Here is a 72089-nt window from a genome sequence, read left to right as displayed (position 1 = left end):
AAAGAAAACATTTCAAATTAAATTTTGAATTTTAAATTAATTAAATTAATTTAAATCTTATAATTGAATAACAAATACACTCTAAAAATATGGAAATATTAAACACCATATTATGAGATTTAAAAAAAAAATAATTCCCAAATAATAATTCCCCTTAGTACGAAAATTATAGCTTTAAACTAACAATACTATACATGAAAGAAAGCTTGTGGGTGCTTGAGGAAATGGTGAAACGCCGGGGAGCGGGCGGAAAGCATAGGAAGCAAGATAAATGCATGAAGATCGTACGGAACATGCACACCCTAGGCGCTTGAAATTTTTCGGTTCTCGACAAACTGGGATCGCGCCAGAGAAGATAGTTGGTAGGTACCGGAAGAAGTGGTGAAACGCCGGGGAGCTGGTAAAGGTAGAGAAGCAAAGAACAAACGTATGGAGCAAAGCATTGCTTCGTGACGATCGCGGAGCATGCGGGGCGTATACGAACGTGAGGAAGCGGAGAAAGAGACGAGGAAAGCCATGCATCGAGCATAGGCATACAGTACCTCGTATATATCTATATATATAGAGAGACTGAAAATCTCGCGCTTAGAGAATGATTAAACATTTATTTTTTTCTTTCTTCCTTTAAAATTTCACTAAAAAATTAAGTAAAACATTTTTTTTTGGGAATTAATAAAATGGCATTTCTTTTCGCAAAAATTTCAGTTATAAACTCAAGCATTCAATTATTTAATTTAGTAAATAAACAAATTTTTAATAAAAACACCAAGAAATTATAAAAAATTATAAAATTTTTTTTTCTTCTCTAATAATTTCAATCCGAAAAATCTAACACGGTTAATTAAATAAATTTAAAAAAAAAATTTTTTCCAATTTTTTCTTCTCTCTAAAAAGCAATAATAAGTAACTAAGTAAAAAAAAAACAATTGTTAGACAAAATTAAATCAAAAAGTATATATATATAAAAGAAACTCCAGATCGAGAAAATACGCTGACAAGTAAATTAGGGTTAAATTACAAAACCAAGGCCGGCCACGAAACACAGCAAAATAGAAAAAATAACTTCTACAAATCCACTTGAACGAAAATCATACAAAAATTATCTCATTAGAAAGAAGACCAAAAATTTAAAAAATTGTACATCAAATTAATAATTTCACATGTTTCACAAATGCATGTAAAAGGTGATCTCATTAAAAAATTATTATTTTGATAACTTATGGAAATTTATAGAAATTTTCTCGGTAATTTACGGAAATTTATAGAAAGTAGCACGACATTGAACAATATTAAATATTATGACAATATTAAAATATCAGATATTAAAAATAATTAAATTAAGAAAAATAAAAAAAAAAAAATAATTAAAATTTTACCAAGAAATTTATCAAATTCTTTGAAAACAGTTCAATTTTAGAGAAGAATTTTATTATTTATAAAGACAATTGATAATTTACAAAAAAATTGCATCAAAAATTTTGAATGCAATAATTTTATTCTTTAAAGAAATTTAATTTAAAAAAAAAATTATTAAAAATAATATTTATATTCTAATAAATAAATTGTAGCAAAAGTTATTAAAATAATCTAATTTTTTTCGATAAATTTTAATAAAATTTTTAAGAATAATTGAATTTTTCGAGGAATTCGATCAAAATTGTAATAAAAATAAATGAAATTATACAATTAGCTTTATTAATTATCAAAATAATTGAATTCCTAATAAGAATTTTATTATTCACCAAAAATTAAATAACTTTATAAATTACAAAGAAATTTATAAAAATTTGTAAATAATGAAATTCCTGTAAAATTTTTAGTATTTTTTTTGAAAATAATTAAAGGTTTGTGTAGAAGTTTAGTAAAAAAAAAATCCAAGAATTTCGTTCAAATTTTAGAAAATCATCGATATTTCGAAGAAGAATTTAATTATCTCTAAAGACAATTAAAATTTTGACAAGTATTTTAAAAAACAAAAAAAAAAATTTTTTTCTGAAAATAAATAAATTCCTTCAATCATTCGTAATTTCTTTAATTTTTTTATATATATTACTCACGTCGAAAGAAGAAACAGGAACTAATCCAAAAAAAGCAACATCAAGAAACAGGAACAAAGCACAATCAACATCTTTCGGCTCACAAACACTTAGCCAAAAATGAAAAGAAAGAAAAAACACACACATTTCCACCTCTGAAAAAAAAATTACATTATGAAAACCAAATAACTACACTAAACATACACTTATAACAACAAAATAGACTACAATATGACGACGCACGAAAGAAACTAACAAGCATAGCCATATCACACAAAGACATGGGGGGAAGATAAGAAGATGCAACGACGAAGAAGAACAGAAAGAAAGGATACAATTAACACCTCACCGTGAGATGCTGACCCCACACGATGATTACACTTACGAATTCAAAACTTTCCTTTATAATAAATCGCAAATTTATAATACTTTATCGTTTAAAAAAAAAAAAAAGAGAAAATTTTTTTTTTCCAAAAATAAAATTATAATAAAAGATAATAAATAAAAGTAAAATTTATAAATTCAGCATTAGATATAAAATAATCTGTTTTAAATAATAAAAATTACTTAAGTATAAATAATTAATAAAAACTTAATTGAGTTTTCACAACTGAAAATTGAAAATCTTACTGAACAAAATAAACAAACAAATAAAACATCATAATAGCAAAAGCAACAACTTTTTTTAAGAACAAAACTCCTTTTCACATAAACAAAATTGCAGATAATAATAGCTTTAAAAAAAAAACAATGCATTTAAATAAAAAGAACCAAACTTTTCACAAATCAAAAAATTTTCCCTTATTACTCCACTCAATAACAAATCTTAGAAACATTTTTAAAAAAAAGAGGAAGAGAAAAAGAATCAGATAATGAATACAAACATTGTTTATTTTTTTTTCAAAAATACACAAACCATAAAATTAAAACAAAGAATTATTTCTCGACCCAAAAAGTTTTTAATGCCAGCCGCCAACGCTAAAACAAACAAACAACAAATAAATTAACAAAACAGAAAGGCACACACATTTATTAAAAAAAAAGGAAACAACGCTATTTCAAATAAACAACAAAAACAGATACTTACAGTTTCCCACCCACAGAAAACCATCTCTACTACGTCCCAGCGACATTGGTACCGCTGAACCCAAACCAATTCAAGAGCGCGATTACACATGCGATACCCGCTTAAAGGAGGCACTGCATCGAGCTGGTTTTTAGGGCTAAAAAAAAATAATAAATAAATAAATAAACAAAAATTTTATGTTAAGAAAAGAGAATTTTTCAACTTTAATCGTAATTAACTCTATAAATGCTCATACGATTTATACTTTGCATATACCAATCGATTAGTCTCAATTCAAAAAAATAAGGTCTTATTATATATTAACTTCAATAACAAACTAATAAAAATTTTTTTTCTTCTAAATAAAAAAAAAAATCAAAATACACGCACACATACATACATCCGCACAATTCATTAAAAACGAAATATATTCACACTTACTAGGAATAAACATTCACTCCCAAACAGCCGAGAATTATTTCCACAGGTTCTTCATCAGGAACCTCGACAGTAGTGGGGAAAACAAAGCCATCAAAATCCCAATATCCACGTACTTCATAAATTTTACGCTCCCAACACCATCGATACTCTTGCACCCACTGAGTACACATAGACGGACCTAATTCAAAATCAGTTGATCCTTTAACACATGCCCAACGCTCACGAGCATTGCACCGTAAAGGAGCCTCTTCCCATTTAGGAAATCCCAAAAGAACACTAAAAAATAAACAAAAAATACACAATTTAAAACAAAAATAACACATACAACACTTGCATACTAAGAAATAAATTTATAAAATATCAATAAAAATAAAAACAATAAAACACTTACCCCCGTTTGCCAATACGAGAGAAAAGGGACTGATCTTTCATTAACTCATCCCTTTTTCTTAATAAAAATGTCTCAACACTAAAATTACCACCACTGCAATAGTCCAGAGCCATTTTGAAGCTCTCAAAATTAAAACAATGACCTGCCATTTTTCTTATATATATATACCAAAATTTTTTTTATTCACCAAAAAAGACAACCGTAGAACTCGATAACAGAACAGAAACTAACAAACACCTAACGCAACCACTACCATATCGAAAAATAAAGAAGGAGAAAAATCCAAATCAGCAAAAATCCAACTGTGAGAAACAAAACTCAAGATTACAGACAGAAGACAGGAAGAAAATCCTTAAATTACATCTACAATACAAAAAGTAAAGTCTTATTAGAAACCTTTTTCCGTTTCACTTCAAATGACTTTATCACATTTTAATCAAAAATCCTTACAATATAACCAAATTATTAATTTAACCCTATTAAATCTCCCACCATCCAAAAAAACTATGAACTGACAAGGGACGACAGTTCATAAAAAAGGGGGGCAGTAACAACAATCTTGTTGTCACATTTCTAAAAAAAAAAATTTTTTTTTATAAAATGTTTTTTTCGAATAATGTTTTTTCAAAATTCAATAATTCAACAAAATATTTTTTTTCTCCTTTCGCTTTGCTCTCTTATATTAGTCAAATACGTAAAATATCATATTGCATTTAAACTTTTCACTTACCTCGGTGTCACACTAACACAGAGAGCTAAATTCGAAAACTCAGCAATTTCAGCATTTTTTCTTTATTATTATTTTAATTTTATTCTTTCAATAAGGGAATTTAATTTATTTTCATTTTTTTTTACGATTAATAATTTTACTTACCTTCCAGAAAACCAATTATGTAAAAAAAAGGAGAAGACGAAAATCTTGTAAAACTCGAAAGAGTTATTCAACTTCACTATATACCAAGGACACAGCACTGGACCACAACACAAGCAACACACATTCGAAAAATTTAAAAAAAAAAAAAATTTTTTTCTTTGATTATGACTATCACATACAATACAACTTAGGTAGACATCGTTACGCCAATTCATATGACACTAGGGGAAGACGTTGTCAGCGCTTTAAGTCAAATTCGACAATATTCTTTTAAAATTATATAACTGAATTAAAAATTACCTTTATCAACGTTAAAAAAAAAATTGTAAAGAACACTTTAATCAAAGAACTTAGGCATATGGCATGTTGAATCGCATTTCATTTTGAACATGTTCTATAAAAAAAATATTAAAATTTGTAAGGCTAGTTTTTAAGAAAGATTAACATAATTACTCTCCAACATAAACTTTTGTAAAGCAAGATAACCAGGATACGATTTTTGTAAAACAAAAATATCATATCTACAAATTTTAAAACAGGATCTTCGATAACGCATTCATAGCAGCTGACAAGGGACGTCAGCCTAATAAAAGGGGGGCATTTGTTACGGCCGAACTCCGTAACTTTTTATATCATAAATAATTATTTACAATACTTAAAAAACCGAATTATAAACAACGAATTATACACAACAAGAGATTTTGTTAACAAGCTTCAAAACATTTACACGAAAAACAACCCTTTGTAATTTCACAAAAGGGACACTCTTCACTTTGGTAATTTTAATCCAAGGTATCCCAAATTTGACAAAAATTCCAATTCTACATAAAGATTGAATTTAATGTTTTTTTGAGTTTGACAATTTTTAAAGTAAAAAAAAACTTAAGAATATAATACAATACTTCTCAATAAATTCCTTTCTTTCACAAACAGCTTATTTACTCTTTTGAGAAATGGATAGAAATTATCAAAGGCAAGCAAATAGTTCAATATAAGGAGTGGTGCATCCAAGTCACCGAACTCGGATCACGCCACTGCCTAAATCTGCAAGGTTGCAGAAATCGGCTTAGCAACAGCCACGTTAACTATGAATTCTCCCACTAAATTGTCTTTCAATAAAAGTGATCGACATAGGGAAATCTGGGCAGTTTAGTCCAGGCCGTTGTAGCCTGTAGTTGTAGCCGGCATTTTTGGGCCAGGCAAACCTAAGTCCGGCAATTGGCCGTGTTGTATAAAAGGATCTCAGAAGTTCAAAGAAATTAATAAGAAGTTTGTTAAGAAAAGTGAATTTAATTGAGAAAAATATAAATAAATAGAAGTAAAAAAGGTTGAATTGGAAAATATATAATTGAAATATAAAGAATAAAATAAAGTCATATAATTAAAAAGGATAAAAGAAATAAAAGAAAATATTGAAAATAAAATAAATGAAATTGAATATAAAAAAATATAAAGAATAAACATAAAGGAATTTGTGAAAGGAATATAAAAGAATTAAAGTGATCAAAGTAAAGTAAAAGACTCTTATATCAAAAAGGAAAATAAAGTAAAGCTATAAAAATAAATAATATTAATTTCAAATATATATTAGAAGACATCCTTTATTTACGAGGTTCAGATCTTAAACTTTGTGCAACTTAAAAAGAATATTAAAGTTCACAGCGAAATATCAATCTAGTGAACCTAGATTTGGTATTTCCTGAATTTTTCGGAAGAACATCGTGAAGCGGATATAAAGACAAGACACATTCATTGGATTCGTATTACCAAGGAAGAATCACCCAGTAGTGAGTAAAGATCTTACGTGTCACAACATACACTTATACTTCATTCACATAGACACACTTACTCGTCTTACACATAAAATTAGATTTATCTGTAATAGGCACTTTGGGCAAAATATATACATTTAATTGTTATTATCTTAATTTTGTGTTTCAATTCAAACATCCTAATAATTTTTCTATCTTCTCATTTTATTCAAGAGTAGGGTTCTCAACCTCTTAGTTGAATCAATAACTAAGTTGAGGGGGAATCCACTACCTTTACAATTTCTTTTGTCCGAAGGACACGTAAGTTAAAGTTTTAAAAATTAAAATTAAATTTCTAAATCCTACTTTAACAATAATTGTAATAAATAATTGTAATAAATAATTATAATAATTATAATAATAATTATTAAAATAAATTAACAGATATACTATTATTAACAAAAAATTATTATTATTATTATTATTATTAATATAACTACTATAATTCTATTATTGTTATATATATAAAAATTTTTTTAAACAATAATAAAAGGTCTTCCGAAGAAAGGTTTAAGGTAATTAAAATATAATTATAATGCATTAGAAAATATGTAATATTCTTTTCAATTAAAATTAAGAATACAAGGTGTAAATTTGACAAATTATCCCATTAATATTTCTTACCGTTAATTAACATTTAATTTATATTTTCCAATTAATTTTTGGAAATTAAATTCTTTCTTGGAAAGGTGACATAACCTTAATTTCGTCTACATTCTTTTTTTATTTCGTATTCTGAAGTGTTGTTTTTTTATTACAAACGAAATTAATTACATAAAAAGATAAACAGTAATATTTTTTTACAATAAATAAAGGTTAATAAATAAATTTCTTTTAATTTATTTATTAATTTTATTTTTTTAAACTTTCCTCAGTCTCGTGACAGCTACGTCATTTTTGCGGCAAAATTTAAATATTTAAGAATTTTTCATTAGCAGAAATTATTTTTTCTTTATAGAATAACTTTCTTCAACACTTTTAATAATTATTTTCATTTATTTTTGTAACAATTGTAAAAAATATGATTATAATTATTCATTCTTCTTTTTCGTCCTCTTGATAATTTAGTTTTGTATTATTTAAAACCTGCTAATTAATTATTTAATAAATACTGAGATGAATAATTTTGAAACTTATTTCTTTTCGGATGCAGGATGAATATTTATTAATTATCCAATTTAATGTAACGAAAAAAATTATTATTTTTTCTCATATGTTTGAATGGAATTGAAAATGTTTTTTGGTATCCTTTTCCATATTATATGTTTGAATGAAAAAAAATGTTCTTAAAATATACAATAGATAAATTAGACAAATTATTCTACGAATATTTAAATTTATTTATTGATAATAAACAATTTTTTTGCGATTTCCAATTAACTTTTGAAAATTAAATTTACTCTTTGAAAGTTGACATAACCTCAATTGCAAGAGAAGCTAACTGATTGAAGAAGAATATAGCAGTATTTTTCAGTAAATAAAAGTTAATAAATAAATTTCTAAAAATGTATTTATTAATTTTATTAATTCAGGACTTTCCCCAGTTGCGTGTGTAGTATACTGAATTTTTGCGGTAATATTTAAATATCTGCAAATTCACTGAGAAAACTGGAGAGTCAAATTCAGAGGTTCAAAAAGTGTATGTTTCCTTTGCTTATGAAGAGAGTTGAATAGTCCTTCTAAAATAAATTTTGAATTGGTAATGGAAATCTACTTGTATATTCTCTCCCATTATATCTGAGGGTTAAAAGTTGCGCAGAAAATGTGTACGATCTGATGCGCGCGAAATTATTTTTCTGACATTTTATGTATTTAATTTAGGGGTTAGGTTGCCATATTTATTCATTTCGCGCCGGATAAGAAAGGGATTTCTCAAGATGGTTAATTTGTCCCTCTGTTATAAACTCATTTTCCCTCCAAGAGAAATGGCACGAATATCTGTCAATGGTGTATTTGAACATTTAGATTGTTATCCAATAGCTAACTCTCAAATATCAACGATTTGTCCCTCCAGATGTTTAGTCCAATACTCCAGTTTTCTCAGTGTTGTTTGTGATTAAAATAAAGCGTAATATAAAATAATGGGTATTTAAATTTGTTAAATTATTCTACTAATATTGTTGTATGTCATTTTTATTTATTTATTTTATATTGTAATATTTTTTATATTTTTCAGGGCATTTTGAAAATATTTTTTTATGTATAACTTTAAAAAATTGTTTAAATAAATGCGTTATTTGAAATAAATAATAAAATGAATAATAAATGTGGTATTTTATTCAAGCCTCCTTTTATTTTTTATTTATATAATATAAACTAATTTGAATTGTTGTTTACTTCTCTTAATGTATATAAACACATATATTATATATTGCATACATGCTATATGTATGCATATGTACATATGTAAAACAATTGAGCGTTGATTTGTCAGACATTTTTATTTTCCGTTTCGTTTTTTGTGTTGTGCAATAAAATGTTTTCACAAGGGAAAAATAAAAGTAAAAAAAAAGCTCCTTCAAAAAAATATATACCTATTCAGCATAATTTGAGGGAGGTCCCATTGGATTTATATAAATCTGAAAAAAGGTGTTATTTCGATGTCAAGAGGTGGCACTTGGATAAAGAGGGAATAGATTCCAACTCTAAGAAGTTTCGGTTAGTATTTACAATAATATTTGTTTTTATTTTTAGAAAATTCAAAAAATATATTCAAATTTCCAGTTTAGTGTAAGTAATATTTAAGGTATTTGTCGCGTAAATTCGTTTTTGACAGAATTTTTTTAAATTTCACATAATTATTCTTTGGATATTTATCTACAAAATAAGGCCTATTAAAATAAAATTGACCGTCTGTAAGTCTCAAAAAATGAAATCAAAGTTTCGATTTTTAACATGTACGGTATAGGAAAACCATATGAAAACCACAGATTTTTAATTTTTGCACTTATACTAATCGACAGATTTTTTAGAAAAACTAAAGTTTTATTTATTGAACCAAAATGAACTTTTATAAAAAAAAATGAAAATTTTTCACCGTCTTGTTTAAAAGATATTTAACATCAAACTTGAAAAATTATTTTAACATTTACTGTAAATGACAGGTGAATTCGTAAACGTGGCAATAGCGCTTGTTAAATACTACAGCTTGTCTGCTACTTTTGGCGCGAAATTTTAAAGACGGCCATACGCCAAACTTGCGACGTTGCCACGATCGTTTTTCATGTGAGAGGTTATGAATATACATTGAGAACATCTGTGTGTCAAACTGTACGTCCGCAAAAGTTTTTCGGAAACTCGCATTCATAATCGTTTCATAAGTACAGTCAACGGATCCAAACTTTTGAGAGTGACCAGTCGCGCGACAAATACCTTAAAAATTCCTGTTATTATGAAATAGTTGTGAATCCCTTCTTTACTGGGAGTTACCGTAATTATTTGATTGGTGAGCAGGGTTGCAAACTTTAGCATGACAGCGCTTTTTTAAAATTTCATTTTATGGAGATGAAAAATAATTTTAGATGATTTTGTTTAATTGAAGTCAGTTTATTATTTTAATTCTAAAAATAGAAAATATTTTTGCTTGGATTTAAGAATATTATTTATTTAAATACTAGTGTGAAAAGAATTTTAATTAAAATTATTTGATTCACTTAAATGTTTTAATTTTCTACAATGCATTTTATTTGAATTGAGTAAATATTTGCTAGACTTAGGAATTTTATTTAGGCTTATAAAATAAACAGCTGTTTGTGTCAGATATAAATTATTTAAGTAAAATAAATATTAAATATATTAAACTATTAAAAAATTGTTTTAATAAATTATGAAAATTATTTAAGTCAATAATGCATGTTATTGAATATAAATAAATAATCATTTATAGTCTATTTGTTGTCTACAGTTTTGTGACTGCCTATGTAAAAAATTATAATTCTCTAAAACCGAATTAGTGAAATTTGACTGAAAATCAGTGACTCAATTCTCACGACTTGAATCAGTGAAATTTCACTAAAGATCAGTTAACAATGATTGAAATTTCAGTCATTTTTGACTGATTGGCTAATTAAAAAATAACTGAAATTTTTAATATGCGTGACAGGAATTTTCAGTAATTTTTTTATTGGCAAATCATTGAAAAATGACTGATATTTCAGTAATTTTTAACTGATTTTCAGTGAAATTCTATTGATTCAAATCGCGAGAAAAGAGTCGTCGACTCTCAGTCAAATTTCACTAATTTTCAGTGGAATTTCACTGATTCAGATTTAGATTCAGATTTATATATATATATACATATATATGTGACGCGCTCCCAAGAAAGGTGCATTATAGGATTATGTTTGAAATGCAATATTATTTTAATTAAAAGTTTTTTTTAATTGTGTTAATTTAAAATCACTTTTTATTTTATACTTTAGATGTAATGAAAACTTGATTAACAATAATTTTTAATAGTAGCAATTTTACTAGAAAATTGTAAAATTTCAGTAATGTTTAATATTTTTTATGAATGACTTTTCTTCTTTTGCTTTCTACATCTGAATGAGTGAAATTCCACTGAAAACCAGTGAAATTTGACTGAGAATCAGTGATCTGTTCTCGCCATTTGAATCAGTGGAATTTCACTGAAAATCAGTTAAAGATAACTGAAATTTCAGTCATTTAGGCTTCGTCCATAAGTTACGTCACACGTTTTTAGCCCATTTTTGACCCCCTCCCCCTTTGTCAAACTGCGTAACATCTGAAGGAACCCCTCCCTCTAAATTACGTCACAATTCGTAAACCCCCCTTTAATAAATTTTTCCAAAATGAATCACTGTCAATATCTAATTTTACATAAATAAAGTGGATTACTTCCGAATAAGGAGGACCTCCGATTTCAATAAAAATTGGTATACCAACGTATTTTGATGCGTTGATTACGAAAATGATAATGAAAATTGGCACAAATTTGATGTTCATGGTGAAAACTATAAAAAAACCATAAAATTGTGGTTTTTGCGTATAATTCGTTGGATTGGATTAATCATATTTTTTTGTGTTTAAAAATATTTGTAATTTTTTTTGCTTTTATATGGAGGAAGAAGGAGTCATTCACCTTCAGTTGGAAATTTTTTTTTTTATCAAAATTTAATTGATTGTAGAGATAATTGTGATATTTTTTGTTTTCGATTTTATTCTGAAAAACCGAAGGTGGATAACTACTTCCTCCTCCATAATTTTTTGTGTTTAAAAATATTTGTAAATTTTTTTCTGCTTTTATTTTGAGGGAGGAGGAGGCATCCACCTTGGATTTTTCAGAATATAAAAGCAGAGAAAAATTTACAAATATTTTTAAACACAAAAAATTATGATTAATCCAATCCAACGAGTTAAACGCAAAAAAACACAATTTTATGGTGTTTTTTATGGTTTTTACCATGAAGATGATTTAGTCGCCAATTTTCACTATATGATTTTCGTAATCAGGGCACAAAATTACGTAAGTATACCAACTTTCATTAATATCGGAGGTAAGTATGCGCTTTTCGGAAGTATATCCTTCGTTTTTTATGAATTATACGCAAGAAAACCACAATTTTATGATTTTTTATGCTTTTCACCATGAACATCAAATTTGCGCCAATTTTCATTATCATTTTCGTAATCAGCGCATCAAAATACGTTGGTATACCAAGTTTTATTAAAATCAGAGGTCCCTCTTATTCGGAAGTACATCCAATAAAGTTACTTATATTGACCAATCAGTGAAAAATGACTGAAATTTCAATCATTTTTAACTGATCTTTAGTGAAATTTCACTGATTCAAATCGCGAGAATATAGAGTGACTGATTCTCATTGTCAGTCAAATTTCACTGATTCGGGTTAGAAAAATTAACTGTTGTGAAAGTACTTTCTTACTTTCAATCAAACAGTTCTACTAATTGATAGTAAAATTCTATTAATTTAAAAGAATGCAATTTTATGTGTCAAAAAACTAAATATTTGAGCGAAATAAATGAATATAATAAAATAAATATGACATTTTTATGAACTTCTCCCAACTGCGAAATGCCAAGACTGCAAAAACGGCCCATCTTTGGTGCAGTAATGTCTGCCGAGAATTGGCAGTAGTTACTGGGCCACTACTGGTCAAAAACGTTCAAAACGTCCTATTGATAGGCCAATAATGGCGCCGATTGTCAGATTTTCAAATTTTTCGAGACTGGGCCAACTCTCGGCCCAATAATGGCACAATATTGGCAAAGTTGATCAATCTTTAATCGCAAAATTCAATTAATAATTAAAGAAATTTGTAAATAAATGTAACAGAAACATTTTTTTGAGTAAAATTTTTTCCTTTATTACCTAAAAGTTAAGAAATTTTCAATTTCACTTTCAATTCAAATTTGCATTCTCGTAGAATTTTCTAATAAAAATTAATTTAAAAATGGATTCTAGTTAAATTTTTAGATAATAATTAAATAATAAAAACATAGCATGAATTTTCATATTAAAATTTTTTAAAATTCAATTGCCAATGATGTGACGAAGATCGGTCCATTAAAGGCACATTAGTGGCACTTTAATGGCAAAAATTTTGTATCGTTGAAGGCAAATTATAATTGCCAGTATTGGGGCGTAGTTTGGCTCAATAATGGCACATTCATGGCAAAATTGATCAATCTTTAATGGCAAAAGACAATTGCCAGTGATGTGCCGACCATCGGCTATCATTAATGGCTCATTATTGGCACTTTAATGGCAAAAAATTTGTATCTTTCATGGCAAATTATAATTGCCACTATAGGGGCGTAGCTTGGCTCAATAACGGCACAATATTGGCAAAGTTGATCAATCTTTAATAGCTAAATTCAATTGCCAGTGATGTGAAAATTTTTCAAATATTTGTAAGTTTGCGTTTAATTTAGGGAAATAAGCCGTATAAATATTATAAATTAATTAGTTAATTAAATAAAAAATATATTTATTAAATTTTTTTTTAATTTTGTAAACACTAGGGGAGTAATGGCAGCCAATACTGGGCCATTAATGTCTGCTGAGATCTGGCAGTCAATAATGGGCCATTAATGTCTGCCGAGATCTGGCTGCCAATATTGGGCCATTAATGTCTGCCGAGATCTGGCTGCCAATATTGGGCCATTAATGTCTGCCGAGATCTAGCTGCCGACGTCCAACCGTGGTTAACACGTGGCCCAAATCGGGGCCAGATCTTTTGATCATTGTATAGGCCATAACATGTCAATTTCTACACGAGAAGAGTCGGCGCAAAGTCGGACCAATATTGTCTGCCAAGTCTCGATACCAGCTTCGCCAATACTGGGTCACTAGTGGTCACTAGTTGGGCCGCGTTGGTTTTCGCACTTGGGCTATTATTGTAGATATCTAGATATAATAAATAATATTATTGTAGATATGTTCAATGTTCGGACAGCAGGACCGTAATAAACTGTTCTGGGACTGGTAAGCGGTATGGAAGCGGAACACCTGAGGATCCCTTCTATTTAGTTCCCAATAGAGCGCACGTTGAAAAATGTAAAAATAAATTAGAGGAAGGTAAATTCATTACGCGCTTACATCAAGAGTCGTTATCATCTGTTAGTGACCACAGGAGAGCTTATGATACTGCCAAAAGAAGGTTACTTATATTACATAACTATAGCTATCATTTCATTTTTACTTTTGTCTTTACATTGCTTAAAACTTTTTTATATAAAATTTTATAAGTGCTTTAGAAATTAAAACGTACAAATATTTTAATATTTTTTCTAAAATATGACACCATACTGAATCAAACATTTTTAATTCTCAAAAACCGACACTTAACGTTAAAAAACATTTCTTTTTTCTCCTCTTAAAGGAAGCCTTATAGTGATGTCGATTTCCGATTATAGAAATTTATAGAAATTTCCCTGACTTTTCCATGCCTTTTTCCTGACCAAAAAAATTCCCTGACTCCCCTGACAGTTAGTTGACACCTTGACTCTATATAGTATTAGAATTATATATAGTATATAGTATTAGAATTAGATTTTCAACGTGACAGTGTTCAAAACACGAGTCAATAATAAAAGCAAACATTGAACAACTAGTATTGAGTCCAGTTCTTTCGAAAAATCGACGCAGTGCACATAAAGTAGATACCTACTCGAAAACTACAAGTTATTCTCTCTCTCTCTCTATCTCTTAAATTTTTTAGAAAAATTTATTTTTTGCAGATTCTATTTGTAGCTTTTAGTGTTGTGTTTTATGAAAATCATGTTGGAGATACAGGAAATGTAATGTACAGTTGAATTAAATTGTTGAATCTGATGCAAATAATTTTAAATTAAAGTTTGACGTTTATATTATCGATTTACGAATGTTAGGGTCGTGTGATCAACTCCCAACGTTTGGGGATTTTTTCTCTGTTAGTATATAGGAATTGAATATTATAAATTAGGGGAGACTGGGGTAAACCCGCTCACTTTTTTTCAGATCGGTAAAAATCTAGGAAATTATTCTCTAAATCCAAGTTAATTTATATCATTTGAAAGCTTATGATTTCTACTAAAAAAATAAAAAAGAGTTTTTGATTTATCTTTTTTAGTTTTACTTAGAGAAACTTTTTAATACACATATACCAAATTTCGAAATCACAATTTTCCAGGGTAAACCCGCTCACTTTATCTTTTCAAGACGAAACAGTTTTATTTTTTAAATATTAAAATTCGTCTTATTCCCGTCTTAAGTATGATTTATTATTGATAATTTATGAGTTATATAAACATTTCTATAAACAACAAATTGGTTTAATAAATAATGAACATAGATTTCATGAATTACAACTATGGATTTAAATAGTGTTATATTTTATTAAGAGAAAGTGAAATGTAGTTACAATTTTGGTTTTAATAAGTCATAAATTGTGTTATTGTTGAAATATAATACGTGAAATTATTTTATTCTAAATTTTAAATTAAAAACTAAGTGAGCGGTTTTACCCCGACTTCACGTGAGCGACTTTACCCCGAGTGTATTCCTCACATTTCAGAATAAATTTAATTAAATCTTTTTGAAATAAGATAAAACTATACATGTACTTCGAAAAAGGACATCCAATAGCAACAAAAAAAAATTTGCCAAATAAATTAAGACTCAAAAATAATGATCGAAAAACTTAAAAATCCAAAAAACGTTTTTTTTCTGATACCTCTAAAAACATTTAATTGCCTCTGATTCTATGTTGAATTCATGAAACTAAACGAAAGTTCGTTAATATAAGTTGAATGGTAAGTACTATTCACAGTATCAATATCTCCATCTTAAGTTGAGTTCATCGCGTTAAATCGCTGGTGAGCGGGTTTACCCTGTGCGCGGGTTTACCCCAGTCTCCCCTACATGATAACAAAAATAGATAAAAAGATGAAATAATGAACCTCAATAACAATAAATAAGAATAAATAATTTTTTTGAAATAGTTAATTAAACTGTTCCTTTTATTAGTCCTCACTAGATTTTTTAGGTAGGACCAAGGTAGAAGTGTGTGACGTGCCAACATGGGCACTATAAAGATGTACAAGTTAGGACCTTATTAATAAATTGGAAATTTATAGGTAGAATCTATAAAAGGCCATTGCACAATTTCCACACGGGAAGTTGTAAAGTTACGTCAAAAATTAGATTAGATTTAAACCTACCGTAAGTGAGGCTAAATTCGCTCATGTAGGGTAAATTCGCTCAACGGTAACCTGTCTTTTAAAATTAATTTATTATTGTTTCTAGCGAGAAAAACCTAAGATTTGCAATTGTTTTTGTTTATAGAAGTGTCAAGCTTTATTCTATAATTAATTTGAAGCAAATTTATTGGTAAGTTTCAATAAAAATTATATTTAATTAAAATGTCCATTTTTCATATTAGACAAATAGTGTGTTAAACTTGGTTGTAGAGCTTAATTAAAAAAATTTTATGTTAAATGCAAATGTGACTCTTATTTCCTATATAATTAACTTTATTTACAAAAAAAATAACCATAAAAAAATTAAACAGGTTTTGCAAAAAATTGATTTTTCGAAAATTTTTTAATTTGTAGGGTAATTTCGCTCATGGGGCGAGAGCAAAAAAAAAAAGACGTGTGCGTCAGGATATTTTAAATATTCGTTGGAGCAATTGGAAAATGCACTTAAAGAAGTTAAAAAAGGTGGAAAATCAATCAGGCAAATTTCGAGGGAATATGAAGTTCCATTTTCTACTTTGAAAGACAAAGTTAAAAATAAACACCCTCAAAAGCACGGACATCCTTACGAATTATCGTCTGCAGAAGAAATGATACTTGTCGAAGCTTTGGAAACTGCAGGATCTTGGGGATTTCCTCTAACAAGCTATGACCTCCGAAACATTGTACAAATGTACTTAAATCAAACGAAACGTCAAAGTCGTTTTAAAAACAACAGACCAGGTCGAGATTGGGTTCATTTATTTTTGAAACGTTACACCGGATTATCCTTGCGTCTAAGTGAAAACATAAAGAGATGTAGAGCTAGAATTGATGATATTATTATTAATAAATATTTTGATAATATGGAAATTTCTCTAAATGGCATTCCTCCATCAAATATTATCAATTACGATGAAAGCAATTTTACTGATGACCCTGGAAGTATACAAGTAATTGTGAAAAGAGGTATAAAGCATCCAGAACGTATAATTGATTCTTCCAAAACATCTACAAGTGTGATGTTTGCTGCAACTGGGGATGATATATTGCTTCCTCCTTATACCGTCTATAAAGCGAAAAATCTTTATCCTGCATGGGTTGAAGGAGGAATTAGCGGTGCACGATACAATCGAAACGAATCGGGCTGGTTCGACATGAAAATTTTTGAAGACTGGTTTCTTACTACTTGTTTACCTTTTTTAAGAAGCTTCCAGGTAAGAAAGCTATGATAGGTGATAATTTACCTAGTCACATTTCTCAAAAAGTAATTTCTCTATGTCAACAAAATGATATTGTTTTCATCTTATTGCCACCAAATTCAACGCATCTTACACAACCATTGGACGTCGCTGTATTTCGATCGTTAAAGAAAAGTTGGAGAGAAGTATTAAATACGTGGAAAAGTAAGAACCGGGGAGTAATTCCAAAAGCAGTATTTCCAAGGCTTTTAAAATCAGCAGTTGAACAAGTTGGCGACAAAATGAAGGAAAACATTCTGTCTGGATTCAAGGCATGCGGTATCATCCCACTTAATAGAGAATCTGTTTTAAAAAAGTTGCCAAACGCAGATCAAAATAGGAAAAATCCCACCGTTCTACCTGATACATTCGTCTCTTATTTGGAAAAACAGCGATCTGAGTTGTCAAGTAATCTTTCTGCTCGTAGTAGTAAGAAATTGAAGATTGATTCTGGGAAAAGTGTGTGCATTGAGGATGTAAATTCTTTAAAACAAGATGAGCTAGAAAAAGGAAAAGAAAAGAAAAAACGCGGAAGGCCAAAAAAAATACTAGTTGAAAATGAGAATGAAGAATCTTTGAATGAAATAAAAAAAACAAAGCGAGGTAGACCTAAAAAGAGGAAAATAGTTGAATCTGATACCAGTGACGAGGATCTTCTTTCTTCAACCAATGAAGAGAACCATAACTCTATCGTTGCCAATGACAATATGGATGTGTCAAAAAACTTCCTAATCTTGAAAGACAAAGATTTTGTATCGTTAAAATCTGCATCAGAAGAAGCTGAAGAACAAATACAAGTAGGACAAATAGTCACTGACATTGACGAAAATGTATTTGAAATCGAATTTCTTCAAAAGAAAGAAGGAAAAAATATTCATTTTGTTTTCCCTCTTATCCCTAACGTACAAAACGTAAGAAGAGAAGAAATAGTTTCTAAACTAAAATTGAAAAGAAACATTAGAGGAAGATATTATTTTACAGATTTTTAAACAATTTTTGATTGTTATTTTCATGACAATTAGGAAATGTTATTTTTATGATTAAAATGTACTAATTTGTCAAATTATAAAACACAATATAAATAAATATTTATTCCATTGACTTTAGATTTTTTTAAAACTTATTTACCTTCAAATAACTCTATATAATCATTAAATTTTTGTAATCTGAATTATTTTTACAGTTAATTATAATTGAGCGAATTTACCCTACATTAGGGTGTAAATTCGCTCACAGTGTATAACTACGTAAGTAATTATTTTGCAATATATTTATATTTTTCACATGACAAGATTAAAGAGGAGGAGTCAGAGATTATATATTTTCAGTACCAATATTTATCTCTATTGTTTTCCCACAATTTTAAAAAAAAAACATGAAAATTTAAGCGAATTTAGCCTCACTTACGGTATTTAAACAATTATTTAAAGTATATATATATATGAGGCATTTTACGTGAAATGTCCTAAGTTGAAATTTCAACTTCTTGAAAAAAATTGAAACTCGAGGAATTTGTTGTTCTATCAAGTAGAAATGTGATCCAAAAAATATTTTTGATTTTTTCGAAAAATTGGAGGGGGTAGAGGGGGGTTAATTTGACCAATTTTGCCAACATCGGCTACTTTGTGAATTTTTTCTGAACATACTTGTAATGGGAAAAATTTTTTAGAATATGTTTCTGAAAGGTTTTTTCGTCCTCTTTCCAATGGTGTATTTTATTTTTTAATATTTTAAAAATTTACCCTAATTTTTGATAATTAATATTTAATTTTCAATTTTCCAAAAATCGGTCCGTTTTTTTTTAAAATAAATTATTGCAAACGAAAGCTGAGGTTTTTTCCTATCGGCATGTAAATTTTCAGAATGCCCTTTTTTTTTGTTTTTGAGTTATTGAATTTCAAAGAATAAATTGCGGCGCGCAGCGTCCCGGGCGCCTCGTCTCACGCCGGTTGCCATGGGTTGCCACGCGGCTCAGTGCAACCGCGACGCAGCGCGCCGCAATTTATTCTTTGAAATTCAATAACTCAAAAACAAAAAAAAGGGCATTCTGAAAATTTACATGCCGATAGGAAAAAACCTCAGCTTTCGTTTGCAATAATTTATTTTCAAAAAAAACGGACCGATTTTTGGAAAATTGAAAATTAAATATTAATTATCAAAAATTAGGGTAAATTTTTAAAATATTAAAAAATAAAATACACCATTGGAAAGAGGACGAAAAAACCTTTCAGAAACATATTCTAAAAAATTTTTCCCATTACAAGTATGTTCAGAAAAAATTCACAAAGTAGCCGATGTTGGCAAAATTGGTCAAATTGACCCCCCTCTACCCCCTCCAATTTTTCTAAAAAATCAAAAATATTTTTTGGATCACATTTCTACTTGATAGAACAACAAATTCCTCGAGTTTCAATTTTTTTCAAGAAGTTGAAATTTCAACTTAGGACATTTCACGTAAAATGCCTCATATATATATATATATATATATATATATATATATATATATATGAGCGATTCCACGTCAAGTGATCAAGGGGTCTTACGGTGCAATGTTTATTTTGAAAATTTGTTACTCTTAAACAATTAAACATGGAAATTTGACCGAGTACAGTTTCGAAAGGTTTTTTCATGCGCTTTCGATTGGAAATAAGCATTTTGAAAAAAAAATTTTTTTGACCAAAAAAAATCAAAATTAAAAATAAATTTTAATTTTTTGGACGTAATTTATGGACAGCCCCTAATGACCCTTACATTATGTCAACATTTATGTCAACTGCAGGTAAAAAGGGGCCCAATAATACTTTTGACACTGAGAAAAAAGAATTATCAAATTTACTATGAGGAGTGTCAAACTTGAAAAAGTTGACACTATAATCACTTCCGTAAAGTAGAATTCTCTATTAGTTATCTTTTTTAATATCTCCTGTTATAATTTACTCTAACTCATTACTATGCCATCATATTAAGATACCATGATTTTAAAAATTAAAATAAATATTAAAAATAGTTAGGGGGTTGGCGCGCGAAGCGCGCAGGGGGGCGAAGCTCCCCTAGTTATTATATAAGACAATGTTAAAATTATGCATAATTTGTTAATCTTTTTTTTAAATGATATTGAATACATTGGGCACAATTAATTAAAATTATTGCAACATTTATTTATTTTATTATATTATTTTTAAGGTAATCAGGGTTCTTATGTTATGGCAGTTGCGCCCAGCAAGTATTCACGCGCGTTTACGCGCGTTTGTTTTAGCTATTTTTAATAAAAGCAAGATTCGTTTTAATAATTTATAAGTGTCAATTCGTGTTGAGCATTTATTAGTAATTTATTCGTAGCGCCCTTCTCCGTTCATTAAATTTTAAAAGTGTTTATTAGTTTTATAGTTAATTAGTTTATTATTAGACTTCAGTTTATTACATTTATTTATTGTTATTGTTAATTGTAGTTTGGTAGTATAGTTTTTTAATACACAACTATATTTAAAATGGTTGTGTATACAACCGCGGAGTACACTAAAATGGTGGAGTTGTACTTTGCGAATGAGAACAATGCATCAGAGGCCAGTAGAGCATATGCTGCAAATCATCCTTTAAACGACACTTGGCCGTCGGATAAAGTAATATCTGCAGCAGTTGAAAGATTTCGAAGTACAGGAAACGTTAATGTTGATAAAAAGGGAAAATGTGGACGACCACAAACAGTAAGGACACCTCAGAATGAAGAGAGAGTTGTTGAAATGGTCGAAAATAATCCACAAATTGGAATAAGAGGCCCTGCAGAACAACTAGGTATGGCTTATGGGTCAGTCCAACGAATTTTAAAAAGAGAAAAATGGCACGGCTATCATCCCACTCGTGTTCAAGAGTTAAAAACTAATGATCCGGAAAACCACGTGGCGTTTGCCCAATCGATACTAAGAAGAATTGAACAAAATCCAAATTTTCTAAGTAAAATACTCTTTACCGATGACAGCACATTCGGAAACGATGGAATTTGGAACACAAGAAATTTCCATCATTATGCTCAAGAGAATCCACATTTAGTGTCAGAGAGGGGTTTTCAAAACCGATTCAAGTTAAATGTATGGACTGGCATGATCGAAAATAAGTTGGTAAGAATGACAATTTTTTAAATTAAAAAATATAAAATGTCAGCAAAAAATTTTTTCCAAAAATTTTCGTTTAAATTTCCGAACGAAATTCGTACAAATTTCGAGCGAATTAATTTTGAAAAATGTTTAGAAAATTCCGCACGGAAATACATACATATGGAATTCCGCACGAATTATTAGCTAAAAATTTTTGAAAAAAGTTTTCGTCAAATGTCCATACGAAATTCGAGAGAATTAATTTTGGAAAATTTTAAAAAATTTCTGCTCGGAAATACGTATGGAATTCCGCACGAAATGTCAGCTAAAAATTTTTTTCAAAAATTTTTGTTTCAATTTCTGAACGAAATTCGTACGAATGTAGCTGACATTACGTGCGGGATTCCATACGACATTCCGTTCAAAATTTTCTAAAAAATTTCAAAAATTAATTCACTTGAATTTCATACGTTAATTTGAACGAAAATTTTTGAAAAAAAATTTTCGGGTATTATTTGTACGAATATTTGTACGAAAAAACGTTTTAAAACGCCGCACGAATTTCGCTAGTAATTTCATACGAATTCGTACGAATCATTTTTACTTGTGAAAATTAAATTTTTAAAAATATTTCTAAATCATTTTTGACAGACAATAGTTTTACTATTACATTCAATTAAAAAATGTCTAAAAAATTTTAATTTGGAAAAGTCTTTTAAAAAAGTAATTTAAATTTAGTAAAATGTTTTAAAAATAATTAAATTTAAAAAAATATTAAAAAATTTATCAAATTTTATAAGAATTTTAATAATTATAAATAAATTCTCAAAAATTTTAATTTACTTTGTTCGAATGTAATTGAATCTTAAAAAATACTTATAAAACAATTCTAAAAATTAGTTTTTTATAAATATTGGAATTTAATTTTTCGAAAATAATTGAAGAATTTTTTTAAAAATAATTTTTAAAGACATTTATTTAAAAATGTTAAATATGATTATTTTGTCCAAAATGTTTAAAATAATTCAAAAAAATTATAATGTTATTAAATTGTTTTTGTGTATGTATTTCAATTTTCAGAAATATTGAAAATATTAAATATCGAAAATAATTCATTTTTAAAAAAACAAAAAAAATTCATAGAATTACAAAACTTTTAGTTTATCAAAACTATTTTAATATAAGTCGATAAATTTTATTATTTATAAAAATAATTTCATTATTTTATTTTCTACTTATAGATTGGACCGATAATAATCCACGGTAACATGCACTGAAAAAAAAATTCGGCAGAATGTGCTTTTTACTCAGGCAATTTTTGCCTAAGAACAAAAGCAATACACGTAAAGCAATTGTTTCTTTTAAAAAAAGGCAATTTTTGCTTTTAAAAAAGGCAAAAATTTTAACAAAGGCAATTTTTACCTTTTTTAAAGGCAAAAATCGCCTTTTTTTAAAAGAAACAATTGCTTTACGTGTATTGCTTTTGTTCTTAGGCAAAAATTGCCTGAGTAAAAAGCACATTCTGCTGAATTTTTTTTTCAGTGTGGATGGACCTAAATATAATCGGCTCTTAAGAACGATTCGACGTAAACTTGTAGGGAACAATAAAAAGTAAGATTTTTCGACATACTGTGCCTAATATTAATGTTATGCGCAGAAGAATATTTACAGCTGTAGAAGAAATAATAATTATAATAATAATTTTTTACTTACGTTGATTTATTTATGAATTTGAAATTGATTTTGAATTTGATCCCGTTTTTTTGCAATTGATACTAATCAGGGTGTCCACCTTGCGGGAAATATCATTTTCAAAAAAAATTTCGAAAAAATCAATTATTTAACAAAATTTTTATACAATTCTTCACAATAATTCAATTACTTTAACTAATAATGATATTTGTCATGTAAATCACAGGATTTCAATTATTTTAAATAAAATTTTGCAGAAATTGTTCAAAAAATGTAATTAAGTATTCTTAAAAATTAATTTCAATTCATCGAGAAAATCAATTATTAAAAAAATACATTTTTTTAAATTCTTTGAAAATTATTGAAATTAAATTAAAATTCTTTATTCAATTATTTACGAAAATATTATAATTTTCCACAGGAATGTTATTATCCCTTTAACGTCCAGCGGTACATATGCTGTACCATAAAGAATAAAAAACCTATCTTCAAATAGGGATAATATATTTAATTACAAAATGATATCTAGGGGTTTTCGCGGTCGCTGATTACGAATCTGATGTCAGATTTTGAAAATTCAAAATGGCGGATCCAATATGGCGTACCAAAAAATTAAAAATTTGATGGATTTTCATGAAACTTGGTATGTAGGGGTTTTCGAGGTCCCTGATTACGAATCTGATGTCAAATTTTAAAAATTCAAAATGGCGGATCCAATATGGCGGACAAAAATATATAATTTGATGGATTTTCATGGAACTTGGTATTTAGGGGTTTTTGAGGTCGCTGATTACGAATCTGATGTCGGATTTTGAAAATTCAAAATGGTGAATCCAATATGGCGTATCGAAAAGTTTAAAATTTGATGGATTTTTATAAAACTTTGTCTTTAGGGGTTTTCGAGGTCGCTGATTACGAATCTGATGTCAGATTTTGAAAATTAAAAATGGCGGATCCAATATGGCGGACGAAAATTTACAATTCGATGAATTTTCATGGAACTTGGTATCTAGGCGTTTTCGAGGTCGCTGATTGCGAATCTGATGTCGGATTTTGAAATTTTAAAATGGTAAATCCAATATGGCGGATAGAAAAATTTAAAATTTGATGGATTTTTATGAAACTTAGTATGTAGAGGTTTTCGAGGTCGCTGATTATGAATCTAATGTAAGATTTTTAAAATTCAAAATGGCGGATCCAATACGGCGGACGAAAATTTAAAATTAGATGGATTTTCATGGAACTTGGTATCTAGGGGTTTTCGAGGTCGCTGATTACGAATCTGATGTAGGATTTTAAAAATTAAAAACGGCAAATCCAATATGGCGGACCGAGAATTTTTAATTCATCAATTTATATGGAGCTTTGAATCTAGGGGTTTTCGATGTCACTGATTACGAATTAGATGTCATATTTTCAATATTTAAAATGTCGCATTTAAAGATAATGGATAAATTTTAGAAACTGTATTAGGTCTTTAATAATTTTTAAATACGAAACCAACTTACACTTTGCGTGACCCAGAACTAACGACGTGGATTTAGTAAGCCACTAGTTCCAAGCTACATTGGATTTATAATCAGCTACCACAAAAACCCCTACATACCAAGTTTCATAAAAATCCAACGAATTTTAAATTTTAGGTCCGCCATATTAGATCCGCCATTTTAAATTTTTAAAATCTGACTTAAAATTCGTAATCAGCAAACCCGAAAACCCCTAGATACGAAGTTCCATGAAAATCCATCAAATTTTAAATTTTCGGTCTGCCATATTGGATCCGCCATTTTGAATTTTTAAAATCTGACTTAAAATTCGTAATCAGCGACCCCGAAAACCCCTAGATACCAAGTTTCATAAAAATTCACCAAATTTTAAAATTCCGGTCCGCCATATTGGATTCGCCATTTTGAATTTTTGAAATCTGACATCAGATTCGTAATCAGGGACCCCGAAAACGCCTAGGTACCAAGTGTCATGAATTTTGAATGGAAAAAAAAATTTGGACGTTAAAGGGTTATCAGGAACGAAGTATAAATCAAAGTATGACCATTGGTGAATCAGTTACGTAAATTCCACAAGTTACGTTCGTTACGTAACTTACGTAAGTTTAGTTTCGTTTAGATTTCACAGTCATAATTAAGAAACAGCAATGAAATGTTGTATTGTGTTAACCCGTGATCGTCTTTCTCTTCTCTTTCCGTTAAGGTTTAAGCAGAACTGATTCGTGAATGTCGTTCGCGAACGCAAAGTATGAATTAGAGAAAAATAGAGATATGTTTGCGTCCTTCTCTATATCGATAAATTGATTCAATCGATGGTCTTGTGATAAGATGTATGTTTTCTTCGCTTTGTGTCACGCGCTTGCTATTTTCTTTATTATTGGCGGTTATTCTGAACAAAAAGTATTATAAATTGTTAATTTACAAAATGAGTGACAGTGAAAGTGAAACGAGTTGCACTCCACCAGATATAACATCACCTGCAACAAGTGTCGCTGGTGACTTATTGCCAAAAAACAAAAGGAAAGTACGAAGCGACTTACACAAACTTCAATAAATGGAAATCGTCTCAAAAAATTTCTTCGTCATTCGAAAGCGGATGTTCAAAAGTACATTGAATATGAAAGAGAAAATTAACATTGGGAGTTATAAAAAACTTAAAGCTTTTTTGAAGAAACAATCCGTCGGATTTGAAAGTAAGAAAGCAAAGGTTCTAACCTCAGAACAAATAGAAAGATTTTTAAACGAAGCACCAGATGTTCAATATTTAGTTTTAAAAGTAAGTTGAATTAATTAATACTTAATATTTTTTATTACTTATTGTCACTAAAATTACAATTTTATTATTATTTTTTTATTTTAATTATTTATTTATTATTTTATAATTAATTACTGAAAAGGAAGGATGGAGACATTTTATTAGTGAAATTAGAGAACACAAAAACCAACACAACTAAGTCTTTTACAATCGACGGTGATTTTTGTCGAATTGTCGACAAATATAAAAACTTACGTAACGAAAATGCTCCTTCCAATAGGTTCTTTCAAAATTATCAAAAAGGAAAATGTACGGCCCAAGTAATAGGCAAAAGAATCTTGAAATGTATAGAATAAATTTTTAAATTATGTAAATAAGATGCATTAATAGAACAAAAATAATATATACTTACACTACCGTCCAAAAGTATCAGGACGATTACATTTGACTCTATGAAAAAACACGCTATCACTTTTTCAATCATATCTCGGAAATAAAAGGAGGTACAAAAAAAATTAAATACGGTTAGAAAGCTAATTAAATTCTGCGTAAAATAAGCCGTCTTTGAATTCATTTTGTTAATTATTTTTTAAGTTGTCGAGTGAGAAAGAAATAAAAAAAATATCATATTTTCTCATTTTTGTCTCTTGACTTCAACTTTTTCAAAAATCTAAAAAAATTTAAATGAAATTTTTCTAGAAACACAGAAATCTTCGTTAGAATTTCAGCTTTAAAATAAGCCTTCGAAAATTAAAAAAGGTTAATCCGTCTTTGATGTTTAATTAAAAATGTAGAGCCGTGTTTCGACCGATTGGTGCATTGAAATTCAACAGTGACGACTCGATTGTGGCTTCGCGCGGCAGCGAATGAGAGAGAAAACAGGAATGAATTCATGCGCGGAAACGACGAACTTTTGAGTTTTTTTATATTACTCGTGAAACATAATTATTTATTATTCTCCAGCAAAAATTCGTCCCTGTTTTCTCTCTCATTCGCTGCCGCGCGAAGCCAGAATCGAATCGTCACCGTTTAATTTCAATGCACCAATCGGTCGAAACACAGCTTCACATTTTTAATGATATATCGAAGACAGATTAACCTTTTTTGATTTTCGAAGGCTTATTTTAAAGCTGAAATTGTAACAAAGATTTCTGTGTTTTTAGAAAAATTTTATCTAAATTTTTCTAGATTTTTGAAAAAGTTGAAGTCAAGAGACAAAAATGAGAAAATTTGATAAATTTTTTTATTTCTTTCTTACTCTACAACTTAAAAAATAATTAACGAAATGACTTCAAAGACGGCTTATTTTACGCAGAATTTAATCAGCTTTCTAACACCAAATTTAATGAGAAATATGACAAATTACTCCTTAGATAGTATATTTTGTATGACCATACAATTTTAATTTTTTTAAAGACATAATCTTAAACATAAATGCAATTCTTCAACATTGATTTTTGTTTAAAATAGCTTAGATTAAGCATGTTGACTGTGTTTTTTTTATTTTATTAAATATAAATGAGATGTTTTAAAGAGGTAGATTTACAGGGCTCGAAAGTTTTACTTGCAACGCGTTAAACTCGTTTTACGCTTTTTGTTAGTTGTGAAAACTATATTAATCGAATTTAAGTATAGAAATTCCTTTTCAGACGCGAACCAATTAAAGAACTTCACTACTAAAAGTGGCCAAGAGTCAATTTATTTATTTTACTCAAATGATTTTTTTCTTATTTTAAAGATATGCTAGTATGTAAGGAATAATTTTCAGAAACATTTAAAGAGAAGTTTTAGGCTGTTGGATCCCTACATGTATAAATAGCTTAAAGTGAGATATTTACAGATAAACATAGTTTGTTAAATATTTAAAAATAATTATATGATCCAATATGGCGGACATAAAATTAAAAAAATTATTTTAATTTCATGAAACTTTATATCAGGGGATTTTCGGAGTGGCTGATTACGAATATGAAGTCAGATTTAAAAATTAAAAATGGCAGATTTATTTATTTTAATTTTATGCTTCGAAGCATAATAACAAATAAATAAATATGCCATTTTCAATTTTTTTAATGTGACTTTACTTTCGTAATCAGCGACTCCGAAAACCCCTGATATCGAGTTTTATTAAAATTGAAAAAAAATTTAATTTAATGTCTGACATATTAAATACGCCATTTTGAATTTTAAAATCTTACTTCATATTCGTAATCAGCGACTTCGAAAACGCCCTAATATAATGTTATATGAAAATTAAATAATTTTTTTAACCCTCCGTCACACACATAAGAAAAAATTACGACTTTACACACGTTTAGAGGGAATCCCTCACCACATTGTAAAATAAGCAACATTACAACATAAACAAAGGAATCAACAAAAATTTAGTTTTAACACAAACTTACAAATATGTAGTAAATTATTCTAAATTATAAAATTAATTTTCGGTCTAAAAAATAAAAATTAATAACACGAATGCACATCTTCGAAGGAATTCCACTGGACATGTAAAAATAATGTAACATTAACAATTCATTTTAATTATATTTATAATATAATTTTGTCATTAACCAACAGCGGAACAAAAAATGTTTTGAAAACTTGATTTTTTTATTTAACATAACCTCACTTTTTCGAGTTTTTTCTGGCTTTGAAGCTTCATAATTAAATATTAATTATGTTTAAACTAAATGTTTTTTTAGAAATATGTTGAGGAGTAAATTGTCGAAAGGTATAGAAACTGATTTTATTTTGCAATGAGAAAAACAAAAGTTATTTAAAAAATACTGAAACCGTAGAGGGAATCCCTCCCTAGGTGTGTGACGGAGGGTTAATTTGATGTCCGCCATGTTGGATCTGCCATTTTGAATGTTTTTATAATCTGGCTACATATTCGTAATTAGCAACCCCTAAAACCCCCTTGATATCAAGTTTTATAAAAATTGAATAATTTTTTTAATTTGATGTCTGCCATATTGGATCAGACATTTTTAATTTTTTAAATCTGACTCAGGGTGGCCACTAAAAGTTACAAAAAAAATTCCAGGCTAATTCCCGGTTTTCCAGGCTAATATATATTTTTTCCCGGTTAGTTACACAGGCCTGGAAAATTAGTTTCTTGTGTTGTTTTGTCCACTGAACAAGATCCTAGGTCCTAAAATTGCCCATCACGTCAGGATTTTAAGAAAAGTGGGGTAAAGACTTCAAAAATCGTGTTTTGAGGGTTTTCAGTATTTTTTTCTCTTTAACCTGACGCGCTTGAAATCTCTACATATAGGGTAAACGCACCATTACTGCGATTGCTCCAATTACTGGGATTTTTGGGAAAATACTATTATTTACTATTATAGAATAATATAATATTTGAATAAGTTTGAAAAAATTATTTTCGACTTTAATAAAATTCTTTCGTAAAAAGTAATTGGTGGCCCTGAAGAGGGCCGTATATTCTCAATCATCCATTCTTTTAATGCCATACCCGACTAACAAGTTTTAGGACAATTGGATCGATTTTCAAAAAAGTCGTCCGTCATATTGGGTACATTTTGAAAATCTGACATTGGATTCGTAATTTTTGTCGTGAGTTTTATAGTGTAGGATTTAAGCTTTAAGGAAAATCCGAGGGGTGAACAACTTCGATATTCCTCGTACACGCGGTAGATATTCACACGTATTCTACGGGTATTCTCATATTTTCCAGCATATATTCAATATTCTCAGTATTAACTGATATTTTTTAATATTTCCATATATTCCTAAGTAATCTCGAATATTTTGACATATTCTATAATATTAACAGTCAGTACCAACAGTATCAGGAAATCTGTAACATATTTTTACATTTGTCATTTTTAATTTATACACGTAAAAGCTACGGAAATTCAAAATTCTCTGCTCTTTCAATACTCAAATGAAAAGACAGAGTCAATTATTGCAAGGAAAGATGCAATACATGAGGACGATTGGTGTGCGTTTCCATCAATAAACAAAGTCCTTATTAATTGGTAACAGGGTGGCAACATGTCAGTAAAGTCAGGGAAATGTCAGGAAAACAACATTTTTGTCAATAAAGTCAGGGAAATGACAAGAAAAGAAATTTTTGGTCAGGGAAATTAAGAAAATTTATATTTTTTTCGAATTACTTTCAAGATTTTAAAAACTTTTCTTCAAAATATTGCAACAAAATACCACATTTTTTAGTATAAAAATGTATCTCATTTCGATTTTTATAGTGCGAAAAATAACTACGAACAAATCTTTCAAAGATTATTTTTGAATCATTTTTCTATTTAAATTTCCGAAATATACAATTAAAAATTTTTTGAAATAATTGAAACTTTGTAAAATTTAATTGAAAACAATTAATTTTTTTAAAGTATTTTATTACATTTTTCGAAAATCAACTTTTGAAGATTGCAAATTTTGAAAATAATATTGAATTATCAAAAGAGTTAATGAAAAATCTGTAAATGTAAATTTAAAAATAAATTTAGCTTCTAATATTTCAATAATTTTTTTAAAATTCAATATTTTCAGTATTTTTAATTATGTATTTCCAAAAATTCAAATATATACAAAAAATTATAAAATTTTAGAATTAGAATTTTAGAATTACTTGTGACAATTGTCACAAGACTGACATTATGATGACAATCGTCAAAGTAATTAAGAACCTTTAATCCGTTTACAAACAATATAATAAATAAGTATTATATCAAAAGTTATTTAAATGATTGGTGAGTTAAAATTATTGAAAAAATTAAATAAATACGGTGAAAAATTTTCTTGCTTGTTGTAGTGAGTATAAAAAGCGAGTTTCTACAATTAAAACATAAAAATATAAAAAATGAAAAAAAAAATTCAAAAAAAATTTTTTCAAAAAAAAATTTTTAATATTTTTTTTCTAATTCTGCACACAAAAAGGAACAATTTATGTTCTTAAAAATTTTTTCCTAAAGTAACCGTTTTTGAATTATCAACAATTGAAAAAAATGGCTAATTTTTTAAACAAAAAATTAAATTTTTTTAAAAATTATCGTATAAAAATTTTAAAAAATGCATTTTAAAGGTGATAAAACTAGCTTTCAAAAAATATGTGTTTAATTAAAGTGCGACCATTTCCTATGAAACTGTATCACTTTAAAAAAAACGAAAAAAAACGAAAAATTTTATGTTGCAATAACATTTTCTAAACATTAACAAATTAATTTTTTAAATTTTTGTTTTATACAGTGTTAAAACTCAGGAAAAGAGCTTTAAAAAGAGACCTTTTTGAGCTTTTTATCTTTAATAATAAGCAAAATACAAAACTTTTTGTAAAACCTTCAATCGCTGTAGGGTGGGCAAAAGTTATTGAGCGGGAGTGTAAGGGCACTTTAAATAAATTCCGCTTTTTCTTAATATTTCGCAACAATCATTGACGAATATTCTATAATTTTTTTAAATATCTCTCTATCTCTCTATAATATTAAAAGATTTCGCCGCCAGATTCAGTGCCCTGAAGTTGTCCACAAATGGTCAAAAGTCAAAGGTCATCGCTCTGAAGTTGGCCTCAGGTCACAGACGTAGGCCTAGAGGTAAACATAACCTCAAAATCAGGTCAAGGGTCATCGCTCTGAAGTTAGACTCAGGTCATTAACGTAGGTCAATGGGTAAACATAACCTCAAAATCAGGTCAAAAGTTATTGCGGTCACAGGCATAACCTTAACATAACCTTAAAATTAGGTCAAAAGAGGGCCTATTAAATCGATAAATTTCCTTATATCTTCTGGAGCTAGATCAAAATGTAGGATAAAATTGACCAATTTATTAACTTACACATAAAAATGGCCTCATTAAGGCTTTTCAAGAGATCAAAATTCAGAAGAAATTCTACCTTATTTTAACGTAAAGGGGGACATTAAGGAGTCGTTATCGTACGTCACAATTAATGTCAACAGTGTCAAAAATTAAATTAGATTTTTACGTACCTTCCATATTATTTAAAATCGACTTCATATTCCAAATTAAAATAAATTCAAATAAATTTTAATTTAAATTTACAAAAATTTATAAAAATAATATTAATTTTTGTAATATTATTAATTAAATTAATTCTCCTGCTTTATTGTTTATTAAAATTATTTATTTCAGCGAATTTTTTTCTAAGATATATTACAAGAAAGTAACGAATTTTTAAACTCAAAATCTAATTAAAAAGAAATTAGTCATGTGTTACATTTCGGACCTGATTTCAAATACTACAATCTGAATGTAGTCATTTCTAATCAAAGTTAATAAATAAGTAATTAAATAACACTAAATTAAAAATAAATAAATTAAATAAAATATCAATTACACTTAGAATTAATTATTAACTAATTAATCAGTAATTAATTTAAAAATATTTTGTTTATTGTAATTAAATATAATTATTTAAGTGATAGAAAGTAATTAGTTAACATTTAATTTAACAATAATAAAAAATTTAATTAAATAGTTTAAAAAATATTTTTTAATTTTAATAATTAATTTTATTAGCTTGACTGAATAAATTATTAGACACGAATTTTAACCCTTAAACCGCACCCTGGGTGTGCGACACCCATATTATCTAGATTTTTACTCTAATATTTCGGTTAAATTCGTAAAAATTGAACATGTGTTGATATTGGACGGTACATTTTGTACTTAAATTTTATGTTTTGGGAGTGACATTAGTTTGCCAAGTGTCTTTGTGTATTTGATAACTTTATGAAGTTGTCGGTGAAAAATTTCTGCTTGTCTGACACCCATTTTTTGGTTTAAGGTAGTTTCAGTAGTTTTAAAAAACTCTTTTTTAATTATTAAAATTAAATAAATCATTATGAAACCTATTTTCCTTCAAAATAGATGTACTGAGCTATATAAGATAATTTTTCCAAAAGATAATATCCTATTCTAGCTTGGAGAACACACTTAAAAGTCCCCGGGTGTCGCACACCCAGTGTGCGGTTTAAGGATGGATTCGTCAGTGTGCGGTTTAAGGGTTAATTAAAAAATTAAATCATTAAAAATTTAAATATTAAATTAATAAATAAAATAAATAAACAGAAAATTGTACAAAAAACAAAATTTTGCATAGAATTAGTAAAATTATTTTTCGAATTTTTTAGCTAAGTTCATCAAACGTCAAAATTTTTTCAGAAAATCTTCGGAATTCTTTGCTCCCTCCTGAAAACTTTTAAAAAATCTTTTTATCCTTGAAACGAAAATAGAGAAACTTTTGTTGATAGAGATAAAAATTTCCTGTGTTTAAAAGATTTTAATTTTCCTACTTTTATTTGGCTAAGCACATCGAACGTCTAAATTTTTTTAGAAAATCTTCGGATTGCTTTGCTCCCTCCTGAAAACTTTTAAAAAATCTTTTTATCCTTGAAACGAAAATAGAGAAACTTTTGTTGATAGAGATAAAAATTTCCTGTGTTTAAAAGTTTTTAATTTTCCTACTTTTATTTGGCTAAGCACATCGACCGTCAAAATTTTTTTAGAAAATCTTCGGATTGCCTTGCTCCCTCCTGAAAACTTTTGAAAAATCTTTTTATCCTTGAAACGAAGCTAGAAAAACTTAAGTTGATAAAAAAATTTGCTGTCTTTAAAAATTTTTAATTTTCCTACTTTTTTTAAGCTAATTTCGTTGAACGTCAAAATTTTTTCAGAAATTTATCGGATTTCTTTGCTCCCTCCTGAAACTTTTTAAAAAATCTTTTTATCCTTAAAACTAAGATAGGAAAATTTAGTTAATAGAGAAAAAAATTTCCTGTGTTTAAAATTTTAAATTTTTGAATTTTTTTAGCTAAGTTCATCGAACGTCAAAATTTTTTCAGAAAATCTTCGGAATTCATTGCTCCCCCCTAAAACCTTTTGGAAAATCTTTTTATTCTTAAAACGAAGCTAGGACAACTTTAGTTAATAAAGAAAAAAAATTGAGTTTTGTTCCATTTTTTTAGCTAAGTTCATCAAACGTCAAAATTTTTTCAGAAAATCTTTGGATTTTTTTGCTCTCTTTTAAAACCTTTTGGAAAAATTTTTTATTCTTGAAAAAAAGCTGGAAAACTTTAGTTGATAAAGAAAAAAATTTTCTGTGTTTTAAAATTTTGCTACTTTTTTTTAGCTAAGTTCATTGAACGTCTAAATTTTTTTAGAAAATCTTTGGATTTCTTTGCTTCCTCCTGAAAACTTTTAGAAAATCTTTTTATCCTTAAAACGAAACTAGGAAAACTTTAGTTGGTGAAGAAAAAAATTTCCTTTGCTTAAAAATTTTTAATTTTCCAACTTTTTTTTAGCTAAGTTCATCGAATGTGAAAATTTTTTTAAAAAATCTTCGGATTGCTTTGCTCCCTCCTGAAAAATTTTGGAAAAATTTTTTATCCTTGAAAAAAAGCTAGGAAAATTTAGTTAATAGAGAAAAAAATTTCCTGTGTTTAAAATTTTAAACTTTTGAATTTTTTTAGCTAAGTTCATCGAACGTCAAAATTTTTTCAGAAAACCTTTTAAAAAATCTTTTTATTCTTAAAACGAAGCTAGGACAACTTTAGTTAATAAAGAAAAAAATTTTGAGTTTTGTTCTTTTTTTTTAGCTAAGTTCATCAAACGTCAAAATTTTTTCAGAAAATCTTTGGATTTTTTTGCTCTCTTTTAAAACCTTTTGGAAAAATTTTTTATTCTTGAAAAAAAGCTGGAAAACTTTAGTTGATAAAGAAAAAAATTTTCTGTGTTTTAAAATTTTGCTACTTTTTTTTAGCTAAGTTCATTGAACGTCTAAATTTTTTTAGAAAATCTTTGGATTTTTTTGCTTCCTCCTGAAAACTTTTAGAAAATCTTTTTATCCTTAAAACGAAACTAGGAAAACTTTAGTTGGTGAAGAAAAAAATTTCCTTTGCTTAAAAATTTTTAATTTTCCAACTTTTTTTTAGCTAAGTTCATCGAACGTGAAATTTCTTTTAGAAAATCTTCGGATTGCTTTGCTCCCTCCTGAAAACTTTTGGAAAAATTTTTTATCCTTGAAAAAAAGCTAGGAAAACTTTAGTTGATAAAGAAAAAAATTTTCTGTGTTTTAAAATTTTGAATTTTGCTACTTTTTTTTAGCTACGTTCATTGAACGTCTAAATTTTTTTAGAAAATCTTTGGATTTCTTTGCTTCCTCCTGAAACTTTTTAAAAAATCTTTTTATCCTTAAAACAAAGCTAGGAAAATTTAGTTAATAGAGAAAAAAATTTCCTGTGTTTAAAATTTTAAATTTTTGAATTTTTTTAGCTAAGTTCATCGAACGTCAAAATTTTTTCAGATAATCTTCGGAATTCTTTGCTCCCCCCTAAAACCTTTTGGAAAATCTTTTTATTCTTAAAACGAAGCTAGGACAACTTTAGTTAATAAAGAAAAAAAATTGAGTTTTGTTCCTTTTTTTAGCTAAGTTCATCAAACGTCAAAATTTTTTCAGAAAATCTTTGGATTTTTTTGCTCTCTTTTAAAACCTTTTGGAAAAATTTTTTTTACAACCGCGGAGTACACTAAAATGGTGGAGTTGTACTTTGCGAATGAGAACAATGCATCAGAGGCCAGTAGAGCATATGCTGCAAATCATCCTTTAAACGACACTTGGCCGTCGGATAAAGTAATATCTGCAGCAGTTGAAAGATTTCGAAGTACAGGAAACGTTAATGTTGATAAAAAGGGAAAATGTGGACGACCACAAACAGTAAGGACACCTCAGAATGAAGAGAGAGTTGTTGAAATGGTCGAAAATAATCCACAAATTGGAATAAGAGGCCCTGCAGAACAACTAGGTATGGCTTATGGGTCAGTCCAACGAATTTTAAAAAGAGAAAAATGGCACGGCTATCATCCCACTCGTGTTCAAGAGTTAAAAACTAATGATCCGGAAAACCACGTGGCGTTTGCCCAATCGATACTAAGAAGAATTGAACAAAATCCAAATTTTCTAAGTAAAATACTCTTTACCGATGACAGCACATTCGGAAACGATGGAATTTGGAACACAAGAAATTTCCATCATTATGCTCAAGAGAATCCACATTTAGTGTCAGAGAGGGGTTTTCAAAACCGATTCAAGTTAAATGTATGGACTGGCATGATCGAAAATAAGTTGGTAAGAATGACAATTTTTTAAATTAAAAAATATAAAATGTCAGCAAAAAATTTTTTCCAAAAATTTTCGTTTAAATTTCCGAACGAAATTCGTACAAATTTCGAGCGAATTAATTTTGAAAAATGTTTAGAAAATTCCGCACGGAAATACATACATATGGAATTCCGCACGAATTATTAGCTAAAAATTTTTGAAAAAAGTTTTCGTCAAATGTCCATACGAAATTCGAGAGAATTAATTTTGGAAAATTTTAAAAAATTTCTGCTCGGAAATACGTATGGAATTCCGCACGAAATGTCAGCTAAAAAAAAAAATTTTTGTTTCAATTTCTGAACGAAATTCGTACGAATGTAGCTGACATTACGTGCGGGATTCCATACGACATTCCGTTCAAAATTTTCTAAAAAATTTCAAAAATTAATTCACTTGAATTTCATACGTTAATTTGAACGAAAATTTTTGAAAAAAAATTTTCGGGTATTATTTGTACGAATATTTGTACGAAAAAACGTTTTAAAACGCCGCACGAATTTCGCTAGTAATTTCATACGAATTCGTACGAATCATTTTTACTTGTGAAAATTAAATTTTTAAAAATATTTCTAAATCATTTTTGACAGACAATAGTTTTACTATTACATTCAATTAAAAAATGTCTAAAAAATTTTAATTTGGAAAAGTCTTTTAAAAAAGTAATTTAAATTTAGTAAAATGTTTTAAAAATAATTAAATTTAAAAAAATATTAAAAAATTTATCAAATTTTATAAGAATTTTAATAATTATAAATAAATTCTCAAAAATTTTAATTTACTTTGTTCGAATGTAATTGAATCTTAAAAAATACTTATAAAACAATTCTAAAAATTAGTTTTTTATAAATATTGGAATTTAATTTTTCGAAAATAATTGAAGAATTTTTTTTAAAATAATTTTTAAAGACATTTATTTAAAAATGTTAAATATGATTATTTTGTCCAAAATGTTTAAAATAATTCAAAAAAATTATAATGTTATTAAATTGTTTTTGTGTATGTATTTCAATTTTCAGAAATATTGAAAATATTAAATATCGAAAATAATTCATTTTTAAAAAAACAAAAAAAATTCATAGAATTACAAAACTTTTAGTTTATCAAAACTATTTTAATATAAGTCGATAAATTTTATTATTTATAAAAATAATTTCATTATTTTATTTTCTACTTATAGATTGGACCGATAATAATCCACGGTAACATGCACTGAAAAAAAAATTCGGCAGAATGTGCTTTTTACTCAGGCAATTTTTGCCTAAGAACAAAAGCAATACACGTAAAGCAATTGTTTCTTTTAAAAAAAGGCAATTTTTGCTTTTAAAAAAGGCAAAAATTTTAACAAAGGCAATTTTTACCTTTTTTAAAGGCAAAAATCGCCTTTTTTTAAAAGAAACAATTGCTTTACGTGTATTGCTTTTGTTCTTAGGCAAAAATTGCCTGAGTAAAAAGCACATTCTGCTGAATTTTTTTTTCAGTGTGGATGGACCTAAATATAATCGGCTCTTAAGAACGATTCGACGTAAACTTGTAGGGAACAATAAAAAGTAAGATTTTTCGACATACTGTGCCTAATATTAATGTTATGCGCAGAAGAATATTTACAGCTGTAGAAGAAATAATAATTATAATAATAATTTTTTACTTACGTTGATTTATTTATGAATTTGAAATTGATTTTGAATTTGATCCCGTTTTTTTGCAATTGATACTAATCAGGGTGTCCACCTTGCGGGAAATATCATTTTCAAAAAAAATTTCGAAAAAATCAATTATTTAACAAAATTTTTATACAATTCTTCACAATAATTCAATTACTTTAACTAATAATGATATTTGTCATGTAAATCACAGGATTTCAATTATTTTAAATAAAATTTTGCAGAAATTGTTCAAAAAATGTAATTAAGTATTCTTAAAAATTAATTTCAATTCATCGAGAAAATCAATTATTAAAAAAATACATTTTTTTAAATTCTTTGAAAATTATTGAAATTAAATTAAAATTCTTTATTCAATTATTTACGAAAATATTATAATTTTCCACAGGAATGTTATTATCCCTTTAACGTCCAGCGGTACATATGCTGTACCATAAAGAATAAAAAACCTATCTTCAAATAGGGATAATATATTTAATTACAAATTGATATCTAGGGGTTTTCGCGGTCGCTGATTACGAATCTGATGTCAGATTTTGAAAATTCAAAATGGCGGATCCAATATGGCGTACCAAAAAATTAAAAATTTGATGGATTTTCATGAAACTTGGTATGTAGGGGTTTTCGAGGTCCCTGATTACGAATCTGATGTCAAATTTTAAAAATTCAAAATGGCGGATCCAATATGGCGGACAAAAATATATAATTTGATGGATTTTCATGGAACTTGGTATTTAGGGGTTTTTGAGGTCGCTGATTACGAATCTGATGTCGGATTTTGAAAATTCAAAATGGTGAATCCAATATGGCGTATCGAAAAGTTTAAAATTTGATGGATTTTTATAAAACTTTGTCTTTAGGGGTTTTCGAGGTCGCTGATTACGAATCTGATGTCAGATTTTGAAAATTAAAAATGGCGGATCCAATATGGCGGACGAAAATTTACAATTCGATGAATTTTCATGGAACTTGGTATCTAGGCGTTTTCGAGGTCGCTGATTGCGAATCTGATGTCGGATTTTGAAATTTTAAAATGGTAAATCCAATATGGCGGATAGAAAAATTTAAAATTTGATGGATTTTTATGAAACTTAGTATGTAGAGGTTTTCGAGGTCGCTGATTATGAATCTAATGTAAGATTTTTAAAATTCAAAATGGCGGATCCAATACGGCGGACGAAAATTTAAAATTAGATGGATTTTCATGGAACTTGGTATCTAGGGGTTTTCGAGGTCGCTGATTACGAATCTGATGTAGGATTTTAAAAATTAAAAACGGCAAATCCAATATGGCGGACCGAGAATTTTTAATTCATCAATTTATATGGAGCTTTGAATCTAGGGGTTTTCGATGTCACTGATTACGAATTAGATGTCATGTTTTCAATATTTAAAATGTCGCATTTAAAGATAATGGATAAATTTTAGAAACTGTATTAGGTCTTTAATAATTTTTAAATACGAAACCAACTTACACTTTGCGTGACCCAGAACTAACGACGTGGATTTAGTAAGCCACTAGTTCCAAGCTACATTGGATTTATAATCAGCTACCACAAAAACCCCTACATACCAAGTTTCATAAAAATCCAACGAATTTTAAATTTTAGGTCCGCCATATTAGATCCGCCATTTTAAATTTTTAAAATCTGACTTAAAATTCGTAATCAGCAAACCCGAAAACCCCTAGATACGAAGTTCCATGAAAATCCATCAAATTTTAAATTTTCGGTCTGCCATATTGGATCCGCCATTTTGAATTTTTAAAATCTGACTTAAAATTCGTAATCAGCGACCCCGAAAACCCCTAGATACCAAGTTTCATAAAAATTCACCAAATTTTAAAATTCCGGTCCGCCATATTGGATCCGCCATTTTGAATTTTTGAAATCTGACATCAGATTCGTAATCAGGGACCCCGAAAACGCCTAGGTACCAAGTGTCATGAATTTTGAATGGAAAAAAAAATTTGGACGTTAAAGGGTTATCAGGAACGAAGTATAAATCAAAGTATGACCATTGGTGAATCAGTTACGTAAATTCCACAAGTTACGTTCGTTACGTAACTTACGTAAGTTTAGTTTCGTTTAGATTTCACAGTCATAATTAAGAAACAGCAATGAAATGTTGTATTGTGTTAACCCGTGATCGTCTTTCTCTTCTCTTTCCGTTAAGGTTTAAGCAGAACTGATTCGTGAATGTCGTTCGCGAACGCAAAGTATGAATTAGAGAAAAATAGAGATATGTTTGCGTCCTTCTCTATATCGATAAATTGATTCAATCGATGGTCTTGTGATAAGATGTATGTTTTCTTCGCTTTGTGTCACGCGCTTGCTATTTTCTTTATTATTGGCGGTTATTCTGAACAAAAAGTATTATAAATTGTTAATTTACAAAATGAGTGACAGTGAAAGTGAAACGAGTTGCACTCCACCAGATATAACATCACCTGCAACAAGTGTCGCTGGTGACTTATTGCCAAAAAACAAAAGGAAAGTACGAAGCGACTTACACAAACTTCAATAAATGGAAATCGTCTCAAAAAATTTCTTCGTCATTCGAAAGCGGATGTTCAAAAGTACATTGAATATGAAAGAGAAAATTAACATTGGGAGTTATAAAAAACTTAAAGCTTTTTTGAAGAAACAATCCGTCGGATTTGAAAGTAAGAAAGCAAAGGTTCTAACCTCAGAACAAATAGAAAGATTTTTAAACGAAGCACCAGATGTTCAATATTTAGTTTTAAAAGTAAGTTGAATTAATTAATACTTAATATTTTTTATTACTTATTGTCACTAAAATTACAATTTTATTATTATTTTTTTATTTTAATTATTTATTTATTATTTTATAATTAATTACTGAAAAGGAAGGATGGAGACATTTTATTAGTGAAATTAGAGAACACAAAAACCAACACAACTAAGTCTTTTACAATCGACGGTGATTTTTGTCGAATTGTCGACAAATATAAAAACTTACGTAACGAAAATGCTCCTTCCAATAGGTTCTTTCAAAATTATCAAAAAGGAAAATGTACGGCCCAAGTAATAGGCAAAAGAATCTTGAAATGTATAGAATAAATTTTTAAATTATGTAAATAAGATGCATTAATAGAACAAAAATAATATATACTTACACTACCGTCCAAAAGTATCAGGACGATTACATTTGACTCTATGAAAAAACACGCTATCACTTTTTCAATCATATCTCGGAAATAAAAGGAGGTACAAAAAAAATTAAATACGGTTAGAAAGCTAATTAAATTCTGCGTAAAATAAGCCGTCTTTGAATTCATTTTGTTAATTATTTTTTAAGTTGTCGAGTGAGAAAGAAATAAAAAAAATATCATATTTTCTCATTTTTGTCTCTTGACTTCAACTTTTTCAAAAATCTAAAAAAATTTAAATGAAATTTTTCTAGAAACACAGAAATCTTCGTTAGAATTTCAGCTTTAAAATAAGCCTTCGAAAATTAAAAAAGGTTAATCCGTCTTTGATGTTTAATTAAAAATGTAGAGCCGTGTTTCGACCGATTGGTGCATTGAAATTCAACAGTGACGACTCGATTGTGGCTTCGCGCGGCAGCGAATGAGAGAGAAAACAGGAATGAATTCATGCGCGGAAACGACGAACTTTTGAGTTTTTTTATATTACTCGTGAAACATAATTATTTATTATTCTCCAGCAAAAATTCGTCCCTGTTTTCTCTCTCATTCGCTGCCGCGCGAAGCCAGAATCGAATCGTCACCGTTTAATTTCAATGCACCAATCGGTCGAAACACAGCTTCACATTTTTAATGATATATCGAAGACAGATTAACCTTTTTTGATTTTCGAAGGCTTATTTTAAAGCTGAAATTGTAACAAAGATTTCTGTGTTTTTAGAAAAATTTTATCTAAATTTTTCTAGATTTTTGAAAAAGTTGAAGTCAAGAGACAAAAATGAGAAAATTTGATAAATTTTTTTATTTCTTTCTTACTCTACAACTTAAAAAATAATTAACGAAATGACTTCAAAGACGGCTTATTTTACGCAGAATTTAATCAGCTTTCTAACACCAAATTTAATGAGAAATATGACAAATTACTCCTTAGATAGTATATTTTGTATGACCATACAATTTTAATTTTTTTAAAGACATAATCTTAAACATAAATGCAATTCTTCAACATTGATTTTTGTTTAAAATAGCTTAGATTAAGCATGTTGACTGTGTTTTTTTTATTTTATTAAATATAAATGAGATGTTTTAAAGAGGTAGATTTACAGGGCTCGAAAGTTTTACTTGCAACGCGTTAAACTCGTTTTACGCTTTTTGTTAGTTGTGAAAACTATATTAATCGAATTTAAGTATAGAAATTCCTTTTCAGACGCGAACCAATTAGAGAACTTCACTACTAAAAGTGGCCAAGAGTCAATTTATTTATTTTACTCAAATGATTTTTTTCTTATTTTAAAGATATGCTAGTATGTAAGGAATAATTTTCAGAAACATTTAAAGAGAAGTTTTAGGCTGTTGGATCCCTACATGTATAAAATAGCTTAAAGTGAGATATTTACAGATAAACATAGTTTGTTAAATATTTAAAAATAATTATATGATCCAATATGGCGGACATAAAATTAAAAAAATTATTTTAATTTCATGAAACTTTATATCAGGGGATTTTCGGAGTGGCTGATTACGAATATGAAGTCAGATTTAAAAAATTAAAAATGGCAGATTTATTTATTTTAATTTTATGCTTCGAAGCATAATAACAAATAAATAAATATGCCATTTTCAATTTTTTTAATGTGACTTTACTTTCGTAATCAGCGACTCCGAAAACCCCTGATATCGAGTTTTATTAAAATTGAAAAAAAATTTAATTTAATGTCTGACATATTAAATACGCCATTTTGAATTTTAAAATCTTACTTCATATTCGTAATCAGCGACTTCGAAAACGCCCTAATATAATGTTATATGAAAATTAAATAATTTTTTTAACCCTCCGTCACACACATAAGAAAAAATTACGACTTTAAGTTGAGTCTACATTGGATGAACGCGAACGTTGCCGTGCTGACGTCACCCATTTGAATAGCATGGGTGACGTCAGACGTTCGCGTACACGTTCACGTTCGCGTACCATGGAATGTAGACTCTACTTTACACACGTTTAGAGGGAATCCCTCACCACATTGTAAAATAAGCAACATTACAACATAAACAAAGGAATCAACAAAAATTTAGTTTTAACACAAACTTACAAATATGTAGTAAATTATTCTAAATTATAAAATTAATTTTCGGTCTAAAAAATAAAAATTAATAACACGAATGCACATCTTCGAAGGAATTCCACTGGACATGTAAAAATAATGTAACATTAACAATTCATTTTAATTATATTTATAATATAATTTTGTCATTAACCAACAGCGGAACAAAAAATGTTTTGAAAACTTGATTTTTTTATTTAACATAACCTCACTTTTTCGAGTTTTTTCTGGCTTTGAAGCTTCATAATTAAATATTAATTATGTTTAAACTAAATGTTTTTTTAGAAATATGTTGAGGAGTAAATTGTCGAAAGGTATAGAAACTGATTTTATTTTGCAATGAGAAAAACAAAAGTTATTTAAAAAATACTGAAACCGTAGAGGGAATCCCTCCCTAGGTGTGTGACGGAGGGTTAATTTGATGTCCGCCATGTTGGATCTGCCATTTTGAATGTTTTTATAATCTGGCTACATATTCGTAATTAGCAACCCCTAAAACCCCCTTGATATCAAGTTTTATAAAAATTGAATAATTTTTTTAATTTGATGTCTGCCATATTGGATCAGACATTTTTAATTTTTTAAATCTGACTCAGGGTGGCCACTAAAAGTTACAAAAAAAATTCCAGGCTAATTCCCGGTTTTCCAGGCTAATATATATTTTTTCCCGGTTAGTTACACAGGCCTGGAAAATTAGTTTCTTGTGTTGTTTTGTCCACTGAACAAGATCCTAGGTCCTAAAATTGCCCATCACGTCAGGATTTTAAGAAAAGTGGGGTAAAGACTTCAAAAATCGTGTTTTGAGGGTTTTCAGTATTTTTTTCTCTTTAACCTGACGCGCTTGAAATCTCTACATATAGGGTAAACGCACCATTACTGCGATTGCTCCAATTACTGGGATTTTTGGGAAAATACTATTATTTACTATTATAGAATAATATAATATTTGAATAAGTTTGAAAAAATTATTTTCGACTTTAATAAAATTCTTTCGTAAAAAGTAATTGGTGGCCCTGAAGAGGGCCGTATATTCTCAATCATCCATTCTTTTAATGCCATACCCGACTAACAAGTTTTAGGACAATTGGATCGATTTTCAAAAAAGTCGTCCGTCATATTGGGTACATTTTGAAAATCTGACATTGGATTCGTAATTTTTGTCGTGAGTTTTATAGTGTAGGATTTAAGCTTTAAGGAAAATCCGAGGGGTGAACAACTTCGATATTCCTCGTACACGCGGTAGATATTCACACGTATTCTACGGGTATTCTCATATTTTCCAGCATATATTCAATATTCTCAGTATTAACTGATATTTTTTAATATTTCCATATATTCCTAAGTAATCTCGAATATTTTGACATATTCTATAATATTAACAGTCAGTACCAACAGTATCAGGAAATCTGTAACATATTTTTACATTTGTCATTTTTAATTTATACACGTAAAAGCTACGGAAATTCAAAATTCTCTGCTCTTTCAATACTCAAATGAAAAGACAGAGTCAATTATTGCAAGGAAAGATGCAATACATGAGGACGATTGGTGTGCGTTTCCATCAATAAACAAAGTCCTTATTAATTGGTAACAGGGTGGCAACATGTCAGTAAAGTCAGGGAAATGTCAGGAAAACAACATTTTTGTCAATAAAGTCAGGGAAATGACAAGAAAAGAAATTTTTGGTCAGGGAAATTAAGAAAATTTATATTTTTTTCGAATTACTTTCAAGATTTTAAAAACTTTTCTTCAAAATATTGCAACAAAATACCACATTTTTTAGTATAAAAATGTATCTCATTTCGATTTTTATAGTGCGAAAAATAACTACGAACAAATCTTTCAAAGATTATTTTTGAATCATTTTTCTATTTAAATTTCCGAAATATACAATTAAAAATTTTTTGAAATAATTGAAACTTTGTAAAATTTAATTGAAAACAATTAATTTTTTTAAAGTATTTTATTACATTTTTCGAAAATCAACTTTTGAAGATTGCAAATTTTGAAAATAATATTGAATTATCAAAAGAGTTAATGAAAAATCTGTAAATGTAAATTTAAAAATAAATTTAGCTTCTAATATTTCAATAATTTTTTTAAAATTCAATATTTTCAGTATTTTTAATTATGTATTTCCAAAAATTCAAATATATACAAAAAATTATAAAATTTTAGAATTAGAATTTTAGAATTACTTGTGACAATTGTCACAAGACTGACATTATGATGACAATCGTCAAAGTAATTAAGAACCTTTAATCCGTTTACAAACAATATAATAAATAAGTATTATATCAAAAGTTATTTAAATGATTGGTGAGTTAAAATTATTGAAAAAATTAAATAAATACGGTGAAAAATTTTCTTGCTTGTTGTAGTGAGTATAAAAAGCGAGTTTCTACAATTAAAACATAAAAATATAAAAAATGAAAAAAAAAATTCAAAAAAAATTTTTTCCAAAAAAAATTTTTAATATTTTTTTTCTAATTCTGCACACAAAAAGGAACAATTTATGTTCTTAAAAATTTTTTCCTAAAGTAACCGTTTTTGAATTATCAACAATTGAAAAAAATGGCTAATTTTTTAAACAAAAAATTAAATTTTTTTAAAAATTATCGTATAAAAATTTTAAAAAATGCATTTTAAAGGTGATAAAACTAGCTTTCAGAAAATATGTGTTTAATTAAAGTGCGACCATTTCCTATGAAACTGTATCACTTTAAAAAAAACGAAAAAAAACGAAAAATTTTATGTTGCAATAACATTTTCTAAACATTAACAAATTAATTTTTTAAATTTTTGTTTTATACAGTGTTAAAACTCAGGAAAAGAGCTTTAAAAAGAGACCTTTTTGAGCTTTTTATCTTTAATAATAAGCAAAATACAAAACTTTTTGTAAAACCTTCAATCGCTGTAGGGTGGGCAAAAGTTATTGAGCGGGAGTGTAAGGGCACTTTAAATAAATTCCGCTTTTTCTTAATATTTCGCAACAATCATTGACGAATATTCTATAATTTTTTTAAATATCTCTCTATCTCTCTATAATATTAAAAGATTTCGCCGCCAGATTCAGTGCCCTGAAGTTGTCCACAAATGGTCAAAAGTCAAAGGTCATCGCTCTGAAGTTGGCCTCAGGTCACAGACGTAGGCCTAGAGGTAAACATAACCTCAAAATCAGGTCAAGGGTCATCGCTCTGAAGTTAGACTCAGGTCATTAACGTAGGTCAATGGGTAAACATAACCTCAAAATCAGGTCAAAAGTTATTGCGGTCACAGGCATAACCTTAACATAACCTTAAAATTAGGTCAAAAGAGGGCCTATTAAATCGATAAATTTCCTTATATCTTCTGGAGCTAGATCAAAATGTAGGATAAAATTGACCAATTTATTAACTTACACATAAAAATGGCCTCATTAAGGCTTTTCAAGAGATCAAAATTCAGAAGAAATTCTACCTTATTTTAACGTAAAGGGGGACATTAAGGAGTCGTTATCGTACGTCACAATTAATGTCAACAGTGTCAAAAATTAAATTAGATTTTTACGTACCTTCCATATTATTTAAAATCGACTTCATATTCCAAATTAAAATAAATTCAAATAAATTTTAATTTAAATTTACAAAAATTTATAAAAATAATATTAATTTTTGTAATATTATTAATTAAATTAATTCTCCTGCTTTATTGTTTATTAAAATTATTTATTTCAGCGAATTTTTTTCTAAGATATATTACAAGAAAGTAACGAATTTTTAAACTCAAAATCTAATTAAAAAGAAATTAGTCATGTGTTACATTTCGGACCTGATTTCAAATACTACAATCTAAATGTAGTCATTTCTAATCAAAGTTAATAAATAAGTAATTAAATAACACTAAATTAAAAATAAATAAATTAAATAAAATATCAATTACACTTAGAATTAATTATTAACTAATTAATCAGTAATTAATTTAAAAATATTTTGTTTATTGTAATTAAATATAATTATTTAAGTGATAGAAAGTAATTAGTTAACATTTAATTTAACAATAATAAAAAATTTAATTAAATAGTTTAAAAAATATTTTTTAATTTTAATAATTAATTTTATTAGCTTGACTGAATAAATTATTAGACACGAATTTTAACCCTTAAACCGCACCCTGGGTGTGCGACACCCATATTATCTAGATTTTTACTCTAATATTTCGGTTAAATTCGTAAAAATTGAACATGTGTTGATATTGGACGGTACATTTTGTACTTAAATTTTATGTTTTGGGAGTGACATTAGTTTGCCAAGTGTCTTTGTGTATTTGATAACTTTATGAAGTTGTCGGTGAAAAATTTCTGCTTGTCTGACACCCATTTTTTGGTTTAAGGTAGTTTCAGTAGTTTTAAAAAACTCTTTTTTAATTATTAAAATTAAATAAATCATTATGAAACCTATTTTCCTTCAAAATAGATGTACTGAGCTATATAAGATAATTTTTCCAAAAGATAATATCCTATTCTAGCTTGGAGAACACACTTAAAAGTCCCCGGGTGTCGCACACCCAGTGTGCGGTTTAAGGATGGATTCGTCAGTGTGCGGTTTAAGGGTTAATTAAAAAATTAAATCATTAAAAATTTAAATATTAAATTAATAAATAAAATAAATAAACAGAAAATTGTACAAAAAACAAAATTTTGCATAGAATTAGTAAAATTATTTTTCGAATTTTTTAGCTAAGTTCATCAAACGTCAAAATTTTTTCAGAAAATCTTCGGAATTCTTTGCTCCCTCCTGAAAACTTTTAAAAAATCTTTTTATCCTTGAAACGAAAATAGAGAAACTTTTGTTGATAGAGATAAAAATTTCCTGTGTTTAAAAGATTTTAATTTTCCTACTTTTATTTGGCTAAGCACATCGAACGTCTAAATTTTTTTAGAAAATCTTCGGATTGCTTTGCTCCCTCCTGAAAACTTTTAAAAAATCTTTTTATCCTTGAAACGAAAATAGAGAAACTTTTGTTGATAGAGATAAAAATTTCCTGTGTTTAAAAGTTTTTAATTTTCCTACTTTTATTTGGCTAAGCACATCGACCGTCAAAATTTTTTTAGAAAATCTTCGGATTGCCTTGCTCCCTCCTGAAAACTTTTGAAAAATCTTTTTATCCTTGAAACGAAGCTAGAAAAACTTAAGTTGATAAAAAAATTTGCTGTCTTTAAAAATTTTTAATTTTCCTACTTTTTTTAAGCTAATTTCGTTGAACGTCAAAATTTTTTCAGAAATTTATCGGATTTCTTTGCTCCCTCCTGAAACTTTTTAAAAAATCTTTTTATCCTTAAAACTAAGATAGGAAAATTTAGTTAATAGAGAAAAAAATTTCCTGTGTTTAAAATTTTAAATTTTTGAATTTTTTTAGCTAAGTTCATCGAACGTCAAAATTTTTTCAGAAAATCTTCGGAATTCATTGCTCCCCCCTAAAACCTTTTGGAAAATCTTTTTATTCTTAAAACGAAGCTAGGACAACTTTAGTTAATAAAGAAAAAAAATTGAGTTTTGTTCCATTTTTTTAGCTAAGTTCATCAAACGTCAAAATTTTTTCAGAAAATCTTTGGATTTTTTTGCTCTCTTTTAAAACCTTTTGGAAAAATTTTTTATTCTTGAAAAAAAGCTGGAAAACTTTAGTTGATAAAGAAAAAAATTTTCTGTGTTTTAAAATTTTGCTACTTTTTTTTAGCTAAGTTCATTGAACGTCTAAATTTTTTTAGAAAATCTTTGGATTTCTTTGCTTCCTCCTGAAAAATTTTGGAAAAATTTTTTATCCTTGAAAAAAAGCTAGGAAAATTTAGTTAATAGAGAAAAAAATTTCCTGTGTTTAAAATTTTAAACTTTTGAATTTTTTTAGCTAAGTTCATCGAATGTCAAAATTTTTTCAGAAAACCTTTTAAAAAATCTTTTTATTCTTAAAACGAAGCTAGGACAACTTTAGTTAATAAAGAAAAAAATTTTGAGTTTTGTTCTTTTTTTTTAGCTAAGTTCATCAAACGTCAAAATTTTTTCAGAAAATCTTTGGATTTTTTTGCTCTCTTTTAAAACCTTTTGGAAAAATTTTTTATTCTTGAAAAAAAGCTGGAAAACTTTAGTTGATAAAGAAAAAAATTTTCTGTGTTTTAAAATTTTGCTACTTTTTTTTAGCTAAGTTCATTGAACGTCTAAATTTTTTTAGAAAATCTTTGGATTTCTTTGCTTCCTCCTGAAAACTTTTAGAAAATCTTTTTATCCTTAAAACGAAACTAGGAAAACTTTAGTTGGTGAAGAAAAAAATTTCCTTTGCTTAAAAATTTTTAATTTTCCAACTTTTTTTTAGCTAAGTTCATCGAACGTGAAATTTCTTTTAGAAAATCTTCGGATTGCTTTGCTCCCTCCTGAAAACTTTTGGAAAAATTTTTTATCCTTGAAAAAAAGCTAGGAAAACTTTAGTTGATAAAGAAAAAAATTTTCTGTGTTTTAAAATTTTGAATTTTGCTACTTTTTTTTAGCTACGTTCATTGAACGTCTAAATTTTTTTAGAAAATCTTTGGATTTCTTTGCTTCCTCCTGAAACTTTTTAAAAAATCTTTTTATCCTTAAAACAAAGCTAGGAAAATTTAGTTAATAGAGAAAAAAATTTCCTGTGTTTAAAATTTTAAATTTTTGAATTTTTTTAGCTAAGTTCATCGAACGTCAAAATTTTTTCAGATAATCTTCGGAATTCTTTGCTCCCCCCTAAAACCTTTTGGAAAATCTTTTTATTCTTAAAACGAAGCTAGGACAACTTTAGTTAATAAAGAAAAAAAATTGAGTTTTGTTCCTTTTTTTAGCTAAGTTCATCAAACGTCAAAATTTTTTTAGAAAATCTTTGGATTTTTTTGCTCTCTTTTAAAACCTTTTGGAAAAATTTTTTATCCTTGAAAAAAAGCTAGGAAAACTTTAGTTGATAAAGAAAAAAATTTTCTGTGTTTTAAAATTTTGAATTTTGCTACTTTTTTTAGCTAAGTTCATTGAACGTCTAAATTTTTTTAGAAAATCTTTGGATTTCTTTGCTTCATCCTGAAAACTTTTAGAAAATCTTTTTATCCTTAAAACGAAAGTAGGAAAACTTTAGTTAGTGAAGAAAAAAATTTCCTTTGCTTAAAAATTTTTAATTTTCCAACTTTTTTTTAGCTAAGTTCATCGAACGTGAAAATTTTTTTAGAAAATCTTCGGATTGCTTTGCTCCCTCCTGAAAACTTTTGGAAAAATTTTTTATCCTTGAAAAAAAGCTAGGAAAACTTTAGTTGATAAAGAAAAAAAATTTCTGTGTTTTAAAATTTTGAATTTTGCTACTTTTTTTTAGCTAAGTTCATTGAACCTCTAAATTTTTTTAGAAAATCTTTGGATTTCTTTGCTTCCTCCTGAAACTTTTTAAAAAATCTTTTTATCCTTAAAACAAAGCTAGGAAAATTTAGTTAATAGAGAAAAAAATTTCCTGTGTTTAAAATTTTAAATTTTTGAATTTTTTTAGCTAAGTTCATCGAACGTCAAAATTTTTTCAGATAATCTTCGGAATTCTTTGCTCCCCCCTAAAACCTTTTGGAAAATCTTTTTATTCTTAAAACGAAGCTAGGACAACTTTAGTTAATAAAGAAAAAAATTGAGTTTTGTTCCTTTCTTTAGCTAAGTTCATCAAACGTCAAAATTTTTTCAGAAAATCTTTGGATTTTTTTGCTCTCTTTTAAAACCTTTTGGAAAAATTTTTTATCCTTGAAAAAAAGCTAGGAAAACTTTAGTTGATAAAGAAAAAAATTTTCTGTGTTTTAAAATTTTGAATTTTGCTACTTTTTTTAGCTAAGTTCATTGAACGTCTAAATTTTTTTAGAAAATCTTCGGATTTCTTTGCTTCATCCTGAAAACTTTTAGAAAATCTTTTTATCCTTAAAACGAAAGTAGGAAAACTTTAGTTGGTGAAGAAAAAAATTTCCTTTGCTTAAAAATTTTTAATTTTCCAACTTTTTTTTAGCTAAGTTCATCGAACGTGAAAATTTTTTTAGAAAATCTTCGGATTTCTTTTCTTCCTCCTAAAATCTTTTGGAAAATAAATACAAAATTATCTTTTTTAGTATTTATCATTTTTGCTTTTGTATCTATAAAATCTGAACAAAACTTGGACACGAAAATTAAATAATAGTAATTTCTATTTCATTACTTTTGTTTCTGTGTAATTAATTTATTATGATTATTACTTTTTAAACTACTAATTAACTTAAAAAATTAAGTATCTAAAGTTAAAGTTTAAAAGAATATTTATTAAAAATATATCTTTTTTATGTAAACATATAAAAAATATTTTCCTATATTTTATTTTAGTTATAAAAATTAGATAAAAGAAAGTTTTATACAAACTAGTTTTCCGTCTTAAACTTTATTTGGAAAATTATTTTCCCCTTTTTTTTAACTTTTTCAAGCTCTTGCTAACGAGCTAGTTTACCAATTTGAATGATAATATTTACAAAAATGGATTATTTACAAATACAAGGCTGCCTGAGTTTTTCTTTTTTAACATTCCCTGAATTTTCCTGGTTTTCCAAGTAAAAAAATTACTTTTTCCCTGACTTGCATTCATTATAAAAATAGCGAAATATAGCATATTTATAGAAAACTAATTTTTAAGTACTGTATTATAAAAAATAAATAAAGTCTTATTTTTAAAGATATGGTCCTTAAAATTTTTTTATGGTTTTGCATAGTTATCATTTGCATTCAAAAATAGCGTAAAGTTCGTCTTCATTTGAAATTATTATAAAATTCCCGGTTTCTCGTCATTTTCCCTGACTTTTCACGGTTTTCCAGAGCCTTTTGTATTTCCCTGATAATTCCCGGTTTTCCAGATATGTGTCGACCCTGAAACAATTAAGTAATTTATTTTTTCAAATGTAGAATCACAAAAAAAGAATTTAAAAAATTTGTTTTCTAATTAACCTTAGCATTATTTACGCAAGCTTGATTTACTCTTTCTGTACAACGAATTCTATGCGTTTATTATAAAATTAAAATATTTATTCTTATTTATTCATTTAATTTTATTTTGGAATTTAAAAAATTTATATATTTATTTTTCAGCTTCCTACTATTTTTACTATATTTAAAATGTGAATTATTTATTGTTGGTAATTGTTTAAAATTAGATTTTACTATTATGTAAATAATTGTTAATAGAATTTCAGGTATCATATTATTAATTGGTAAGTAAACACCTTAATTTAATAATTAATTAATTATAATATTTAGGGAAAAATTCTATTTAACTTAAGTTAACCTCAAAATCAAATGACAATTTTTTTATTTTCTTGTTTAAAAAATTAAAATTAAAATTACATCCATGTTAAAGTATTTTTCTTGGATAATACAAATTACAGAAATACGTAGCTGAAAAAAATATTTATCTGTTAAAATTTTTCAATTTGTTTGTAAATTAATTTTAAAAAATCTTTTCATTCACGTGATAGTCACGTCATTTGTGCGCTTAAATTTAAATTCTTCAAAAATTCCATTAATATTTTAAAAACTATTTTATTTACAAATATTTAAGTAATTAATTTTTTTAATTGTGGATTCACAACAAACGTTTAATAAAAATGTTTTTCCACGTAAGACGGATTCAATGCATCTATTATAAAATTAAAATATTTATTCTTATTTAGTCAATTTAAAAAAGAATGTATTAAATATGTATCTAGTTTATTAATTCTATTTTTTATTGGGATGGAAAGAAGAAATATATTTCTTAGCTTCTTATTATTTGTTCGCTATTTAAAATGTGAGATATTTATTGTTAGTAAATTATTGAACATAAAATTTCATAATTGTGTAGGTAATTGTTAATATATTTGCAGGTATAAAATTATTAATTGATAAGTAAATATATATGACCTCAAAATCAAATAACAATTTTTTTATTGTTTAAAAAATTAATTAATTAATCAATTTTAAAATTGCATCCACGTTAAAACATTATGCGTATTCAATAATGTAAATTGCGCAGGAATATGTAGCTAAGAAAATTATTTTTTACCTGTTTACATTTTTTAATTTGATTGTAAACAATGTGGTTTATGGTCAAGTTTTTGTCACCCGAAATTAAACCGGAATAATTCAAATTCTATACGGTCTGTGAAAAACTAGTGAAACCGGAGTTGGTCCGATGAAGTTCGAAATTAATCAGTTTATTTTAACTAGTAAATCCGGAATTAGTCCGAAACAGTTAAAAGTTAGTCCGGATAATTTAGTGAATGTTAATAAAAAATAATTATAGAAGTTACACATATTAATTACAATTACTTTTTAGCACATTGAAAATATTTTTCGATTTACCTATCGCAATACCGTTTTCTATGACTATTGAATCCGTCATTAGTCCGGTTTAGTCTGCAGTTAGTCAGATCATATGCAACTAGTAAATTTAGAAGTAATCCGGTTGGTTTAACCAGTGAATCCGCAGCTAATCGGAAGCAGTCTGCTTATGGACAGGTTTTTGTCGCTCAGAATTTTATATATTTACAAATTCTTAAAATAATAAGACTTATTTTCAGATTGGGGTGTTTTGATCGGATATTATTCGGATTGGCGCTGACTATTACCGGATTCTTTGTATACAGATTTTGGATTGTTCCATACTTGTTTCAGATTAAATCTTTTAACTATTAAATTCAGATTATTGCGGACTGATTTTGTATTCTTTTTTTTTTATTGTTTATACTCCTGCCCTATTGGCCTTACGCACTTCGACAAGAGTCCCCGAGAAATACTTTTTTGGATTAAGCATAACCATTCTACTTTAGAAATTTTCTATATATTAACCTAATTTTGCGTCTACAGCCGACTTTATTAGGAGTACTCGCATTACGCCTGGACCACCCGTCAATGGGTTTTCTCGCCAGAGAAGAGGAAAACTGTAGAAAACCTCTCTGAGTACAACCGGTTTATCGACAGTCGAGTTCTAATGGTGTGTACCGGACAATAATCGACGGTGCACATCATTATACCTCGACGTCAAACGTTAGATTAACGCGGATCATTTACGAACAATTATCGGAATAATCCACACTAATATTTCCTGATTTAATCCGGATTAGTCCGAAATTTTTACCAGGTATATAATATCATTCGGGTGGTCGTCTATTACCGGATTTTTAGCATTCATATTTCGTATTTGTTTCGAAATATGATTTTACCACACTAATTCCTAATTGAAGCGGACTAATATTGGATTATTTCGTATTTGTTTCGGATTATACCTTTTAATTGGATTAAATCCTGATTGTTGCAGACAATTTTCGGATTTTTAGTATACAGATTTCGGATTGCTTCGTACTTCTTTCTGAATAGGATTTTGCAAAACTTTTTTTCAAATTGTTGCGGACTAATACAGGATTTCTTGCTTACAGAGTTCGGATTGCTCCGGACATTATGGGGATTAAGTTTTTTTTAACTACATTAAACTCAGATTGCTGCTGACTGATTGCTTATTCTTTACATATTGATATCGGATAATTCCGTAATTATTTTAGAAGAATTCTTCAACGGTCATAAATTTGGATTGTTGCGGACTAAAAACGGACTGAATTCGTAGACATTCAGGATTACTCCGGAGTGTTTTCGGATTCAGGTTTTCGATCGGATTGAGATAAGACTAGCGCAGATCATTTTCGGACCTTTTTGTACAATTTTTGGATTAATACGTACTAATCTGTCCGTATTTAATCCGGAATTTTTACCAGGGTTGTATTCACGCCATCTACGGGTTTAAATTTCATTCAATTTTTTCAAAATTCTGATCAATATTTATAAAAATATTTTGTTTATATGACAATTTTTTCATTTCATATTTGAAAGAATTACAATTGCACTTATTAAAATTTTATGTTTTGATCAATACAGATTTATTTATTTGAATAAAATAATTAGTACAATTCATGCTTCTTCAACTGAAGAAGAGATGTCTGTGCATTGTAGAGGCGATCTGGGTGGTGTTAGATATTCTTGAGATGGTGAAGACCTTGGCGAGTAGTAGAGCTACACGGGTTCTGGCTCAGTTACCGACCGTCGGTAAGGTAGATTTCCCAATAGCTCACTTTCAGATGGGTTAGAAGGGATGTTCTGTTTTACCGACCGAGTTTTAGTACCGGCCGCCACCGCTAGATGGCGCCACTTTATTTTTTTGTTTAATTTAAACCCCCTTAGAGGGGTATTAAAATTTTTATTTTTGAATTTTCAAGTGGGATAGAAGGGATGTTCTGTTTTACCGACATCTGAGTTCCGGCTGCCACCGAGAGATGGCGCCACATGTAAATTCTGACCCCTTGGCAGGAAATTTAAATTTTTTATTTTTAAACTTTCAAGTGGGTTAGGATGGGTGTTCTGTTTTACCGGCAACTGACTTCTGGCTGACACCGAGAGATGGTGCCGCAGCTCATTTTAAAACCCCCTTGGCGGGGTATTTAAATTTTATTTTAATTCTGTTGGTGTGGAGTGATTTTAAATTTCGCGCTTAAATTGACAGCAAATTCAGTTCGAGCTGTTACCAATAGATGGCGTTATTATTTTACTCTTTCAAATTTAAATATATATATTTTTTTAATTTTACGTTGATACAATAATATCCGCGGTATTTTTTTGTTATATCAGATAAGACTATTTAATTCTAATATCCATATTAAATTTTAGTTTATTGTATTGAATATCATTATTGAATTTAAATAATTGACATGGTAAACAATATTATTTATGTGCTTCTGTTTTAGTTATTGTTTAAATTTCATTTCACTTAATTATAATTTTAGTTTATTTATTTATTGTATGGTATTTTTTAAATAGCCAATAATGATATTCGTTTGAAATTCAAACCCGATTCTATTGGTGGGAAAATTGGAATAAAAGCCAACTTTGTAAAAATTAATTAAGTTGGCAGCAGTGCTACCTTGTGATCTCTCTACCTCCTGTCATTAACAGTCGAATGTTAGAACCGTGTGCTTTAAAAACGTGTGCTTTAAAACGTGTGTTTAAAACGTGTGCTTTAAAATTATTCTTTGAAAAAATAAAAATGGTATGTATAAATAAAAATTAGAAGTATTTATATTGATGTAATATTAATGAATTAATTAATTAATTAAATCATTCATATATATTTTTTTCTTATTGCAGAACTTTAATCCACCACTCTTTTGCCGTTGTTGTTTTTGCCGCTACATGGCCACAATAACATTGGTAAATATTTAAAATAATCATGTGTTTTATTTAAAATAAATTGATGTAGGTATTAAATTATCTGTAATAAATGTGTTTAATTTTTTTTCAGGTAAATCCTGGAACGTGCCAATGGAACTCAAATGTTGTACCTCAGATACAATATCAACAACCACCAAGGGCATACTCGAGGCCAATAATGAGACCTTCAACCATTCAAAATAATAGTGTCATCCAAACAATGAATGTATCGAGGACTCTGGAAATAAGAAAATCAAATGATAACGATGTGAGTTAAAATCAATTTCTTTTAAATTAAATATAAAGTTTAGTCTTTCAAATATTTTTCTATCTTACATTATTTTGGTCAATTTTTATCATATTAATTTTTAATTTCTATTTTATAATTTTTCTTAATCTTAATATTATTTCATTAATTTTTTAATTTACATTTCAATATTTTTATTCATATTATTTTTTAATATTTTTTTTTATTGTTTTTTAATTTACATTTTATATTTTTTTATTAATATTATTTTAGTCAATTTTTGTTAATATTATTTCATCATTTTCTTTTTTTTTTTAATTTACATTTTTTTTTATTATTACTAGTTTGGTCAATTATTTGTTGTATTTATTTTTTATATTTTTTGTTAATTTTATTTTGATCAATTTTTTGTTGTATTTATTTATTTTTTATATTTTTTGTTAATTTTATTTTCGTCAATTTTTGTTGCATTTATTTTTTATATATTTGTTAATATTATTTTCATCAATTTTTATTATTGTTATTCTTTTATTTTTATTTTCCAGTTCATAATTTTTCTTAGTATTAATATTATATCATCAAATTTTTATAATATTTATTTTGATAGTAAATTCTACATTTTCTTTATTTTATTCTGACATACTATTCTTTATACTTAAATTTTTTCACTAATTTAACAAATTTAATATTTATAGGAGAAAGAAAATGTACAATGCCGAAAGTCTCGATGGGAACCAGCTGATGACTGAGTTCTAATATTGGAAAAAAAACCATCTGCAAAAAAGTTGGAACAGTCAGCTCCATCAACTTCAGCAGTGAGATCACCGCCTACTTCAAGTTCCTTAATTTTGGAAAAGAAAAAGTTAGAACAGTCAGCTCCATCAACTTCAGCAGTGAGATCACCGCCTACTTCAAGTTCCTTAATTTTGGAAAAGAAAAAGTTGGAACAGTCAGCTCCATCAACTTCAGCAGTGAGATCACCGCCTACTTCAAGTTCCTTAATTTTGGAAAAGAAAAAGTTGGAACAGTCAGCTCCATCAACTTCAGCAGTGAGATCACCGCCTACTTCAAGTTCCTTAATTTTGGAAAAGAAAAAGTTGGAACAGTCAGCTCCATCAACTTCAGCAGTGAGATCACCGCCTACTTCGAGTTCCTTAATTTTGGAAAAGAAAAAGTTGGAACAGTCAGCTCCACCAACTTCAGCAGTGAGATCACCGTCTTCTTTAAACTCCTCGTCTTCTTCAGGTTCCTCATCGTCTTCTTCAAGTTCCTCGTCGTCTTCTTCAAGGTCCTCGTCTTCCTTAAGTTCTTCGACTTCATTATCGTCAACAAATTTAGCGTCAAATTCAACGCCAAATCAGCCAACGATGTCGAAAACAAATTTAGCGTCAAATTCAACGCCAAATCAGCCAATGATGTCATCAACAAATTCAGCGTCAAATTCAACGCCAAATCAGCCAACGATGTCATCAACAAATTCAGCGTCAAATTCAACGCCAAATCAGCCAATGATGTCATCAACAAATTCAGCGTCAAATTCAACGCCAAATCAGCCAACGATGTCATCAACAAATTCAGCGTCAAATTCAACGCCAAATCAGCCAACGATGTCATCAACAAATTCAGCGTCAAATTCAACGCCAAATCAGCCAACGATGTCATCAACAAATTCAGCGTCAAATTCAACGCCAAATCAGCCAACGATGTCATCAACAAATTCAGCGTCAAATTCAACGCCAAATCAGCCAACGATGTCATCAACAAATTCAGCGTCAAATTCAACGCCAAATCAGCCAACGATGTCATCAACAAATTCAGCGACAAATTCAACGCCAAATCAGCCAACGATGTCATCAACAAATTCAGCGACAAATTCAACGCCAAATAAGTCGACTTCAAGACATACGACTTCGAGAACAATTTTGATTGAAGACGAGTATTTGTGTAAAAAAAAATTAACTCGTCCAAAAAAAGTTGCCACTGGTAAGAGACGAAATCCAAGTCATGAAAAAGAAGTACCAAAGAAAAAAAAGAAATAATTTTCCATTCTTTGTTTAAAAAGAAATATTTAAGAGGTATAGTTTTTGGACGAGTCAAACCTTATTTTTTACATTCCTTTTTTTTTTAAGTTCATTTTTTAAAATTCTTTAAAAATAAACTATTTTTAAACTGTCTGAAAGTGTCATTTGAACATAAAATTTAATATTTTGTTTATTTGTTTTTGTTTTAACGTTTTTTAAGGTTTTGAAAATTTTTTCCTGTTAAAAAAAATAAATTTTGTTATCTTTACACAAATAGAAACAATGTGACACTAAGTTAACAATTTATATATATATATATGTATATTATATTATTATAAAATAATAAAGAAACATTGCGACTGTATAATTATTCATTTATTCACATTTTAAATTTAAAAAAAGTCAAATCATATATAAAATTTGTTTTTATAATTGAAATGTTTATTCCAAGCAATCTATTTTATCTCTCAATTAAAATATTAATATTCTTCAAAATAACTTTACACGAATCAAATTTTAAAGTTTCAAATTAGAATTTCAACTTGACAAAGTTGTGTTTAATAATATCTTTCTTATAATTAAGCATATGTTACGTTTTTGTAATAATTCTCATTTTTAAAAAATTATTCTGAATTTTACAACTTTGAATTTCTAAAAGTAGGATAATTTGTTACTTGTTCATATTAAATTAATTGAAAAAGTATGTTTAAAATTATGCATTTTAAGTAATGTAATTGATATATTAATTATCATTATTTTATTGTTATTAAATATACTAATAAAAATTATTATTATTATTATTATTATTATTATTATTATTATTATTATTATTATTATTATTATCTACAATGAATATATGGATATATTCAAAAACTCCGCGTATCGCAACTTGTTACGGAGAACCGCCGCATGGAGATGCTCCTTTCACTTGAGTAGTGATGCCTGGTGGGGGAGCGCCGTGGTGGGGATCACAACGGTGAGTGAGTGCAGTGCGCCAGCCACCACACTCATTCTACTTTCAGATTGCATCGTTGTAGGTTTCTCTTCGTTACAGGTCTCTTCCCTCCAGGTCTTTCTCTCCTCTAGGTCTTTGTTTCTTTCTCTTCTCCAGGTCTTTCTTTCCTCCAGGTCTTTCTCTCCTCTAGGTCTTTGTTTCTTTCTCTTCTCCAGGTCTTTCTTTCCTCCAGGTCTTTCTCTAAATTTTTTCTTTCTTTTCACCAGGTCTTTCTCTCCTCTAGGTCTTTGTTTCTTTCTCTTCTCCAGGTCTTTCTTTCCTCCAGGTCTTTCTCTCCTCTAGGTCTTTGTTTCTTTCTCTTCTCCAGGTCTTTCTTTCCTCCAGGTCTTTCTCTAAATTTTTTCTTTCTTTTCACCAGGTCTTTCTCTCCTCTAGGTCTTTGTTTCTTTCTCTTCTCCAGGTCTTTCTCTCCTCTAGGTCTTTGTTTCTTTCTCTTCTCCAGGTCTTTCTCTAAATTTTTTCTTTCTTTTTACCAGGTCTTTGTTTCTTTTTCTTCTCCAGGTCTTTCTCTAAATTTTTTCTTTCTCTTCTCCAGGTCTTTCTTTCCTCCAGGTCTTTCTCTCCTCTAGGTCTTTGTTTCTTTCTCTTCTCCAGGTCTTTCTTTCCTCCAGGTCTTTCTCTAAATTTTTTCTTTCTTTTCACCAGGTCTTTGTTTCTTTCTCTTCTCCAGGTCTTTCTCTAAATTTTTTCTTTCTTTTCACCAGGTCTTTGTTTCTTTCTCTTCTCCAGGTCTTTCTCTAAATTTTTTCTTTCTTTTCACCAGGTCTTTGTTTCTTTTTCTTCTCCAGGTCTTTCTCTAAATTTTTTCTTTCTTTTCACCAGGTCTTTGTTTCTTTTTCTTCTCCAGGTCTTTCTCTAAATTTTTTCTTTCTTTTCACCAGGTCTTTGTTTCTTTCTCTTCTCCAGGTCTTTCTCTAAATTTTTTCTTTCTTTTCACCAGGTCTTTGTTTCTTTTTCTTCTCCAGGTCTTTCTCTAAATTTTTTCTTTCTTTTCACCAGGTCTTTCTTTCTTTCTCTTCTCCAGGTCTTTCTCTAAATTTTTTCTTTCTTTTCACCAGGTCTTTGTTTCTTTCTCTTCTCCAGGTCTTTCTCTAAATTTTTTTTTCTTTTCACCAGGTCTTTGTTTCTTTCTCTTCTCCAGGTCTTTCTCTAAATTTTTTCTTTCTCTTCACCAGGTCTTTCTCTCTAAATTTTTCTTTCTTTCCTCCAGGTCTTTATTCTCTCTTTCTCGTATAGATCTTGTTTCTCTTTCACTCTTACAGATCTTTTTTCTGTTTATTTTAATTTTTTATTTCTAAAATTAATTTTATTCATTATTAAAAAAAATTTCTTTTCTTTTAGAAAAAAATAATAATGAATCCATATAATCCTCCATCCAATTGCCAAAATCAGCTAGAGGAAGAAGAAGAAAATGAAATTACTATTTTTGACGATAGTAGTCATGATGAGGATGATGATGATGATGATGATGATGATGATCATGTCGATGATGCGTCCATGATCATCATTTATGATGAGTATGCTCATAACAATTATGAGGATGACGACGACGACGACGACGACGGATACGACAGTGTGGGGGAGACAATCATCATCAGCGATGATGATGATGATGATGACGACGTCCTGATAATAGATATCGATCCTAAGGAAGTTAGTTGATACTTTTTATTCTATTTTAAATTAACTTAAAAAAAAAATATTACTTTCATTTAAATTAACTTTAACCATATTTTTAATTTTTTAGATGTCGGAGTATATTGAAGATTATCATGAAAATTATTAAATTTTATTTTAAATAAAAAGAAATATTTTTTAAATTAAAGCATTAATTTTATTTCCTTAAATTTTATCGCGCATGGTGTAAGCGCATATTAAGGTGGGGATAATTTGCGTGCGCATTCGAAAGTGTAGTGGGGTTAGAGAAAGAGTGGGGGTTGCAGCAATATAAGGCGAGTTTCAAAGCCACCAAGTCATTATTATTTCAGGTTCTTGAATTAGCAGTAAGTATAAACATTAATCTATTTTCTAAGTTCCTTTTTTTTCAGCTTTATTTTCTAAGTTTCATTTTCAGCTTTATTTTCTAAGTTTCTTTTTCAGCTACATTTTTTCTAAGTTTCTTTTTCAGCTTTATTTTCTAAGTTCCTTTTTCAGATACATTTTTTCTAAGTTTCTTTTTCAGCTTTATTTTCTAAGTTCCTTTTTCAGATACATTTTTCTAAGTTTCTTTTTCAGCTTTATTTTCTAAGTTTCATTTTCAGCTTTATTTTCTAAGTTTCTTTTTCAGCTACATTTTCTAAATTTCTTTTTCAGCTTCATTTTTTCTAAGTTTCTTTTTCAGCTACATTTTCTAAGTTTCTTTTTCAGCTACATTTTTTCTAAGTTCCTTTTTTTTCAGCTTTATTTTGTAAGTTTATTTTTCAGCTACATTTTCTAAGTTTCTTTTTTCAGCTACATTTTTCTAAGTTTCTTTTTTTTTCAGCTTTATTTTCTAAGTTTCTTTTTCAGCTACATTTTTCTGAGTTTCTTTTTCAGCTTTATTTTCTAAGTTCCTTTTTCAGCTTTATTTTCTAAGTTTCTTTTTCTAAGTTAGTTTTAAAAACTAATAATTTTTTTTTATTACAGTTCTTTGTTTTCTCTTCTTTTGTTTAAGGTTTTCTTCCAGTTTAAAAAAAAAAAAAAAATGGATTTAGAAAAAGTCAACTCCGTAGGGCGTTTTGAAGGTTACCTGCCGACGAAGCCGCTCGCGGAATTGATGAAAGATGGACTGTACTACGTCTCAAAGATGAAGAAGGTCCAGACCAAATATGGACCAAGGATCATTGTCGAAATTGATGCTGATTTCGTCACATACTTACCAACAAGATTCATCAAGCTCTTTGAGGATGAACCAACCACCTTGGACATGATGAAAGAAGCTGCGATATCGAAAAAACTTCAAATGAAGTATCTTGGAGGACCATATAATATTGTCGAATTTAAATTGTTACAATAAATTGTAAAAAAGAAAATGTATATATATATATTGTAAAAAAAATTTTGATAAAATAAACACACAAAGTTTTACCTATAAATTGGTTTTAAATTTACTTTCCTTCTCTTAGTATAAGTTATTTTTCAGAATTAGAATAAGTTTTATTTTCAGAAATTATAAAAGAATTTAAATTAAATTTCAAAGGATAGGTTGTTTTTGAAATTAAGAAGCATTGTTTTAAATTCATAACATTTATTTTTGATAACTTAATAACTAAATTTTAGAAAAAAGATTCACAATTTTCATAAAAAGATTTTAAAGTAGAGTCAGTTTCATCAATTCCATTAGAAATAGCACTTATATATTGGTTTGGAGGATCCAAAAACCAATCGCGTAGAATTTTAACATTTTTTACAGCACAATTTTCACTACAAAAAGTATGATGCGTACACGTCGTTAATAAATCAGACTTAATTTTTTTCAACGATGGACAATTAAAATCTTCCAAGTTTTGTACGTTGAGTAAATATTTTTCTAGCCAATTCTTTTTTTCTAAACCTTTAACGTAAATTACACTTGCACTTCGAAGTATATCTTGTAGAATTGGTCGAAGTTCATCGTATGAGACGTCTCCAGCTGTCCAATGGATTTCATGGTAATTATGTGTTAGCCAAAGATTTTCACTTTTGTAGCGTCCTGCCAGTGAATTCCAAGGACAAGGAGGTTCAAAAAGATAAACGAGAGGCTGTGCATCTGGTTGAAGAGGAAGTATCGCCAACTCTTTAAAGACAAACTCGTTGTTGGCTCTTTTAAAACCTTGAACGTCTACGATAAACTCCATTTTTTAAGCAGAAATGAATTTCTAGCCGAGAGCAGCTGCTTTTATAGTAATCACCTCCCACCACTACCACATTATCCCCACTCCTTTACAATAGTTTCTTTACAACGCCGCTGATTGGCTTATATTGTATGACGCGGTCATGGATGATTAGGCAATAGGCGGTGGTCTCGGCTGGCATGTTGATTCCTGCTTCAAATTCTAACCTCACATCAACTGATGCTTGTTTTAAAAACTCGTTTTGTTTAGAACAATCAATAACAATTAGAGGAAATAGACTTTTAAAAATATCCTTTGTTAAAATAGGTTTTGAATCTTTACCATAATAGGATGATTGAAAATTAGCGTACATTTCATAAAGTAGAGAGTACTGATTTTGATCAAAGTTTAAATTTAAATTTCCGTAAGGATAATATTGTGAATTTAAAAAGAGTTTAACATTTATAATATTACAATGGTCAAAATGACAGGCATATTTTTTTCGTTTATCTTTCCTCGCTGTTTGAAATCCAACAATAACATAACGAGGTTTCTCTAATTGCGTTGATGTTTTAATTTGCCACAAAACTTTTGAACTTGTAGGAATTAAAGGATACTCATACATTTCCCACGACCTAAAACTTATTGAAATTAATGGATCCTTTTCAATATATTTTAACAATTTAACTTTGTTATTGTCAGAAGGTAAAACGTATGGAACCATCCATTCAAGTTTATTGATAGAAATTTTAAATTCCTCATCCCCTTCTTGTCCTGTTTGAATTACGGCATTCACGTCAGAACGTGCTCTTGTTAAAATAAGTTCATGTTTAGCGTTCATAACGATTTTTTTATAATCTTCAGCAAAACCAAAAATCATGCTGAGTGGTATTGTGACGTCAAAATATCCATTTTCCAATACAAGTCTTGCATCAGCTGCAATTTTTGAATATCCAGCATTTTCAATAAAATTTATCTGATTTGATGTTTGCGAGGTGTAATTTTTCATGATTGTAGTATGTCCAACGTATTTGCAGCGATCAATTTCAATACCATTTAGTTCATAGCGAATTTCATCAAACAAAAAGCATACAGCATTATTACTTAAATGTACGTTTTGTGTAAGAGTAATTCCATCATTTTTAGTTAATCTACCAAAAATGTGTAATGAACTTTTACTAGGTAAAATGCACAAGTCTTGATGTTGTACTGCGATTCGAATTTCATCGCTATTGTTAAAAGATGAAGATGCGTATGGTTGATGAGCATGAATTTCATAATGAGCTATTGACTCATCGAAATTCACTGCTGCTGGAATATTGAGAAGTTCGTCCATTTTTATTGCAACAGCAACCAAAAAATATGTAGATTAATTGTCTTGTTGTCTTATTTTCTTTCCTTGAACTTTTAGACCTAGTTCTTGTAGGAAGAGGCGATTCTGAGGTGTTAACACCTTGTGAGATAAATTTAGACTGATTGGACTCTTGCATGTTGTCTGACTTTTATAGTTTCCACCAACAACAGCTCTTTGGTTATAAACGATTCCCATTACAAAGACTTTATATGCAATCGAATTGTTATAGTTTCACCTCTAAAATTTATTAAATCACCGTCCTGATCGACAATTCGCAGTTGTATATTATGTATTGTCTTGGTGGCAATCGGAAGGTAAATGACGTGTGCAGGCACTTCCACAATCTTATATCCTGGTGGAACGCTAGGAAAGAATTCATGGATAGTGTGAACTTTTTGGTTATTTATATATGCTCCAGATGTGATATTACACTCAATTCTAACTGAATTAACCTTTAAAATGGCTACAGGTAAATCAGAAATATGTGCTCTATGAGATGATAGTTTCTGCGATGTAAATCCCAACAACTTACCAATCGAATCTTTAGGTTTAAAATCAATTGGTAAATTAGATTCAACAATACTGCGTAATGTATTATTATTAGGTTTTATAGTAATAACAGTTCCAGTTTTTACAGAATTTTGTAAATATGATTCAATATCTTTAATTTCATAACTTCCAGTTGGAATATCAATTACTTGATTTCCAACGTAAAACTTGTTATTTCCTTTATCAATATTGGGAATTGAATTAAAAGTCAATAGTTCAACAAGACCAAGTACATAACTTTTATTTGAATTTAGTTCTATTAAGGGGAAATATTCAGCTCCTAGAACTGAAGAATTTCCTGTTAACGTTAAAGTAAACGAATCACTCATGTTGCTGTCAGATTTTATACTGAAAGCTTACAGGTGTTACATAGTCTTATAAAGGTTAAAACAACTCTTAATATTTAGTTGATTACACAAAAATTTGAGACACAAGTGTCCACATACAAATGTATCATAATTTTGATATCTTTTATGATTATATTTTATTAAGCTACCATCACCCAAGTAAATGACAAGATCTGTTGGTGGAGCAAGGTTGCCAAAACTATCAAAATACATTGTTTCGTTTTTGAATTTTTTATATGCTACCCAATGTGTTTCAGCACCTTCTTTATTATCAAGATTAATTATTCCTGATTCATACTTGTAAGGACCACTTACAGGTAGTTCATTTCGCATAAAAATACCACGAAAATGGGGTATTTTGACAGCTTTGGCATGCTTCCACAGATCAAAATCAGTTAATGGACGGTGAGGTAACTTCAAAACAAGTTTTTTGTTTTCCTTCTTGTAGTTCTCTTTTTTCTTGATGCTCGTTTCTTCTTCTTCTTCTTCTTTTTTGATGCTCGTTTTTTAATTCCTTTTCCTTGAATGTAGGGTTTTAAGTGGAGACCAAGTCCTTGTCGATAAGGTTTAAGGTGTAATCCCTTTCCAAGTGATATGGCTTCCATGGATCTATTGTGACGTTGAGCTTCTGCAAGCTGTTCACTAGCTGTTTTAGCCTTATTAACAGCCCTTGCTATTCCTGAAGCTCCTCCAGCAAGAGCTCCTAAAGCACTAAGTCCAGCAAAAATTGGAACTAGCGGTAAAATTCCACCTACTTTAGTAGGTACAGGAAGAATTCTAGGTGATAAAATTTTGGATTTACCACCAACATTTTTTATTGCTTTTCGTGCACCAACTATAGCTGCTCGAATTGATTCTTCAGCATTATTACCAGGAGCCATACTTTTTCGTGCAGCATCAACAATTTTTCTAAGCGCTATTTGCTTCTTCTTACACATTGTTTTACTCTTCTTCTTTATAGATGATTTTCTTTTTCTTCTCATTCTCATGCCTAACTTTTGATTAATTAAACCTTTTCCTTGATAGCGTTCTTTTTTTCACCTCCTGATGCAGAATCATACTTCACTCTACAATGGTTGACGTGAAACTGACAAATTGACTATAAAAGCTAGGTATTTATAGATTTTCGAGCAGTTACTGTCAAGATGCAGTTCACGAAACAACCTGTCGCACTGCCAATCTCTAGTATAGATGTTGAAACTAATGAAAAAAAGATTAAACGTCACGGTAGTCTGTTTTCAGACAGCATTCGTGCAGTTTTCTGTGGCCCCTCAAATTGTGGTAAAACAAATGCTCTTCTTTCCCTAATAATACATCCAAATGGTCTAAGTTTTGAAAATATTTACCTCTACTCTAAATCTCTACAGCAACCGAAATATAAATTTTTAGAAAATGTAATCAGTCAGGTAGATGGTGTTGAGTATTTTCCATTTAGTGAACATGAAGAAGTAGTATCTCCAAAAGATGCTAAAGCAAATTCAATATTCGTTTTTGATGACATTGCTTGTGAAAAGCAAGATAATGTTAGAGCTTTCTTTTGTATGGGCAGACATGTAAACGTTGACAGTTTCTATTTATGTCAAACGTATGCTCGTATTCCTAAACATCTAGTTCGAGATAATGTTAATTTATTGGTTCTATTTAGACAAGATGAAAAGAATCTGAAACATGTATACGAAGATCATGTTAATACAGATATGAGTTATACTCAATTTCGCGATTTATGTTCAGAATGTTGGAAATCTGACAAATATGGATTTGTTGTTATTGATAAGGACCGTAATTTTATTGAAGGAAGATATAGAAGAGGATTTGATTGCTTCATTTCACTATAAATACAAGAAGTTCATTGAATTTTTCATTAGTATAGTTTATCTTGTCTCGAAGAAAACATGTATCGAAAAGAGCAAGAAACGCTTCGTCAAATAGCAAAAGCAAGTGATGCTATTAGGCGGAAACATCGTTTACTCAAAATGGGTAAAGAGGCTGCAGAAACAGTATTGAAAGAAACTTTTCAACCAATAGTAACACCCCTGGAAAAGCTGGTGAACATAACTGACATACCTTTCAAAAATATTAAAAAAGAAAAAGTTAAAAAGGAGGAAAATGATTTTTCTTTCTCAACTGCTGTTGATGAGGAAGAGGAATTTGATAAAACACTACTCAATGACAGTCTGTTTGATAAGAGCAACAAGTTTGAAGAAGGAGAAGAACTTAATTATGAAAATTTGACAAATAAATTTATTCAATTATTGAATAAAAATAGGAAAAGTTTTTTAGATATGGTTTATGGAGTACGTAAGCTTCCTAATGGTTCTTTTATTATTGGTGATACACCAGTTGATTTAGAAGGTTCACATATTCAACTTGCTGGAAAGAAAAAATATTTAAAAACTGCTGGGTTGCTTGAACTTTTATTTCGACAAGAACCTAATCCTGCATTAATAAGTTCAGATGATTTGAAAAATTATAAAGAAATTCTTGTAGCTACAAATGCACACCGAAAAAATTATAGTTCCAGTGGACTTGTCAACGTAACCAGGAGTTCTAAATACACTGTTGTCATTTCAAAACTTTTTAAGGGTACGCCAAAAAAGGGTAGTGGTGTTTTGAAGAAGAAGAAGAAGCTTGAAAAGAAATTACCTTAATTTATGATTTCAAAGAAACAATTTAACCCAGACTACATCTATTGGGATGATCCCAATGAACTAGTTGACCGTTTACGTCTGCTAGTAGCATCACAGCAAGCTGGTAATCCAAGCCATAATAATGAAATTATGTCAATCATCGAAGAACTACGTGAAGCTCGCATTATATATTAGGAGAGTACAAGCAAATAGAGCTTAGTATTAAAATGAGCATTGATGTGTTTGGACATCCCTTGTCACGGCCTCTTGCAAGTCGTGGACTTCCTGGACCTTCTGGAATTGGTTTTAAAATTACTCAAAGTGAACAATACGACATTGATAACAAAAGACTTTGCAACGTTCAAGACGCTGAAGAGCAACAAGACGCTGTAAATTTAAGACTTGCACAGAAAATTATTAAAAACGAGATAAAAACAGTTTTTTCAAATTACATCTTCTTTAAGATCAGCTATTGATGATTTGAATCTTTATATCCGAATTATCGAGGATAGGGTGAACGAAAAACTTAAAGAAATTGAATCACAGCAAAATTACATTATCAAAGAGGCTAAATTTATTCAACAGTGATGGCTGATCAAAAATTAACAGTTGTAACTGAACTGCATAAACAAGCTAGAAAAAATTATCCTCGTCGAAAAGTTCAAATGCGTGGCATCGATGAAACCTGGCAAGCAGATTTGGTTGAAATGATACCTTATTCTTATTCTAATAAAGGTTTCAAATACATGCTCACAGTTATAGACATTTTTTCCAAATATGCCTGGGCTGTAGCTGTAAAGAGTAAGAATGGAAGGATATTTCTTTGGCCATGAAAACTATTCTCAAACAAGGCCGAATTCCAAAAAATTTGCATACTGATAGAGGAAAAGAATTTTACAATTCTGAATTTAAGAGTTTAATGCAAGAATTTAACATTAATCTCTATTCTACATATAGTAATTTGAAAAGCCTCAATTGTTGAAAGATTTAACCGCACTCTAAAAAACATGATGTGGCCTGAATTCAGCTTGCAAGGCAATTATAAATGGATTAATCTTTTACCAACTCTCATGACAAAGTACAATAATAAAAGCATCCTACTATTGGTATGAAACCCAAAGATGTCACCGTAGAAGATACAAGAGAACTGCTGAGACGTATCCGTAAACTACGTAGAATTCCGCTGAAAAGATCAAAATTCAAAGTTGGAGACAGAGTTCGAGTTAGCAAGTTTAAAAATATCTTTGAAAAAGGATATACTCCCAACTGGACAACGGAAGTATTCACCGTGGATAAAGTTAAATCAACAAAACCAGTTACATACAAGCTGAAAGATTACCAAATCAACCCATCGAGGTGGTTTCTACGAAGAAGAATTGCTGAAAGTCTAATATCCAGATGTTTACCTCGTAGAAAAAGTTCTCAAGACTCGTGGTAATGATGTATACGTGAAATGGCTTGGATTCGATAGCTCACATAATAGTTGGATAAAAAATCTGATATGTAATATAGTTAAAGTAACGTTAAAGTAATGTTAAAGTAACGTTAAAGTATAGTTAAAGTAATGTTAAACGAATGTTAAAGTAACGTTAAAATAAGTTAAAGTAAAGTTAAAATAAGTTAAAATTTAGTTAAAATAAGTTAAAATAAGTTAAAATTTAGTTAAAATAAGTTAAAATAAGTTAAAGTAAAGTTAAAATAAGTTAAAATAAGTTAAAATATAGTTAAAATAAGTTAATGTAAATAGGATACGTTTTTTCTAATAAAGTAGACATAAAATAAATTGAACATCTTTTATTCAAACAACCATTTCTTTCTCCTTTCTGTAACAAATCTTTTTACATAAGTTTATTTTCATCGTCGTCAATTTCAATAATTTTACAATGACCCCATGCGAGGGTGTCGGTGCTTTTTTCTATCAAGTATCTCTTGTCGTCATAAGGACTTAGTGCAATTTTCGTTTGTTTCAAAGTTTGTACTTTGTGAAGATTCGACCTAATTGAATATTGCGTTCTAGATTGCATTTTAATATTTCGAAGACAATAAACATAATCATCAAAGTCGATATTTTTCTTAACAACTCCTGCTTTGACACCTTTAGCCTTTTTTATTAAATCTTTCCCTTCTACACGGACGCTGTACATTTTGCTCCGCAAGCCAACAAATTCTGTTACAATTTTTCCATTGCATTCATCCTTCATGAGACCTAATATCTTTTGTGGCTTGCGGAATATTGTACACGTTATTAACCCGATAATCAGAAGTGTCGAATTTCATAATGTCTTGCTTCATATCAGCGTAAATGTCTGAGCACTTGATTTCATAAATCAGGCTATCGGTGTCGGTGTACAATAATTTCAATTTATTTCATCATACTTGTTTACATGTAATCGTAATGAAAATCATAAATAAGCGTTTTTGACACATCCAAAACAGTCAAGCCAACATACACCGGCTTGTTCATTAGTACCTCCATTTTCCTAAGTTCCACAGCAACCAAATTCTCATTAAAGATGGCTCTGCTGTGGAAGTTAGGCTTTGCTATTAGGGCTTCAGCTCCGTATCTACCCTCCCACTTTGTCACAAGTTTAATGTCCACATGTTTTCGCACGTTCTCCATTGTTTTGCCAAATACCGCGTTGTTCATCAATTTAAACAAGTTTTTTTCAAATTCATTACTAGCGTTTGTTCTTTCGCGTGGTATTAAAGTCAATGTAACTTTTCAACCAAGTGGATTGTTCGAATTTTAAGACGCGATGAATTTAACTAACACGAGACCGTTGGCAATAGCTTGTTTAAGGCACGATAATGGAGAACGTGCTTTCGTTTGGTAGGAGGGTAGTTAGGAGCTTCTCCTCTTTTGACCCTGGTGGCTTCGAGCGTTCCGGACAAAATGGAAAATCGCTGTGTTTATCATGAAGGTGATCTGGATAATCCAAATCAACTTCCAAAATGTAACCTGTAGGCGCATCGTCTGCAACATTGAAATCAAAACTATTATCAACATTCTCTACCCACTTGAAGCACCATAGGGAAGCGGTTGAACCATTACCCAACCGTATAGATTTATTGCGTCAAAGTATACGATGTAAGACGTGTCCTCATTTTCATCAAATTGTTCCATGTAATGATTGTTAGCTTTTGCATATCGATTTGTACATTGACCTTACACCACCTCTTATTCCTCGTTCAATACACATTACCATGTCATGTCTGTCAAGAGTTCAAGTCTTACTTCCGTATACTTTAACATTGCGTCCCAAGTCCAAACCCGGTGTAGTATAATAGTGTGCTGGATCAAGACCGTACGAGATTAAACACTGGTTTCTGAAATTTTTCGAAAATGTCCGCGAGTAACAGTATGTCGGTTTGCATGTACAAGTATACATAATCACCAATGATTTTGACAACTAATTCACTCCACACTTTCTGCGCAATGTGCATAGTCTTCATCGGAAACATTTGAATCGTTTAATGTGCTGTAAATTTATCTTTTGGCGGTAACTCTGTTTCATCGAGTTTTTTCCCTTGAATCAATGTATTCAAAGGAAAAACTCCTTTTCCGCGTCAACCATGGATTTTATCGTCCGCTGTTGTTGGAAAAAAACGGAATTTACAATTTGTATTCATCGAGATAGGGGATGCTAACTTATCTAGAGATGATGCCATTAAACTTGAAAA

General features: G+C 28.7%; 3 protein-coding genes across 3 annotated transcripts; 1 reads left to right on the top strand and 2 right to left on the bottom strand.

Annotated features, from left to right (window-relative positions):
• Positions 1–40321: 40321 nt before the first annotated feature.
• Positions 40322–58743, top strand: LOC122512395 (uncharacterized protein DDB_G0271670-like). The gene is made up of 4 exons (XM_043628185.1): positions 40322–40420; positions 56395–56457; positions 56549–56725; positions 57490–58743. Exons 1-4 carry the CDS (start codon positions 40322–40324, stop codon positions 58741–58743), a joined length of 1593 nt encoding a protein of 530 aa, XP_043484120.1.
• A 4083-nt stretch (positions 58744–62826) lies between these two features.
• LOC122512394 lies at positions 62827–63575 on the bottom strand. The gene is made up of 2 exons (XM_043628184.1): positions 63072–63575; positions 62827–62834 (listed from the first exon to the last, which is right to left on the bottom strand). Exons 1-2 carry the CDS (start codon positions 63553–63555, stop codon positions 62827–62829), a joined length of 492 nt encoding a protein of 163 aa, XP_043484119.1. The 5' UTR covers positions 63556–63575.
• A 127-nt stretch (positions 63576–63702) lies between these two features.
• On the bottom strand, positions 63703–64867 carry LOC122512393. The gene is made up of 2 exons (XM_043628183.1): positions 64319–64867; positions 63703–63753 (listed from the first exon to the last, which is right to left on the bottom strand). The coding sequence occupies exons 1-2, from the start codon at positions 64865–64867 to the stop codon at positions 63703–63705; spliced, it is 600 nt and encodes a 199-aa protein (XP_043484118.1).
• Between the last annotated feature and the right edge of the window lie 7222 nt (positions 64868–72089).

This window comes from Leptopilina heterotoma, unplaced genomic scaffold (genome assembly GCF_015476425.1).
Source record: "Leptopilina heterotoma isolate Lh14 unplaced genomic scaffold, ASM1547642v1 Lhet_987, whole genome shotgun sequence".
Lineage (NCBI taxonomy): Eukaryota > Metazoa > Arthropoda > Insecta > Hymenoptera > Figitidae > Leptopilina > Leptopilina heterotoma.
The sequence above is the reverse complement of the archived record's forward strand: the minus strand, read 5'-3'. Positions and strand labels throughout refer to the sequence as shown.

Coding starts and splice junctions, on each gene's coding strand:
- LOC122512395 (XM_043628185.1), top strand. CDS start 40,322: ATGAGTGACAGTGAAAGTGAAACGAGTTGCACTCCACCAGATATAACA. Junction 40,421..56,394: donor TGCCAAAAAACAAAAGGAAA/GTACGAAGCGAC, acceptor TTCTTATTGCAG/AACTTTAATCCACCACTCTT. Junction 56,726..57,489: donor GAAAATCAAATGATAACGAT/GTGAGTTAAAAT, acceptor TCTGCAAAAAAG/TTGGAACAGTCAGCTCCATC.
- LOC122512394 (XM_043628184.1), bottom strand. CDS start 63,555: ATGGAGTTTATCGTAGACGTTCAAGGTTTTAAAAGAGCCAACAACGAG.
- LOC122512393 (XM_043628183.1), bottom strand. CDS start 64,867: ATGGACGAACTTCTCAATATTCCAGCAGCAGTGAATTTCGATGAGTCA. Junction 63,754..64,318: donor CACGTTCTGACGTGAATGCC/GTAATTCAAACA, acceptor ATGTGAGGTTAG/AATTTGAAGCAGGAATCAAC.